Raw genomic sequence first — 66369 nt, forward strand, 5'->3', positions numbered from 1 at the left:
TCAAATTTTGATTTGGTTTGATTAAAACCCAACTTATTGTCTTTATTAAAAACATCTCTTAATTTGTAATACATAAACCAATCTTTAATCAAAATTTCTTCTCTTGCTTTCAATATCCATGTACCCTCTTTATATTCCGTTATTTCTCTATAGTTGTTACAGTCCAAGTTTAAATGTGCACCTCTTCTCATAAATGCTTCTATAGGATTAATCCAGCCAGGTGTTTTACTTTCAAAAACTTCTTTGTATTTATTCCATATTTGTAATAAGTTTTTTCTAATAATATGAGAATTAAATTCTTTGTTTACTTTCTCCTTTTCATACCACAGATAAGCATGCCACCCAAATCTCAACTTAAAACCTTCTAGTTCTAATAATTTCGGATTCTCTAAGAGAATCCAATTTTTAATCCAGGTAAAGCATGCTGCTTGATAATACATTTTCAAATCTGGTAATCCAAATCCTCCCGTATCTTTTTGTTCAATTAAGTTATTATATGCAATTCTATGTCTTTCTTTACCCCAGAGAAATCTCATAATATCTTTTTTCCAGACATCAAATATCTGTACACCCTTAAGTATTGGGAGGTTTTGAAACAAAAAGAGCATTTTTGGTAATATCATCATTTTAACTACTGAAATTCTTCCCCACAGTGATAATGGCAATTTTTCCCAACTTGCCAAATCATTTTTTATCTGTTGCCATTGTTTCACATAATTGTCTTGGAATAAATTAAGATTATTATTTGATAACCATATTCCTAAATATTTGACTTTATTTTCAATAGTAAACCCCGTCTTTTTTGATAATATTTGTTGTTGTGAAAGAGTCATATTCTTAGTTAAAATCTTGGTTTTAAATTTATTAACTTTAAATCCTGAAAGCTTACCATAAACCTCCAAAAAAATTTTCCATCTGTCAACTTGTTCAATCGGATCAGTCAAAAAACATACTAAATCATCCGCATATGCTTTGAGCTTATAATGATTTTTACCTATTCGTACACCAACTACATCACTTTTTCTAAAATTGTACAATAATAATTCTAACACTAAAATAAACAATAAAGGGGAAAGAGGACACCCCTGTCTCGTTCCCCTTTGAATCTCAATTTTGGGTGATAAAGATCCATTTATAATCAAATTAGCGAATTGTTGTGTATATATTCCTTTTACAGCTGTTTTAAAATTCTCACCGAAATCCATAAAATCCAATACCTTAAACATAAACTGCCAATTAACATTATCAAAGGCTTTTTCAGCGTCCAAGAATATCAAAGCTATTGGTGTTGTATCTTGCTCTGCATATTCTAAAAGGTCAATTACCACCCTCACATTCTGATTCATCAACCTTCCTGGTAAAAAACCAGCTTGATCTTCATGTATTACTTGATTTAATACTCTTTTTAATCTACAAGCTAAGACTGTGACAAATAATTTATAATCAGTATTTAACAAAGAAATTGGTCTAAAATTTTTAACTTCCAATATATCAGAATTTACCTTTGGTATTAATGCTATATTTGCCTGTTTCCAAGTTTGAGGGATGATTCCTTTTATTAATCCTAAATTCATTACTTCCAATAAATAAGGGGTTAACTGATCTTTAAATATTTTATAATACAATGCATTAAATCCATCTGGACCGGGAGATTTATTTAATCTAACTGATTCTTGATATGTTACAGGTCTTATCTTGGAATATTAACGGATTGAACTCTCCTAACAAAAGAAGAAAAATATTTCACCAGCTACACAAAAGTAATGCTAACATTATTTGTTTGCAAGAAACTCACATACTTCCAAAGGATATATTTAGATTGGAACATTTAAGGTTGGGTACACTTTTCACGGCGTGTAACAATGTTAGAAAAACTAATGGAATAGCTATGTACATACCTGTTTCATTGGAACCAAGAGTTGTTTATCAAGATACTGAGGGAAGAGTTTTGTTAGTTGAAATAACATCTGGATTTCAAAAGATAATGCTTGTGGGAATATATGCACCTAATATAAATCAAAAAGTATTTTATGATAAATTAGCAATAATATTAGCCGAATATGCTATAGAAAAAATGATATGGATGGGGGATTTTAATGGTGTTAAAGTACCTAAGATAGATAGATCTGGGAAAAAGAAAAAAGCGTCTAACGAAGGAAAATTACCAGGGGTTTTTGATGTTCTTACTGACCAATGGAATATGTTTGATGTATGGAGATTGGCACATGGAAACAAGAAAGGTTATACTTTCTTTTCACAAAGACATCTTACATATTCCAGAATAGATATGTTGTGGTTATCGAAAGGCCTAATAGAGAAAGCTGAGGACTCAGAGATTTTACCTAGAGTTTTGTCAGATCATAATGCGATCTCAGTTAAAATTCAAATGGGAGATAGAGGATATAAACCCTGCAGAATTAATGATTTCCTTTTAAAAATACTAAAATAGTTGATAAATTGAAGATGGAAATATTGAATTATTTTAAAGAAAATACAGATAAGGGTACTCGTGAAGATATAGTTTGGGATGCCGGCAAGGCAGTAATTAGAGGATTATTAATTCAACAAAATACAAGATGGTATAGGGAAAGGGAGAATAAGAGAAAACATATATTAGATGAAATAAAACAAGGAGAAAGATATTTAAGTACTCTACAAGATAAAGTAATTAAACAGGAACAGCAGATTAAGATTAGAAATTGGCAACAGCAATATGAATTTTTAATCGCAGAAGAAATAGAAAGAAAACTTATGTATAACAAACAAAGATTTTTTTGAACATGCAAATAAGCCGGGAAAAATGTTAGCATGGCAATTAAAGCAGAAGGAAAAAAAAATACCAATAACTCAAATTAAAAGGAAAGGGAAGATTACAAGAACAAAAGAAGAGATACTTGAAACATTTGTAGAATTTTATACAGATTTATATAGTAAAAAAGTATCTTCAGAGGAAGAAATGAATATGTATCTTAATAAAGGAGATTGGGGGAAAATAACACAAGAAAATAAAGATTTTTTGGATCTTCCAATAACTAAAGAGGAGTTGGAGGACGCAAGGCAAGAGACATTCAGAGGTGGTTTGCCATTAGGGTTGCCAGGTCCCTCTTCGCCACCGGCAGGAGGTTTTTGGGGCAGAGCCTGATGAGGATAGGGTTTGGGGAAGGACTTAAATGCCATAGAGTCCAATTGCCAAAACGGCCGTTTTCTCCAGGTGAACTGATCTCTATCGGCTGGAGATCAGTTGTAATATCAGGAGATCTCCAGCTAGTACCTGGAGGTTAGCAATCCTCCACATCATGACCCTGGTGTTCCTTGGAGGTCTCCCATCCAAATACTAGCCGGGGTCGACCCTGCTTAGCTTCTGAGATCTGACAAGATCAGACTAGCCTGGGCTATCCAGGTCAGGACAGGTACATTTAGGCCTGCACTATAACTCCTGGTCGGCTATGTTTTGCCCCTTTTTATGGTATTAATGGGTGTACAGGTTTTACATGCTTTTTTTGGTGATGTTTTTTGCTTTTTTTGGTTACAGGACAAGAAAATGTCTGCAAATGGGTTGATAAAGAATAAGCAAAGTATGCTGTTCTGAACTGGCAATTTGCACTTGGCAGAGCAAAATACTTGCTGCTTCCATCCCAGCCCAATTGGGCTATTAATCGTTGTGCCCCAAATAGGACAAGTTAAAGATCAGGTACTTAATTCTGGTCACAAAGTAGTCTGAAACTGATGTGAGAGCATTGGCTTGAATGGAGCAATCCTCATGTTAAAATGCAGATAGCAGAAAAGGTGGATGGATTCACTCCAGCTTTTAACAGAGGTAACAAAATGCACCTATGTTAAGTCAACAACAACAAAAACCCTTCTTTTTGCTTTTAAGATGTCTACATGTTTAGGATGTAGTGCTGACCTTGATTCTAGGCTACAATGAAGCCTATTCCAGGTCACAGATGACTTCTACTCTTTTAACAGCCAAGTTGAAAGGAAAAGATTGGCCAGTCCTTATCTTTAGTTGGCAGGAGAAATAAAAGGGCCGCACCAGTCACGGGCCTTGGCCTTATTTTTTATTTCCAGTCCTTATCTCTACCATATTACAGAAGTCAAGGTGTCCATTGTCCTTCCTCTTCTGCTTTAAGGTCTAGGATTCCAGGCATTCATCTTAGCAATGGGTGAAGGACAATGTTAGGAGAGAAGCAATATCTACCGAACATTTTCTTTCTCCAAAAAAAAGCAGGAGCCTGCTTCCAAAAAGGAGTTGACTGCCCTGGGCTCGTGGGGGCAGAAGCCTTAGAGAGGCATATCCAACATTTGTATTCATTTCCCAGCTCTGCTGGATATCTGAGTATTTGTGTTAGCATGTCCTAGGGCTACATATGACCAGCTCTCCATAAACATGTAGTAGTATGATGTTCCCTGCCGTGCAGTTCAGCCTTGGTTGAATTTCTAAGTGTGTGGCATCAGTATTTGTCTGATGGTAACACTTGACTAGCTGTCTTTGCAGAGTCACCATGTATGGTTCTTTCTTTTTCAATGTGCACATAAACATGCTGTAACTAAAAAGGCAAATGCAGTCTTGGGCTGCATCAACAGAATATAGTGTCCAGATCATGCAAAGTGATGGTATCGCTTTACTCTGCTCTGGTTAGACCTCAACTAGAGTACTGTGTTCAGTTTTGGGCACCGCACAATTTAAGAAAGATATAGACAAGCTGGAACGTGTCCAGAGAAGGGCAACAAAGATGGTGAGGGGTCTGGAGACCAAGTCCTATGAGGAAAGGTTGAAGGAGCTGTGTATGTTTAGCCTGAATAGGAGAAGACTGAGAGGGAATATGATAAGCATATTCAAGTACTTGAAGGGCTGTCATATTGAGGATGGTGCTGAGTTGTTTTCTGTTGCCCAAGAAGGTCGGACCAGAACCAACGGGTTGAAATTAAATCAAAAGAGTTTCCGTCTAGACATTAGGAAGAATTTTCTAACGGTTAGAGCGGTTCCTCAGTGGAACAGGCTTCCTCGGGAAGTGGTAAGCTCTCCTTCCCTGGAGGTTTTTAAGAAGAGGTTAGATGGCCATCTGTCAGCAATGCTGATTCTCTGACCTTAGGCAGATGATGAGAGGGGGGACATCTTGGCCATCTTCTGGTGTGGGGGGGAGGTAGTTGTGAATTTCCTGCATTGTGCAGGGGGTTGGACTTGAGGACCCTGGTGGTCCCGTCCAACTCTATGATTCTATGTTAATTGGTCACTACCCAGGGTTGCATATAGTCACCATTCCCCAGTTGTCTGTAATGTAAAAATTCTGCTGTACCATCAATACAGTGTGGACAAAGTAGACCTTAGTGTGGACCTTAGCAAGAGATGTTGACCTTGATTCTTAGCTATACATCGTTAACCTACAAGCCAGTTTTGGAAAGGCTGGCTTGCTTTTTGTTTGACATCGAAGTTTTTATCCCACAGAAGTCAATGGCAGTTTTGTCACTGACTTTAGTGGATTAATAATTTACCCTTCAGAAAATGTCCTGCCTGTGCCATCTGTCAGGAGATGTGAAACGGTGGGAGGAATGGAAGAGAGAAATGATTGTTAAACTGTATGATAATGGGGACATGCTTAAGGGAAAGACCTTTTTTCATAACTTTCATGAATAATCCCCACCCCCAATATCAGGGATCAGACACATGCCTGAGAACTGGGCTGCCCAACAGACATTCAAATAAAGCATTTTCTATTAGAAGAAATTAGTATTTTAATCAAAATGAATGGTTGTGTGTATCCATTATTGCCATCTTGCAATTTAAAACGTTTCTTTTTCCCCCCTTTTTTTATTGCATTGGAGGTCTTTTTACATCTCTATACCTTTATAATTACAATTTACACTTTCCTTCTTCCAATACAAATTTTTCCCCTTTCCCCCCCTTTCCCTCCCCCCATGGATCTTAGATTTGAATTATGATTTGTTTTTAAAATTTCAATATCTTGCTATGAATAAATTGTATAACAACATAAGGATATTTAAACTAGTCTTTGTTCTACTTCATTCTTAAGATTGCTGGAGTCCAGCTTAGTTGCTGCTATAAGTCAGGGAACTTTACTGCACTCTTAGTCATTGGGAATATACCTTGAGTTCCATATGAATAATTTCTCATAGGTTTCTGGCATTTTTGTGTAATCTCTTCTTAACTGTGTCAATTCAAGGCTTTTCAATCTCAGCTTTTTAGTTCAGGATGACTTTTCCTTTGCATCATTTTATCCTCCTCTTGCTTTCTAACTGGAATTCATGCTGGAGTTCCATGTCCCATAGGACGTTGTCAGTTTTAGGAACCCTCCTATGCGTCAAACCCTTTTGATAGCACAAAGATTAGCTAGGAGGTGCCACATTTGTATTGCCAAGGAAAGAAATGATTTTGTGGGTCATGGAGAACTCTACCCATAACTTAATTTTTACAAGTATTACTGAGATAGTCTTTGAGCTGTCCCAGCTGGTTTGTGATATACAACCCAATTTCCAGTATCAATCTAGACACTGCAGAGAGAAAATCTGATTGAAGAAAGGTAGCACAAGAAATGTTTATAAAAATAACTTATCTTTGCAAACTAGCACTATTCATGTGTTTTCTAACAGCCAGTGATGCTCATTTTGGATGCAAATGGCTGAATCAGAAAGGGGATAATATAACATCAAAGTGGTCCCTTCTGGAAAAGGCCAGCCTGTTCAATTCCTTATTAAATCTCTGAACTGGAGTTTTATGAATCTTGCCTCTCATGTTAGCTTTATTTAGCAGTGGTTCGCAAACTGTGGGAGGGGAACCAAAAGTATGTCCTGATTCGGTTGCAGAAGGGTCACGTCAGGAGAAGGAGGAGGAACAAGATGAACCAGAAGAGGAGCCTGCAGGAGGCTTGGTGGCAAATTTGGGTTTGCTTCTGCACAATGTGCAAAATGGCCGTGAAATGCATCCTATTGCTCGGTAATGCAACATGTTTATAAATATAAACTTGTTCAGTGTTAATTGATGCAAAATTGCTGAAGTGTGTGTTCAGGAGGAAGAAAGTAGCAGCTATGCAAGTGGATCCTGAAAAATATGCTTGTTTTTATCACCCTGGTTTCAGACATTAAACTTTAGGGTATATTTACTCAGGCTGAAAAAGCACCAAGTCTTTTGGTAAATAGTTTATTAATATGTTAACAACTTTCTCACAGGCAAGCAGGCAGGCATTCAACTGGTGGCGCACTCGCCCACCAGGTGGCACAGGATGGTCTGTTGCACCAGCCGGGCATACCCGTCCAGCCACATGCTGGAGTTGCTCCTGCTCCACATGGTCGGGGCCGGATTCTACAGCCGGCTCCTGCTACCTCCACCTGCAGGGATGAAATGAGGACACACTGGCTAAGAACTCGCCCCCCCTCCGCCGCATTGTGGCCCTGCCCCTTTAACCCCTTTATTGTTGCCACTTCCACCCCCCAGCCCTCTTGTAGTACAGAGAGAATACGTTTCTTCATGGCCTGGGTGGGAAAGGGTTAACACAGTTTCTTGGGCGGTCCTAGCAGCTCCATAGCTAACAACTCTTCTGCAAGGGGGGAAAAGGTTCCTTTTCTCGGCAAAACAAACTCACAGCTGCCTTGAATAGAGGCTATTCCTGTCCGCGGGAGGGGGCAGATCACCAGTCTTAGATCCTTCTGAGTTAGAGATCTGCCAGGACCCACAAAGGGCCAGACCAAATGATTTCGTGGGCCTTAAATGCCCCCCAGGTCTAATGTTCCCCACCCCTGCATTAAATCAAGATTCTGTATTGAAGGGTGTGTTAGAGAAACATATTATGGATTAGAGGAGGTCCTTCCTGTTCCTGTTTATCTGAGAGCAGCAACTAGAGCTTGGGCAGCCTTCAGAAACATGTTCCTTTCACTTGAGTGAAAGAATGATGATCTGATTAAATAGGCAAGATGCAGATTCCCACAGGCATATTCAGGGGTAAGTAAAATAGTTGAGTCTGTGGTGACTGGACAGAGATGTCTCATCGTAGAGGGCACAGGACTGGGGAAATTGCTGCCACAGGAGATGCTTCATCTTCTAGTTTCACTTGTGAGCTGTGATTCTTCCTATTGTTCTGAGGAAAGAGCAGCAGCAGCCACCAGTCAGGAAGACGTTTTGAAGGGAGAGTGTCGTCCTCAGCAACTTTTTCTATTTCTCAAGGGGGTACTGTTGGCATTCTGCCTAAGACTAGCTCTATTTCATCAGCAAAACTGAGGAGGAAAATGTAGGGCATTTATACTACAGTCTTATGCAGAGTTACACCCTTCTAAGTCCATCCATTTTAATTAACTTAGTAGGGTGTAATTCTCTTTAGGGTTGTACTGTTTATTGGTAGCTTTGCACGGTTCTGGCCTGCTGCCTGAGGTGGGAATGAGTGCTACTTCAGCACAGGCCTTTGCTTGAAAAACAGCAGCTGAAATATAACAAGAGAATCAAACTGTGTTGGAAGCACACATGGGATGCAGTGTCAAATCGAAGTTTTTAAAACTTTTGTTTAGTCAGCAAATTGGCCTCAGTTGTCAGGCCTGACATACAATCATGGCTAGTTTCAAGATCTCAACCTGAGACATGTTAATATTGAGAAAATACAGGGTAGTCATCTGGTGGCAAGCAAAGCGTTTTGAAGGATCAGTATATTCTTGTGCATCCAAACGCTGAAAAATATTTTGAAGATGTTTTCACTATACTGCAGCAGCATCAATATGGGATGCTGTTAAAGAATCGGTGCTTGGTCTTAAATTACAGATGTAGTGCTGTGCCAAAGGATGCCATTTCCGATTTAATGGACTTCAGATAGGTTATATGGGATCCAGGCCCTTAGTGTAGAAAGTTGTGTTTGTTTTTCTTTAAACAGGAGCCCCTTGATGCCACTATAAACTAAAAATAAGCCAATCCGAGTGAAGTAATGATATGGTCTGTTACATGTTCAGATTACTGGACAGTTAACAACTTCAGCATTGGTGTTTCATGAGTAACAGTAGCTTTCTGTACGCAGAACTTCAGCTTCAGCACTCAAAACTTGGTGGTAAGCAACAATTGACATTTCAGTGAAACAGTTGAGCATGAGTTCTGTGCTGGCGGACAGATTGGTGAAGGCTTTTCTCTTGGGCTAAGCCTACCTTTTGTTCCATTGAAAACAATCCTTCATTTTAACCCAGGCTTTATTTTTATTAGGTCAGATATGGGTTTCATATGTTTTATGGCTAATCTTTGAATTGGGCTATATTTTTACGGTTTTAGTTTTAACCCTTTTTAGCTTTGTCAACATATTTGTTGTAATTTTTTCTATGCATCATTTTGGAGATATTTAATAATGTACCTAAGCCTGATGCACTGTGATATACTTCTTTTCAGCTAGGATATGTCTTCTTAGGCCTACATAGTGTGTGTGTGTGTGTGTGTGTGTGTGTAAAGTGCCTTCAAGTCGCAGCCGACTTATGGCGACCCCTTTTGGGGTTTTCATGGCAAGAGACTAACAGAGGTGGTTTGCCAGTGCCTTCCTCTGCACAGCAACCCTGGTATTCCTTGGTGGTCTCCCATCCAAATACTAACCAGGGCTGACCCTGCTTAGCTTCTGAGATCTGACGAGATCAGGCTAGCCTGGGCCATCCAGGTCAGGGCAAGCCTACATAAGGGGCTGCTTATTCCGAATAGCCTCTGCTTCAAGCAGTGCCACTTTTCTATCACATCACACAGCAGACAGAGAACACTTTAACAGATGTGGGTTGTATATCCTATACAGCTCTCTTCACAAGTTTGCTATAAAGAAAAGATGCCTTCTCAAACCCCCCCCCCCACTACCACCACCACCACCTGGGGTGTAGGAAGCCAACATTAGAAGTTCTTGGGATATGCATGCCTTTCAGGGTTTGATGTCACCTGTTGAGGATTCTCTACAACAGTGAACTAAATAAGCTAGAATTTGTAGAGCTTACGTTGTGCAATCAGCTGAGACTATCCCTTACGGTAGCGGAACCAAGAAAGTTCCACTCGTTATCCTGATCATCTGCATTTTCTGGTTCATCCTTCTATGCTGTAAATGTGTTGGGACAGTTTGGCAAAATACAGCTTTGGAAGGACAGGGAAATCAGCCAAACCGTTTAGATATTAAGTGCAGGAAACTTAGACAGTCAAACATCACCTATCCCATGGTTCTCAAACCCTAGCATTTACAGTACAAGCCTAAACAAAGTCACACTCTTGTAATTCCAGATATTTCAGTAACTGTTTAGGATTACACAGATAGTGTAGCTGCTGCACTGACTATGGTTTTAGACAGCAGTTTTAAAGTTTAATCAGGCTGTTTTCTGCTCAGTCTAGTCAAGACCTCGAGCCTTTTCTGCTAAGATGAAAATCCATTTTAGTCCCAGTGTGGAATTTACTGCATCTTGTATCATTTGACTTCATCCCTGCACAACTATTTTCTCTTCCTCTGTTTCACCTGACAGATGGAAAACTCATTATATGCATTTCTAGGCCTCCAAACAGAAATGAAAGTAAGTACAACAAATATCCCCTAAGAGTCTACATTTAAATTTGATATGTTTCTGTTGCCAGCAGTTCTGCTTGGCTGCTGTTTGATCAGTTGGACCACCAACCTAGAAAAGTTCTTTAGACACTCTTTAAATAAGAAATGCTAGATCACAACTGCATAGCTGACACAAGAAGATGATGTAGAGGGTAACTTATCACACAAAGATGGTTTACCATCGTGGACACCATAGGATGCTCACCTAGTTGCTTTCCACATGGAAGGGTGTTTTCAATTCACCCAAGAGTTTATTAACCCTGCTTCTGAAATTAATTTCTGAATCCTAAGTGGGAGAGGCATGGTTATATCCAGCCTGGTTGAGTATATGTCTTTCTGGTTTGAATATGATTACCAAATCTGGTTTCATATGTCACAGGTTTTGGCAGCTGGCTGTTGTGCTTTGAAGAGAGCACATCTACAGTAATAAACAAATGGGGACCCACAACAAAGAGATGTGAACTGTTTTGAGTAAGCTCCACACCTCCCTCCATAGGCTGCAATTCCCAGTTTCTGGGCTTAAAAAGGCTGCTGTTTCTCCAGTGACTTGTCCCTTTATGCCTTAAGGCTGGTAAATTCAACCCTGAAGAGAGTTTGTCTCAGGAAGGATGACCTTTTGTTTCTAAGGGCCAAACTTACTCTTTAAATGCTGAAGTTTAGAAATTCAGCCCCATAAGGAGTTTGTCTCACAAAGGGTTAAGAGCTTAATCCTTCCCTCCCTTAAAGGTGTGCGTGTGTCTTCAAGTTGCCTCTGGCTCATGGCAACCCTATGAATCAATGTCCTCCAAAACTTCATATCATTAACAGCCTTACTCATGTCTTGCAAACTGAGGGCTGTGGTTGCCTTTATAGTCAGTCCATCTCATGTTGGGTCTTCCTCTTTTCCTGCTGCCTTTGACTTTTCCTAGCATTACTGCCTTTTCCAGTGACTCTTGTCTTCTCATAATGTGACCAAAGTATGATAGCCTCAGTTTAGTAATTTTAGCTTCTAGGGAGAATTCAGGCTTGATTTGATCTAGAAACCACTGATTTGTCTTTTTTGGTGGTATTTGTAAAACTCTCCTCCAACACCACATTTCAAAGGAATCTGCTTTCTTCCTGTCAGTTTTCTTCATTGTCCAACTTTCACACCCATACATAGTAATAGGGAATACTATAGCATGAATTAACTTGATCTTGGTTGCCATCCTTACACTTAAGAATCTTTTTTAGCTTCTTTATGGCTGCCTTTCCCAGTCTCAGTCTCCTTCTGATTTTTTGGTTACAGTCTCCCTTTTGGTTGATGATGGAGCCAAGGAATTGTCTTGAACAATTTCAGTTTCCTCATTGTCAAGCTTAAAGTTGTGTAATCCCCCCATTGTCATTCCTTTTGTCTTCTTGATGTTCAACTGTAGTCCTGCTACAGTAGTGCATTTTCATCATACAGATTATAGCATATTAACTGTGGACAAAATTAGTCACATTAAATAATAAACGTATCCTTGAAAATACATTTTATGGTATACAATACATCTATGGTATACAAAGGAATCAATGCTATCTAATGTGGTGGAGTGTCTTTCATAAAAAGTTATGTTCTACACATTTTGTGTGAGGACAGCCTTGTTTTATAAAGCATTTCACTCATTCAAAAAGAGAAACTATTTAATAGAAGGTTTTTGTTTCATGGTGCTTCCTAGTGTTCTCCCAATGAATTTTTTCTCTTTATTTCTCCAGGCATTCTCATGTCTAGGCTGAAGAGAGAGAACTTGGTTTCGCAGGCTGGGAAACTGTGACCTGTCCCTTTGAATGCCAATAATAGGAAATTTGGCCTTGCCTCTGGTCCCAGAGTACTGGGTGTGAGGGGCAGATAAGGAGCTTGTTCCTTACCTCAGTTCTATGAGGCATAGTGGAAAATCTCCCTATGCCTTGGTAAGTGAAGGATTATGTTTGCTTTTGGGGCGGTTTGGCTTTTGCTTTGTATGGCTATGAGGAAATTTTCCCCGTGGTCCCGATAGTAGGGCGAAGGTGAGCACGTTGCTCCTCACCTCCTCCCATAAGTTTCAAAAGCTGAGGAACGGGTCCAGTCCTTGAGCTTCTCCCTTTGAAAGCGTGTGGTGAAATTTGCCTCTAGGCTGTGTGAAAGTGAATGGCACACAATCTTCTTCTATTCATCACATCAGCAGGTAGAGAGATACACTGCCAGGTGTGGCAGTGGTGTGTAATAACTCTTATCATTATTTCTTTGTTTAATTTAAACATTTTTACCCCAATGGGGATCTCAGAGCGGCTTACAACATTGTTCTCCCCTTTTCCTCACATCAGCAGCTCTTTGAAATGTGCTGGGCTGAGAGAGAATGACTGGTCGAATGTTTGTTTATTAGTTAGAATTCTATGCCGCTCATTCCTGACCAGGCCAGGCTCACAAGCATGGCGGAGTGGGGATTTGACCTAAGGGCTCCCAGATCCTAGTGTGACACTCTAACCACTATACCACACTGGTTGTCACCCTTTGTTTCTCAGTGCCTTGTCCCTGTTCCAGAGCTGCCCACTCCAGCTGATTTTGCTGACTTGGTTTCCCTAGACTTGAAACTGGACAAAACACGCTGGGACTTTTTTTGACCCTGAGATACTTACTGGGCTATAAACCTTCTTGAAAGCAGTGTGGAATCAATTTTGGTTAAATATCTTTAGGATTGGAATGTTACTGAGAAATACTAAGATGTTTCTGTTTGATAATGTGTAATAATTTGAGGCAGCGTTTTCCTCTTCATAAACTGCAAAAAGACATAACTGAGTTTTTTCCTCAGTATGGTCTTTAGAAATGTCCTGTTCTTTGCATGTCCAAACGTGAATCATACTTTCATTCTTCTGTGCTATCTTAGTGAAAACTTGTATTTGCTTTAAAAGCAAGGTCACTGGTCAGCTGACCAGCTTCTTTAGCAGCAGGAAAATACACATTTTGCCAGTGCAATTCTTGACTTTTTCAGGAGTACTGCAAGAGCTTCCTAGAAAGAAAAACTTCGCCTTGTTTCCTTTTCTTCCTTTTGATTTGGCATCTGGGAGGACGTGAAGGTAGCCTGAAAAAAGTGCTTGTCTTTTAACTCCAATAATGAAACGCTACATGACATTGCTGCAATGCAGTTGGAAATGATGGGTGGTATCAGAAATAGCCCTGTTGCAATAGCCCTTAATGAGATTGCATTAACATGTCGTCCCACTGGAGAGAAATGATCTTTGTTTCATAACCTCCATTTCAAATGTTTCTAATCAATCAAAAGCTACTACAGTGAATTTTTCAGGCATTAGTCTTAGCAATTTAGTTAACATGTGTTAGCACAGTTTAGTATGACACTAATAGGTGTTTCTCTGAAATCAGTTTGTTTAAAGAGCCTTGCAGTCAGTGTAAAAATATGGTTGTCTACTCAAGTCTGTACTCCTTAGTGTTTAAAGCAAACAATGTCATTGTATCATCACTGCAAGTGGTTGCTGCAGGAAATTTTAAATAACAATTACTAATTCTTTTTAACATTCTTATTAAAATGCAACAATACATAATCAGAACCAGGGAACAGAGAAAACAATACTTCCGTTTCACAAAAACAAATGAAGAAAGAGAATGTACAAAACTACAGTTATCCCTTTCTTATCCATTCATTTATAATGTGTAAAGATTTTTTTAAAATGCAGCCAATAATTATAATTACTAAATCTGTATCTAATAGCTGTCTTTATCAGTTCTGAATATGCCCTTCTTTTATGCACAATATTCTCTAAAAACCATAGTTTTGTGTTGTTTGTTGTCTACCTGGTGATTAAACTAGAGCTTCCACAATAGCATTGCAACTCTGCATGGAAGGTTCTTTCTGTTGATGCATGTTTCTGGATTATAATAGCACTGTTGATGAGAAAACCCCTCGCCAGCCTTCCTAAAGCTCTTCAGTAATCACTGGCTAATACAGCACTTGTTCACATACTATGAACGTCACAGTATGGTGTACCTCTCAATGTGCTAATGCCTTTAGGAACGTGTGCTTTATGACCAGAGCTGTAACATTTGTTGGAACCTCACACTGGCCAGCTCTTTAAAATAATGATGGACTCGGAGCCTATGGAGCAGGAGCAGAGTCTCACGACAGGAAGGCAGCTTCTCTGCTCCCTTTCTCACTGCAGCCTCCTTTTCCCAACACTTGCCAGCACTGAATTTAATTTTCCATGTGGTTGCCTACTCATTCAATGTAGATAGATCCTTCCATGAATAATTTGGTATCATCTGTGTATCACTCTCATCTAATAATGGGAATCAGAAATATTAAATAACTTACCATTTGCTGTCCTTTAAAGGTTCCTGGGCTGTGTTACTTGAGGTGACAGCTTTTGCTATACCTAATGGTAGAGCTAGCCCTGATGGCAACCTGTCATATCCATAATTATTTTTTACCATTGCTTTTTATGCAGGAATGCTACAGTACACAATATATTAATTATAAGCCATATTTCAGATCAGAGTTATTAATGTTTTTCAATATATAATATGAGGCACTATTTATTACCTCAGCTTTCATTCAATGAACATTTCTCTCTCTCTCTCTCTCTCTCTCTCTCTCTCTCTCTCTCTCTCTCTCTCTCTCTCTCTCTCTCTCTCTCTCTCTCTCTCTTTCCACATCCTGAATATCATTCTGAATTTCTTGCAGTACTAGGAGTATTCTGTAGCTATGGAAAATGATCTCTTGGACAGACGTGTACATAGAGCAAGAACTGCTAGTAGATTTGATTTAAAACCGGGCCCCAATGTGTTTACTGGGTGCATTCTCTAAGGATGAGGTTGCCAACTCTGGCTTGGGAAATTCCTGGAGATTTGGGGGGTGGAACCTAGGGAGGGCAGGGTTTGGGAAGGGGAGGGACCTCAGCAAGGTATAAGGCCATAGTCCACCCTCCAAAGCAGCCTTTTTCTCCAGGTGAACTGATCTCTGCAATCTAGAGATCAGTTGTAATTATGGGAGATAGCCAGGGTCCACCTGGAGGTTGGCAACTGTATCTAAGGACAATAATTTCCATACAGACAGACATACTGTAATAGCACCAAGTTTAAAGCTAAATAAATTCCTCTAGAGAATAAGAAATGTGTATAAAAATAAAAATAGCAATAAATATGACATTTCTTGAAGTAACCCCAACAATATAAATTAACTATTATATATTTTTGTTGTTGTTGTTGTGTTTTAGGGGAGGCTCAATTTCCTCAGGTGATGACGTGACATCAACTGATCAGGCAGAATAATCCACAATGGAGAGCACGGATGGTATGGATGCAGTACTTAACTGAGAATTTTTTAAAAGAAAACTTTTGTTGTTAACCAGAATAAACACATTTTGTCATCTTTTTCTAGTTAGTCAGATATTTTCTAAACAGATGGTTTCAAAATTTCAATTTCTGCAATGACAGAAATAGTTAATTCAGGAATTGGTATGTTTCTAAACACTTGGCTTTACTGAGAATCAAGAAGTGGTTAGTTGTAGATCACAATGGATAGCCGTGTTTGACTGTCTGTAGCAGTAGAAAAGAGCAAGAGCCCATTAGCACCTTAAAGATTAACAGAATTTCTGGCAGGGTATGAGCTTTCATGAGCCACAGCTCACTTCTTCACTGGACTCTTGTATTATTAGCTGTAATTCAACTAATAATGAAGCTCAAGACAATGCATTCTCCTGGATTGAATAGAGAACTAGGAATCCTGTCTCATTACCAATGCTGATTTCTCCACGCCTACTATCTCTCTGCATATCATACCTAATCCAGTTACGTCTGCTATTGTCATTTATCTGCTATTGACATTGCAAGCTATTGCCATTGGGTGTCTGAATTCACTCTTCTCTACTTAAGAACAAATGTACTCACATTCTAGCTGTATCTGAAGAAGGGAGCTGTGACTAACGAAAGCTCATACCCTGCCAAAATTTTTGTTAGTCTTTGAGGTGCTATTGGACTCTTGTTCTTTTCTACATACACAGAGCTGTTCAGTTGGGTCAGTTGTGTGGGCATATCTTTAATTACAGCCCTGGTTCTAAAGCCAGTGCTAAAAAATGTTAGCCACGCTGAGTATAATTGTAAGGATTTATATATCAGAATTATGCAGTTCTTTTCAAAGAAGATTTGTAGTGCAGCCTACAATCACTGTCATTTACATAACTGCTCGTTCAAATGATGATTTAGCAAATTTCCTGATGACTTTTGATGGTACAATTACATGATTCAGTCCCAGAAAAATAAGATTATACATTCGCACATGCTTCTTTGGGACTGTATCGCTAAGCTGACTCTACAGAGATGTCTCAGATGACAAATTGCCATCCACGCTTTCTTCCTTTTGCCTTGTGGATGGAGGCTAACTGTAGAGTGATTTAATGAAATTGCCTTGCAGTTGCGCCTAAAGCTTCATCCAGCATTTCAGTTCATAATTATGCCTAGTGATATAAGCTGGTTTTTCACCTTTGCTGCAGTGGACCTCTGCTGTTGCAGCCTTAGAGACCGCTTGTGGTAGGGGGCTCAGAGCAACATATTAGCTTCCACCGCAACAGAGCTACAATGGTGTGAAGCATAATGAATTCAAATGTATAATACCTGCACAGTGAATTAGTGAGAAGATGCTGTCATGCAGGCCTGGGGGAGGGCAGGTTTCTACATGGGGCTAAATGGAACCTTGTTCCTGTCCTCTCCAGCCTGTCCTTAGCATGTGTGTACAGCTGCACGGGCACTGCAGCACACTGGCTATTACACAGGACAAAAGGGTTGGAGCGAGTAACTTGTGGGCTGGGACAGTATATGACTGCATGGTCATCTCATTGATTCAATATAGTATTTTTCAGCTATCGTTATCCGGCTTTTACGGGAGAAAGAAGAGCTAAAAATAATGAAAAATTCTGTGTCACCAGCTAGATAGCAGCTCTGTTTCTACTGCTTTTTAAAAATAGTTCTCTATTTTAGCAGGTGACTGGCCATCAAAAACAGAGGATAAAGATCCACCCCAAAGTCCTTATTCTGTTGAAACACCATATGGCTTCCACTTAGATCTTGATTTCCTGAAGTATGTTGATGACATTGAAAAAGGAAATACTATCAAGCGGATTCCAATTCACAGGAAGGCAAAGCACTCAAAATTCAGCACTCTACCTCGGAATTTCAGCCTTCCAGAAAATGGATCCAAGGCCTATTCCTCCTCCCAAAGTAGAAGCTTTCTCACACAGAGGAAAGCCTCCTTAGGGACAGAGGAAAGTACCCTTCTTGTCGCATCCACAGAGTCATCACCATCTTCAGCCTATCTAAATGAGCCAAGTTACAGAAGAAAAGCCCTCTTAACAGAGACCATCAAACAAGATTCTGTTAATCTTGAAGAGGAGGCTAGTAAAGGTAGAGGGAGGCCTCAGCTGCTGAGGGCATCCAGTATGCCTGCCGCACTTCCACCAGTCCAATATTCAGAAGAAGAAGATCATCTAGCAGCAGGTTCTCCACCATTAGAACTTTTGCAATCTGTGGATGGAAAGGGCTTAGAATTAGATTTTACTCCTGCAAAGGAATCATTGGAATTAGATAACTCCAGTGGTTCTTCATTAATGGTCTCTGAAAACCTAAGAAATGTGAAACCACAAAACGTTATGGCAGCCTATGCTAACCAGAAACCTACAGATCAAGAGACAGCTAGTCTTGTGCTAGAGAAGCAAGAAGCAGAGCTTCTTAAAGAGAGAATACAACTCAGTGCTCTGTGGCAAAGCCAGCATTTAATATCTGAAGAACTGCTTGCAGTTACTGAAAGTACAGAAGAAGACTGTAGTGTAAGAGAGGCAAATAACTGTCTGCAGTTAGTCCAGAGTGGGTTAGATTCTTCTGGAACTTTGGAACATGTATGTGAAAGCCAGGCTCAGGAAGAAATAGAACTGAATATATGTGAGAGTGTACCAGAGGTTCTCAAGGAGGATGAAGTTGGCAGTCTTGTCACTAGTGAGATGGGGGCAGCCTTGAATCTTGAGCCTTTGACTGATGAAGAACCTAGCAAGATAATAGCCTTGAAGCAACATATTGCCATTTTGGAAGAGCAGCTAAATAACAAAACAGAGGAACTTAAGCAGATCCGTGTCATCCTGAAACAGCAAGATAAGGAGATCAAGGCAAAGGAAAGAAGTATTGAGATGCTAGCAAGCTCCAAAGCTCAGCTGGAAGAGAAACTCTGTTGGGAGAGCTCCAAAGAACTTAAACCATCCATGCAGGCTAACACTGCCCTCCAGTTCCATGATGCTGCTGTGAATACCGAAATTGTGCATGAAAAGATAGTGAAAAGGGCATCTGACAAAGGAATCAATGTGAGCATCCCCATACCTATGGAATCTGTAGGATGTGATACTCATGGGGCTAATATGAATATGCAACTCGAGGAAAAAAGTGAAGAGATTGTCCATGCAGACCATGAGAGGGCAAGCATCTCAGTTAGTGCTGGAGAGAAAGACAGCACATCTTTTGGGATGGAACAGGGGAGTGATTGTTCCATTCTCGAAATGAAGAGTAATGTACTGAAGATTGATGAGCACATTGGTATACTTCATTCTGATACTTGTTATTATCAATGTGGCATGCAGTTGTCACCAGGTGTTCCTGGTGGTGGAAGATGCTCAGAACTTGCTGATGCAGAGGAAGGGGGAAATGAAACTGTTTTTAAAAAAGATTTTAAGCAAGAGTTGAATGAGGAAGAGAGCCACCCCGAACCAATAGATTCACCTGCAGATCCCTCCCTAAGCCAATATGTTAAAAAAATCCAGGACCTTTTACAAGAACAGTGGATGTGTCTAGAACATGGCTATCCAGAACTGGCCAGTGCAATTAAGCAACCTGCCTCAAAGCTCAGTTCCATTCAGAACCAGCTTGTTAATTCCTTGAACTTGTTGCTCTCTGCATACTCAACACAAACACCAACAGACAAGGAGAATTCCAACACACAGTATCAGCAGTTGGGTAAATAGTATTGGCAGAGCCTGTCATCTTTTCTTTTACATGGTGTCAGCAGGGTTCAAGGATGGGATGGGATGTGTGTGTGTGTGGGGGGGGGGTACATTTCACTAGGGCCTTTGGGTGTCAGTCTTGGCTGCAAGCCCATTCCTGTGATATAATGTATTGATGTCATTTTAGAAACGAAGAACAAAAGTTTATTTGATGACTGATGAGGTTGTCTATATAGGATGGAGCCCATAGTACAAGCTTTTTCCAGGTTCAGACAAATGATGCTTGGGCCCTGAGTATTAGGGTAACACTAAACAATATTAAATGAAATAAATATGTTTGCTGTTTCACCTTTTTTTTAAATTGTTTTTTAAAAAAGGAACCTAAAATGTTTTTTTGTGAAATTTCCTTGCCATTGAAAAGGTTCCCCCCCCCAAGAAATGAATGGAAACAAAATTTCATAAAATAAATCTTTAAAAGTATATAAGAAAAAAACTCTTATAAAATCAAAATTACACCACATCACTATTCATTTATTTTTTTTTAAAATTATATGCTGCCTCTTCAGTAGTAGGGCCATAATTGGGTGGGGTGAGGAGGGCAGCCACCACTGTGGCATGCAGACAGGGTTGGCAGAACTGTCTCTTCTACCCAGCACAGAGGCGCCTACAGGAGAAGCAGTTCTGCCGCCCTCTCTGCATGCCACAGGGGCAGCGACTGCCCTCCACCCCCCTTGGGTTACCGCCCTGGAGAGCAGAGTTAGAGAAGATAATCTAAACTGATGGGCTACTCAGCATGCAAGGAGGAAGTCCTTCAGGCACACCAGCCTCAAACTCTTTGGAGCCTTAAATATAAGAACCAGCAGTTTGAATTGTGCCCAGAAACAGATGTTCAGCCAGAGCAAATCTTTCAGCGCAGGGGGGATACAATCCTGTACCCGGTCCCTGACAATAGCCTAGACCAAGTGAAGTTTCTGGACAGTTTTCAAAGGCAGCCATACATAAAGTGCATCTCTGTAACCCAAACTGGATATGATCAGAGCATGGCTCACCATGACCACAATATGCTTTTCAAGGAAGGGGCATAGCTTGTGTATTAGCTGATAAAAGGTGCTGAGTGCCTTGGAGGAGACATGATCTTACAGCACCTCTAAGCTAATAAACTGCTCTTTCAGGGAGAATGCAACTCTCTGTAGGACAGGCTGACTCAGTCTTCAAACAGCTGTGCCATTGACTTCAGGGCTGAGCACTCTCTCTCTGCCTCATGCCTCAGAGGAATAAGAAATGGCTACCGAAGCCCTCAGTGTAATGAAACTACCATTGTGGCTGTGCTTTCTCAACACCTCCAACATTTATATTATGTGATTAATTTGGAGAACATCAAATCCACCATCTGCTTGCTTGATGATAACTTGTCATCTGGAAGAGAACTGTACTTGTCATGGAGGCCTTGAAGCCCATGTTAAAATCACCCAAGGCAATAAGTCTAGACTTCAATCTGTACCAATTTATTGCTCAAATCGGAAGTCCATTTGAAGGGTAGTAAGTACACCAGCCAAATGTCTGATCTGTTTAAGATCTCCTACATCAGGAACTTCCATTTTGTGTTGGACAAAATAGACACTGGATAGCTCTTATGCACTTCTATTTGATATGCCATAATATCTCTACTTTATCACCACTCTATCTATCCCAGTCCAAAGCTGCTGAACAGAATATCGGGTCAGAGTCATGTTGGTAACCGGTGCCTATGACAGCTTATGTTAAATCAAATAATAGTTAATGATTTACTTACTGCTTATCCTTGAGTTAAGCATTAATGGTGACAGATTGGGAACGTCATTGGTCTCCAGTTTTACGCTTCCTAAGACAACAGAACAGGTACTAGCTGTCTTCCTCCTGAATGTATTCACCTTCCATTTGCTATGCTTTCCCCTACTTTTTCTCTGCTCATAGCTATTTAGCTTGTTCTCCTTATGAACAGTATTGACAAGTCACTCAGGCCCTGGTGGCATCAGAAAGCATGATGGGAATGTGTTTTGAGAGGAGCATTTTTAAAAACAAAAACTCAGTCAAATAAATATTAATTCTACAAATTCAATATTAATTCTCCTTTGCTTAGCAGCATGAAAACTTTGACTTATTTATTTATATAAATGTAGTTGAGACTTGTTTTCAAATTCATTACAAAGTGGGCTAGTAGATCAAGAGAAGGGTTAAGTGGTTGCCCTGGATTATAAAATCTCAGCAGTTTTTGATAGCTAATTTGAACCAATGCAGTCCTAAATATGCAGCCTGCAGAAAAGACTTAGTCACTTTCCCCAGGAAAAAAAAATTAGCCCCAGGTAAAAAAATTACTGTGATTTCTTCCTCTCTTCCCTGTTGCCTCCAGCCAAGTTAGACCCTCTCTTTGGAGTAGAAGCACATTCTTTTCCATTCCTTATCCTGTGCTTTTATTACCTCACCCATTTTCCAAGGAGCTCAGAGTGTTGCTTTAGCTGTACAATTCTATGAAGTAAGTTAACCTAAGAGGCAGAAACTTGTTCAAGGCCACACATTATGTTTCATAGCTGAGGGAAGGTTTGAATATGAGTTTCACATATCCAGAGTGAGCCCTCAAACCAGTATACCATACTGGCGGTGTGTGTCTTTGTTTTTTGCCTTGACTGAGCCGGGTAGATAAACTCTTGAAGCTCTCGTGGACCATTACAATAAAAATTATCCAGGAAAGATAAATAATGCAACTAGACACCTGAATGTTTTATCAGAAGTTCCTATTACTATTATTTCTTCAACAGCAAATGTATTCTGGTGATCCTTGCAATGCCAACATGGTAGTTTAGGAATGCCACAGAGGTTTTGATCTGATATAAAGCCTGATAATTTTCTATTTAAATTACTTGCTCATAGATTCAAGGAAACATAGGCCTGGTTTTTACATTATCACAATGGTATGTTCTTTACTAAAAATGCTTGTGATGGGAATGCCACACATGAATGTGCCTTATCACCTGGACTAGCAGGTGAAAAGTCTTCATGTCTGCACCACATCTTCTGTTTCCACACAACCATCTCATCAGTGTGTGTGTGTGGGGGGGTGTCAGTTACAACAGCTGTGTGAAGCTTCTGCCACACATAGTTGTTTTGACTAGCGTCCACACTACTACTGTAATGCAAGCATGGGGGCTTAGAATCAGGATGTAAACACAAGGGGACTCTTTTAAAAATACATGATGAAATTAAGGGTAAATCATTATAACCATCTTGATATTTTGTGTTTTTAATATATTTCCATTAGAGATCTCTCCAAGCACAAGTCTTAAATCTATTATGAAAAAGAAAGACACTGGTTTTCATACGGGAGGTAACAGCACCAAAAAGAATCTTCAGTTTGTTGGGGTAAATGGTGGGTAAGCATCAATTAAAGAGTCAAAAATGTCTTTTCACGTATAGTGCCATCATTACATGTATGCCAAACAAGATAAGAGAAGATTGTCATAACAAAGATAGCCTCGCTTTACCCTGATTCATTCTAACATTGGTGACTCTGCTGTAAGCCTGGTAGGAAGCAATGGGGCACATGTAATTACCAGAAATGTTGGATGCTACTGCACTGATGTCAATGAATACTGAATTTCATGGCATGGAGAACATAAAATCAGCAGAAACTGCAACCTTTTCACCATATCAATGGTCTCTGAATCAGGCATAGATAGCCTCACTAGAAATCATCTTTAGTAATCTGTGAGTTGATTCATTCCTTATGGTTTTCTGTGGAAAGAACAGAGTGTCATTTGTATCTAATTTGTGTAGAACTCTCTTCCCCAAAGTATTTTATTTTTGTGGTAGTGGTTTCCAAAATTTTTTACCCAAGGGACCCATGAATGGAAATTTGAGCAGCACACAGTTTCAAACAAATACTGCCACAATTGGCTTTAGATGAGGCCCTGTTAGGGTTCGCCACACAGCATGTCACCTTGAGGAAAAAAACAACTTTACTTTTAAGTAGGATTTCCAACTTTCTATCTTATAAAGCCAGCTTTCATAGCATCTCTCCCATAAGGCTCCAGATTGTAATAGTTTACTATTAGTCATACTATGGTTGCATATACACTGGCTGGAAGGTGATTGGCACTAGGGAGGGGGTCAGGCATCTGTGTTATTGACCATCCTTCAATGACTGGGAAGGTAGACTGAGAAGGCAAAGCTCAAATCCATTTCATCGGACAAAGGCAACAGATGACCAGTTTCCTATATGGTTGCAATTGCTTTGTGGGGAATTTGCATATGGTATCTATGTGGTAAATGGTCATGTGTAAGCGTGACCGAAAGGTGCAATGTTGTTTTGTCATCTCTCCTTTGTAAAGCATGTTCTTAGTAAATTTCATTGCCAATTCTATTCCTATTCAGAATGAGGATTAAACCTTGCTCTCCCTTCCCTACTTAAGCATCTGTAAAAGGCACTAGTGGCGATGGTTAAGGGATGTGTCTCACTAGCAGAGGACATGATTTGCATGCAGAAGGTCCCAGTCTTAATTTAAGGTTCCTCTAGTTAAACATCTTGGGTGGCAAGCGTGAAGAAGGATTATTCTTTGCCCAAGATCTTTGAGAGCTGCTCCTGATCAGAATCGACAGTACTGAATTAGATGGACCAACGAAGGTATAAGGCAACTTTATATGTTCATATGATGCTGGGGACATATTGGGTGGCTTTAGGGGGGAAAAGAGGTGAGGGTAAAATCAGAGGAGAAGGAAAGTCTGTGGAAGTTCTTTGTTTTGACCATGCAATGTAGGCCATGGTTTCTAGGTTGTGTTGGGGAAGGATTAGGAATGAGTAGATCACAAGGTGGCCCTAACCTGGATGGCCCAGACTAGACTGATCTCATCAGATCTCAGAAGCTACGCAGAGTTGGCCCTGATTAGTACTTGGATAGGAGACCACCAAGGAAGTCCAGGGTCTTTACACAGAGTCAGGCAGTGGCAAACTGCCTCTAAATGTCTCTTGCCTTGAAAACCCTACAGGGTCTCCATGAGTCGGCTGCAACATGACGGCTCTTTCCATCACCAAAACCCATGCTGACCCAAAACCAATATAGGACAATTTAAGAGTAGCCTTACCTACTGCCAATATTTTATCAAATCTCTCTTAATGCTTCCATAACTTTTCTGTGAGGCTTGTTGATGCCCAAGGGACATGTGTGGCCTTCCCATGTGTGCCTCCCAACCTAAGGAAGGGATCTTAGCATGTGTATACAACAGCGACAGTCTTGGGGGCAATATGTCAGGTGATGTTATGAGAGGAACAGAACAAGAGGGCAGTTTTAAATTGAATTAAATTTGATACTTATTAAATATAAGCAGAAAGAACAAGTGAGAAAGGAAGGCTGATTAAAAGGCAATGCAATAAAATACACCCATTAAGGGTGCATGTACAGTATCACCAAGAGGGTGAAATAAGATGGAGAGTGGGGAAGGTAGAAGGAGTGAGGAATAGAGAGATGGGGTGAGGGAAAAACAGAGTTTCACTTACCTGTAACTGTTGTTCATCTGGTGGATCTTCTATGTAGGCACACATTGGGGGACTGCGCAGGCGCAGGCCAGCCACGGATAAGATTTGTCAGCTTCTAGCAAAATCTAAAAGAGAGTTCTCTCCCTCCCCTTGGGGCATTCAATCTCCCTGCCCACGGTCACATGACCCAAGGAGGAGGGAGCACTCTTCCCTCCAGTTCTCCAACCTGCCGCCACGGAACCAACCACTGGTCTAGCGGAGAGGTCCCACAGCGGGGAAGGAGGGAGGGATGTGTTCCTGCATAGAAGATCCACCAGATGAACAACAGTTACAGGTAAGTGAAACTCTGTTTTTCATCTGCGTAGCTTCTATGCAGTCCCACATTGGGAGAGTAGTGAGCTCGCTTACCAGGACGGTGGGTGTGGGACAGTCACCGAAATAAAGACTGCAATACGGCCCGTCCCACGGCTGCATCTCTTGCCGAGTCCACATCCATAGCGTAGTGTTTCATAAACGTAGAGGGCGTGGACCAGGTAGCAGCCTTACAGATGTCCCGGAGATCTATCTTGGAGGAGAAGGTGATGGAAGCCGCATACGCTCTGGTAGAATGCGCTTTGATCATAGGAGGGCACTCCTGGTGAGCAAACTCATATGCCATCTTGATGGTTGACGTGATCCACCTCAAGAGGGTCTGAGGAGAAGCACGACGACCTTTGCGATGCCCGCCAAAGCAAACGAAAAGGTTATCTTTACGGAAGTTTTGAGATCTTTTAATGTAAAAAAGAAGGGCTCTATGGACATCTAGGGCAGGGGTGGGGAACCTTTTTCCTGCCAAGGGCCATTTGCACATTTATGACATCATTCAGGGGCCATACCAGGTGTAGATCTCCTGGTGGGGGGAGAGGCTAGGGTTGCCAGGTCTCCAGCCACCACCTGGAGGCTGGAAACCCCAGGGGATGCCACACAGAGAAGGCCTGCAGGGTGCCCCCGCTCCCCCCTCCCAGGCGGGAGGGCAGCCAGTGGTGGGCCCGAGCAAACGAGGCGCCAGGGGGGCGCAGCCCACAGTTGATCGGCAAGGGAGGAAGGAAAACAGAGAAAGAGGAAAAGGAAGGGAGAGAGAAAGGGAGAAAGAAATGGAGAGAGGGGGAGAAAGAAAGAAAATGACGGAGGGAAAGAAAGAAAAGGACGGAGGGAGACAAAGAGAAAAGGAGGGAGAGAAAGGAGAAAGAGTGACAGAAAAAGAGGAAGAAAAGAGAGAAAAGCCTTCACACACACACACACACCTGCACACGCTGGCCCCGTGCGACCAGGCCCCAGCCTCCCCGCCCCAACACACACACGGCGGCGCACAGAGCCCCGTGCGACCGGGCACCAGTCTCCATACCCTCTTCCCTGAGAGTCCACAAAAGCCCCCCCCCCGAAGCTCGATCGGCTCCCACATGCATGCTCTGCTGCCGGGAGCCACCGGCCTCTTCTCCTCCCCTCGCTGCTCAACAGCCGACAGGCAGCGAGAGGGGCTTACAATGTGCTGTGGTGTTCCTGCACACCGTGGCTGTAGGGGGCAGCCTTGGGGGAAGCATCCCTCCCCCTCTCCTCTTGCCGACCAACAGCCGACAGTCGGCAAGAGGAGGGCCAAAGGGCACTGCAGCGCCCCTGTAAGCCGCAGCTCCAGGAACGCCCTCGGGGAGGGCTGCCCTGCACCCCTCCTCCGCGGCAGGGCCCCGGAGCTCCCGAGGGCCACAAAAAATGTCCTCGGGGGCCGCATACGGCCCCCGGGCCTGAGGTTCCCCATCCCTGATCTAGGGAATGTAATGCCCTATCAGCATCGGAGGATGGGTGAGAGAAAAAAACAGGAAGGACAATGTCCTGTGTAAGGTGAAAGGCTGAAATGACCTTAGGTAAAAAGGAAATCTTAGGCTTCAATACAACTCTATCTGAGTGGAACTTAGTATAAGGAGGGGAATGTGACAGTGCTGAGATGTCGCTCACCCTCCTTGCCGAAGTGATGGCGACTAAAAAGGCTGCCTTGAAGGATTGTAGGGCCAATTCACAAGTAGCTAACGGCTCAAACGGAGGTCTCATGAGCTGTGAAAGGACTAAGGAGAGACTCCACTGGGGAACTGGTGGAGTGACAGGAGGGTACAAGTTATTGAGACCCTTCAAAAACTTGTTGGAAAGGGGGTGAGAAAAAACTGAGAAGGAGTCAATATCTGGGTGAAAAGCCGATATTGCGGCTAAATAAACTTTAATGGAAGAATTAGATAAACCATAATCTTTGAGAGATAGAAGGTAATCAAACACAACAGACAGTGGGCAATTAATTGGTGAAATATTTATAACAGCCCAAGCAGAAAAATGTCTCCATTTAGCGTCATAGGACCGCCATGTGGAAGACTTTAACGAATGCAACAGAACCTTAGCTACCCTGTCAGACCACTGCCCTAGGGTAGCACCCTCCAGGCTGCAAGTTGCAGATCCGGGGGGGGGAGTGGGAGGGATTCTTTGGAAGAAGAATGTAATTCCCTTGTGCAAGTGACATGAGCACTGCGAACCACGACCTCCTGGGCCAAAATGGAGTGACAATGATGGCATCTGTCTTGTCATGGTTCACCTTGGCTAGGGCCTTGTGAAGTAGAGGGAATGGGGGAAAGAGGTAAAACAGAGCCCCTTTCCAAACTGCCTGAAAGGCATCTCCCATTGAGCCCGGGCTGGCTCCCACCCTCGAATAGAACCTGGGACATACTGAGTTGAGGTGTGTGGCAAAAAGGTCTATTTGTGGATAACCCCAATGGCGGAATATCTGGTGGAGACAATCGCTGCTCAGGGTGAGCTCGTGCGCTTGATTGGGAAGGCGCCTCAGAGCGTCTGCTAGTGTATTGCTCTTCCCCGCAATGTGAATCGCTACGAGAGTAGCGCAGTGATCTATGGCCCATTCCCAGATGTCGCTGGCTTCCTTGGATAGCGAAGCGGACCCTGAGCTGCCCTGCTTGTTTATATAGAACTGGGCGGTGGAGCTGTCTGTGGCGATCTGAATGTGCTGTCCATCCAGGTGCCCTGTGAATGAAGACAGAGCAAGACGGATGGCACGCAGCTCAAACAAATTGATGTGCAACCGGGATTCTAGGGACGACCAAGTACCCTGGGCCGTAAGCTCACCACAATGAGCCCCTCATCCTGACAGGGAAGCGTCTGTGAACAGGTACTTCTGAGGAGAAGGGCGCTGAAAGGGGACACCTGAGAGGATATTGGCATCGTGTGCCCACCATTGTAAGGAGGAAATAACGTATCTGGGGATGGAAAGGCGTTTGTATTGGGGATCAACATTGAGCCTGAACACCCGGAGGAACCAGTTTTGGAGTGGGCGCATACGGAGCCTCGCAAACTCTACCACAGCCTTGGTAGAGGCCATGAGGCCTAACAATTTCTGAATACGATGGGCCGTTTGAAACCGTTTTTTGTGAAGCTAGCCACCATTTTTTGAATGGCGCGAGCTCTCTGTACAGGGAGGAAGGCTCTGGCGTGGACAGCATCCTGGAGATCCAGGATAGGGCGCTTCCCCCATTTTTATCCACGAGAAAAAAGTGGGAGTAAAACTTGCGATTTCGGTCCGAAGGTGCAACCTCTGAAATGGCTCCCTTAGACAGAAGAGTGGCGACCTCTTGTACGAGTAGGTCTGGGGCTGGCGAAAGAGAGCAGCCCGTGGGCCTGTATGGAGGTAACATATCAAATTCTATGAAGTAACCAACATTTATTATTTTGAGAACCCAAACATCAGTGGTAATAGCAGACCGAATGGTAGAAAGCCGACAGGCGATCAGAAAAACAAGCAGACACGTCTAGTCATGCCTGCTTCGGTTTGTTGAAACGGCCGGGAGACCCTCTGGGGCCTTTACGGGCCCTTGGTTTGGGTGGGAACTTCCTGTCCTGCTGCGGGTGGGGAAAGGACGGACGGAAGGAGGGCTGTTGGAAGGAACCCTGGAAATGATATGGGCGGGAAGGTTGGTTGGCTTGAGGGCCAAAATAACGCTGCTTAAAGTCGGGAGATTGGGGAGCAATCCCTAAGGATTTGGCATTTGTTTTGTTCTTTTTCAAGCGATCCAGGAAAGTATCAGTTTGGTCGCTGAACAAGGACGTCCCTTCAAAAGGAGGGTCCTCAATACGGGCTCGAATGTCATAGGGGAGAGCAGATTGGCGCAGCCAGGCATGCCTACGCATGACAATGGTGGAAACAATGGCTTTACTAGAGGAATCCGCCATATGGCGTGCCGCTGTAAGCTGTTGCCTTGCGAGGGACATGCCTTCGGACTGAATGGCTACTGCCGAGGGACGTTGATCGTCAGGAAGGATGGAGATTTGAGGGGATATACGATCCCAGAGGGAGTATTGATACCTGGCCATGATGGCAAGGAAATTGGAAATGCGGAGGCCCACCGCAGAGGAAGTGTAAATTTTTCTGGCAAGGGTATCTAGTTTACGGCCCTCCTTATCCTGTAGGGAGGAGTGTGCTCCAGACCTATATTTACCAGGTAAAGCCTCCACTATTACGGAATTAGGAGGGGGATGCTGGTAAAGAAATTCTCCACCTTCCCTGCAAATCTTGTAAAGATTTTCTACTTGTTTGGTGGAAGAGGGGACCGAAGCAGGCTTAGCCCAGTTGTTACGGATCACCTCCAGAATGCTCTTTATCATAGGAAGGGCCACGGGGCCTACATCAGGGTTATGGAGGATATCCATAATATCATCTATAGGGCCGGAGTCTTCCGGTTTAAACTCAATTTTGAGAGCTTTCGCCATGCCAATAAGCTGCTTTGCGTATAAACGGACATCTCCCGTAGGAGAGAGCGGCTTAGAGTCCCCAACAGTGTCCTCAGGTGAGGGAGCTGAAGTGCGGGAGTCCTCATCCTCATCAGGAGAGAAGGAGGCGTCATATTTGGATGGATCAGTGTCTCTTGACATAGAAGGAGACCTGGAAAGGGGAGGCTTGCGAAGCGACTCTTGCCTTGGACAAACGGAGTCCTTGGAATGGTCATGAGGACAGCGAGACGGCATGTGTCGGCGCCAACGAGAGCCTCCAGAAGGCGAATGTGACCGAGAGCGTCGGTGAGGACGACGACAGTCGACCGAAGAGCCCAAGTAGATGGAAGGAGTAGGATATCGGTGTCGAGAAACCTCTCAACGCCGACGAGAGGGAGACCGGCTTCTAGAGGAGAAGCGGCGCCTCTGGCTGATCGGACTGCGTGAACGACGTGAACGGCTATGTCATGTGTTTGGCTGTTTGGATGAAGAACGGCGAGGTTGAACGACTGGACCAAGTGGGTGAAGTGAATGGCAATGTCCGGAAGTTGACTGTTTAGATGATGGCTGGTGTTGCTGAACGGCCGGAGTACGTGAGCGGGATGTGATCTGAAGAAGACTGTCTGGATGAAGACCAGTGAGATCGGGAGCGGCGAGAAATGGATCAGCGCTGACGACTGTATCGGCTCCGACGGCCCCGATGATAGGATCGGCTCCGACGGGAGGAACGACTCTGACGGGAGGAACGGCTGTGACGACGGGATTGACTCCGACTACGGGATCGGCTCTGATGAGAAGATGGCCGGCGTTTGGAGGAAGCGGATCTACTCCGACGATCGGCTCGACGTCGAGAAGAAGATCGGCTCTGTCGGGTAGATCGATGACGGCGAGAGTTCGACTGACGCCGACTGGATCCGGACAAAGCCGGGGATCGGGAATGGCGTCGAGAAGTCAATCGACGCCGAGGCCGTTGGCCGGGCTCGAGATGGGACGAACCCTTCGGAGACTCCGCTTGGTTCCTTTCAACCGAACGCTGGGAGTCCTGTTGAACACTCACAGGATGGGGTGGTTGATCGGCACCGACCTGGAGCTCTGTAGGTTCTGCCCGAGGCCCTTTATTATCAGGCCGTGGGGACTTTGCAAGCACCGGAGGCACATCTTTATATAGGTGAAGGAGGTACTGCTTAAACTCAGCCGAGTCTTCCTGGGCCCTGTTCGGACACGGAACCAAGGGGGTAGCCAGGGAACGAGGAGGCGAATCCTCAATGGTAATGGGCTGCTGTGCAGCTTCGTAGGGAGCTCGCGACTCAGACAGACGAGGCGAGCGAGGCGACTTGGCTTGGGATCGGGCGTCGAGGGGTCCTCGGCGACCTCGAAGGTGATTGGCGCCGAGGCGAATTTGAGCGGGACGCATGGTGCGATGAGCCGCGAAACCGGAGCAATAAACTTTGCTGGCCGAATAATGACGGAGGAAGGCTTCTTAGAAGGGCCGACTTTTTTGGACTTTTTTGTAGTAGGTCCCACTTCAGATTGGGACTTACCGGTCGAAGTACTCGGCTCAGCAGCATGACCTCGTGGGCGAAGCGACTCTTTGTAGAGATGAGAAAGTAACCAAGTCGACCGAACCTTCAAGGCCTTGCTGGTGAGTTTGGAGCAACTTTTACAAGCTGCCAGAATGTGGCCTTCCCCAGACAAAGGAGGCATTCAGTGTGGGTATCATTCTTTGCCATCTTAGTACCACACACAGTGCATTTCTTGAAAAGTGGAGCTTTTTTGGGCTCTATGGCTAGAGAGAGGTGCTGACACGTTCTCTCTCCATGGCGGCAGGTTGGAGAACTGGAAGGAAGAGTGCTCCCTCCTCCTTGGGTCATGTGACCGTGGGCGGGGAGATTGCATGCCCCAAGAGGAGGGGGAGCACTCTCTTTTAGATTTTGCTAGAAGCTGACAAATCTTATCCGTGGCTGGCCTCCGTCTGCGCAGTCCCCCAATGGGGGACTGCATAGAAGCCACACAGATGAACTGAAGTTCCAGGATGCGGGACCGGAGAAGGGGTTGCTGGAACGGGGAACACAAAAAGCTGAGCTTGGGGGGAAGGGAAAGGTAGCAGAGACAAATGGAAAGAGGTTAAAAGGAGAGAGAGAGAAAGATTCCTATATTGATTCTTGTATCATGACCATGGTCTTGTAGTTCCAAAATAACCGAGGAACAATCTGGCAATTGTGTCTTGTCCTATCATAGTGGTGGAGAAACAGTCCTGGGGCGGTGTGTGTGTGTGTGTGTGTGGGTGACCTGAGCCTACAGATGCCAGCACAAAAAGATGTTACTTTGAACAGGGTGGTAATATGGCAGGAGGTGAGGTTATACTATTACTGAATGGGTTGATAAGATTACTGTATTGTCAGTGATGGCGGTGATAGGGAAGAAATATAAAAGTTATTGTCCTGCAAACACCATTTGTTCATTTGGCTGTGGCATGGAGAGACCCCAGAGAGGTTCACAATGAGCCCTTGACTGGAGTGCTGCAGATTTCTCATGGGAAACTTGCTGTCTTATCAGGAAATGTATTTAATCGCACGTTGTTCTGATCATGATTTAGTGATTTGATACAAGGCAGACTCTCTCTGTACCTCTTGCTGCACGGAGCTTTGGAGCTGAAGGACTCTGGAGGTCATGGCTCTCAGTAGCGGAGACATCTTAGAGTAACAATCTCAGCCTGTGATCTAGGAAAAACTGCTAAGCCTGACATCTCAATTCTTCCATTTTTATCATACTGGAGACTTAAGAACCTGGAATTTATGGAAATATTTCAAATTAGTTCAGTGACATTTTGTTTTTAAACTACACACCAGCACAAAGTACATTTCAAGTAGGAATGAAGGAGGACAATCTTTAAAGTGATTCAGCCACACAAACATAATTAACCTAAAAGTGTTTTGATAATTGAGTGGTTATTCTGACAGTTTGCTTTGAAAATGCAGTTGGCTTGCAGTACTTTCATGGTTTAGAAAGCAAGCATCATATCCATAGTAGATGTTATTGAGACCACCAGACCTATAAGAGGCCAGTACCTAGCATCATATTTTTTGTGAGTGATTCTTGGTCTCCTGGGAAACAGAAGAGGAAAACCTCTTAGCTTTTGCAGCTAGCATTTCATGTTTTAGGGCCATTAGTTTTGCTTACATTTCTCTAGTTGTTAAGCAGATGGAAAGCTGAATAACACTTACTTCTTCCCTCAGTTACGAAACTACATCCAGCGAAGATTCAAGTTGTGATGAAAGTTCATCAGCAGACAATTCTGATAGTGATCCTGAGAGGAAGTATGGCAGTGAAGGACACAGATGGGGGGAAGAAGGCAATGGAGGTGTACAGACAGCATCTGGACCTTCCCGGTACATGAAGAGAGAATCTTCTGATTCTGAAGAACTAGAGAGCACTACAAAAGAAAGCACACAGCACAAGGCAGAGAGGTAGAAAAGAACTGGGATGGCAAACCAATACTTTGTATGAACTATCATACAGCTATCATAGTCAGCCAGCAGCAATTACATTTGCAGGTTATACTGAAAAGGGTGCTATTGCCAGATGTATTAATATACATTGAAGTAAACAATGACAATATAGATTTGTGGTGGGTTTTCTTATATGTACCTGTTTGTGGTATTTTAGCTAGGCTCTTGGATTGTAACATGGCAAAAAATGAACACTATGTTCCAAGTATCTCTTTTGGACAGTTGCGTCATACCAGGCGAAAGTGGCAGTGAACATGATTGGGGAGGGTAATATATGGCCTTTGGATAATAAGGGCTTGTTTGCTGCAGAGGCACTGCCACCATGTTGTAATTCACTGGTGGGTTAATCTTTTTTGTGAGAGTGGGAGGCTTTCCCCCCCGATGGACTTCTTTGATGAGCTGTATGGGACCTATTAACCATACCCTTAACAAAATTAATACATAGCAGAAAGAGCAGCAATAAGCCAAGGCAGAGTTAAGCATACTAGCTTCATTGTGTTTTTTAAATTTGTGTTGGATTGTGGCCAGTCCTTTTAGAATATGCCCTTTATAAGGAAGAATGTCATCAGTCTCTAGCCACAAACAGTTATGCAATGTGAATTTTTCAGAATGTGCATCTTCTTACTGTTGTCAGTCAAATGCATTACAAGGATTAATGGTGCAGTAGAGGTGCATTGGGTTCTTCACTGTAAAGTGGTCTTTGCAATCCAAATGTACTAGTTGTTATTTATTTCTTACAGTGAATCCACAAAGATTTGTTCAATTTCAGATTTAAACCATCTGCCAATTTTCTGAAAGGATGTCAAATCTTGAGCACAAACATGACAGAAATAAGGACCACCAAGGACAAATTATTGGTACTATTTTTCACAGTTGCATGTTAACTAGTTCTCTCTTTAAGCTTAAGAAATTAATCCTATCTTGATTGTTATTGCTCATAGACATGCTTTAGAACCCTTCTTCAAAGTCTGTTTACATTTTTATCCATCTTTCTTTTCCAGAGCTCTGTGTGGCATATATTGTTCTTCTTTCCTCCATTTTATCCTCACAACGCCATGAGTTAGGTTAGACCTACAGAGTATGTGTCACACAAACTCATTCCTTGCACTTAGGAAGATTGTAGTTTGTTCAGAGCCCTGGCTGGATGGCCCAGGCTAGCCTGATCTCGTCAGATCTCAGAAGCTAAGCAGGATCGGCCGAAGCAAGTATTTAGATGGGAGACCACCAAGGAATACCAGGCTTATTATGCAAAGGAAGGCAATGGCAAACCGCTTCCGTTCGTCTCTTGCCTTAAAAACCATACTGGGTTGACATAAGTCAGCTGTGACTTGACAGCACTTTACACACACAGTTTAGAGGCAGCTCATGAGGTAGTTTTCAGGGGAAAGTACAGCTACCACCACTGAACACCACAGCAGGAAGAAGGAGATTTGCTGTCTTTACTAAAGGGCATAAAAAGCGGAGCTACTGTGTGGATGGATAGCTGAAACTGATGCTAGCAAGTGATGTGATCATCTGCACCCCTTCTAGGTACTATTGTTCTATTCGGCAGCCATGGACTTGCACAGTCCTATGGGAGTGGCCCCTCACTCCTAATGCCCTCCAGAAAAAATACCAAATCTGTGTCCTCATTCAGCATCACTCAGTGGTAGTAGTACAGGCTCCCCAGTGAATCAACCACATAAGCTGCCTGTGAGTTTGTTCCTCATAACTCTCTACCCTTTCAGTAACTATTAAAAGGATGCTGTGCTGGACTACTACTGTAGAGCATTCTCAGTATGATCCAGAACAAGTTCACATGTGTGTTTATTATTAAATCAAATCATTCCAACATCAGGTGTTGAGAAATAGCTTGCTCAGTACTTATGTGGTGGTTGGAAAGGCCAGTGGTCTGGGTGGGAGTCAAAAGGACAAAAACATTATTAAACATCTTTAGAAGATTCTCATTGTTGGTCTTTTCAGAGGCATGTTTTAAGCACCGTCTGCCAGGAGTGGTTCCGAATCTCAAGCAGGAAATCCTCCAGCCCTGCCATTGTCACCGCTTATCTCCAAGAAGTTGAGGCCGTTCATCCACAGTTACAGAATATAATTGTAAACTTAGCAGATGGGAATGGAAATACGGCACTTCATTACAGTGTTTCTCATTCCAACTTTCAAATTGTGAAGCTTCTTTTAGAGACAGGTAAGAATTGTTTGGGGAGGGTTTTTTTTTTTTTTTTGGAGAGCTGAACATTAATTCCATTTGCTGTGTTTTCAGTGCTCTCTTTGACATTGCTTTTAATTCCTGCTGCCCAACCCAGTTCTTACTTTCTTTTGCCTTGATTTCTGCAGTCTTCTCTCTGGCCTTTCTCCATTATACCTTGATGTTATCCACTCTGTTCAGCATTGCATTTTTCTCCTAAGATTTTCTTCCTTGCCTGCATCACATAGACCACAACAAGGGCTCATTTCACTGCTCTCTGCTACCGTCTGCACTACTCCCCACTGAATAGAACCATACTGTCCTTACTTTTACTGTCCAACACTGCCATTTGGTCCTTTCCTCATTATATCTGTGTCTAAGAGCTAGTTCATACAACCAAACAGCTTTACATTGGAACCTTTACATCCAGTTGCATGAGTAGTATAAGTAACAAAGACTGGTGCATATTCCTGAATTTTTGGAGGTGTACATGTCTTAGTCATAGTTTATGGTATTCAGTAGGGCACATGTCAGCACTCATGCAGACAATTGCGCTGGCAATGTAGAAGATGAACCGGCCCACCAGTATAGACCAGACTGCCAATGCACTCATGCAATATTCACATTAGGAAGGCCTGCACTGATTACTCAAATTTTGTGACATAGACCTTTAAGACTGTAATAGTAAACTAGAACTCTGCCCTGAAATTGCATTGTAAATGACTGTTAGGTCAGATATGAAAGAGTAAAACATTCTGCTGAGATTTTATCCAGTAAACATGCATGTGCTTTCCATCAAGAAGAAAGACGTTCTTTGATTTCCTTGTTGGCATGACAACCTGTAAAATGTTAGGAAAATGGCATATTATCATATGTGTCTATAAACCAATTGTTGCACTACGACTTCCAAGCTGCCCTAGAATATTGAAACAAGGTTGTTTTGTTCTCTTGGTAAATGCCTGCAGGCAACTGTGCTCAAAGCTGCACATTGAATTTAAATACTAACTCATTTTAAGTCTAAGACGGATGGAAAATAATCGCAGTCTCTGGACTGCTAGCAATGATGCAAACCATAAGAATCCTATACTCTCTGCTCTCACTGGCAGCAGCTTGCCAGGGTCCCAAGCAGAGGTCTTTCCCAATGCTGCTACTTGAGGCATTTTATTTAGAGAAGCTTGAGATTGAGTCTGGAACTTTGTACATGCAAAGTATGCCCTCTATGAGTGAACTACTTTCTTTTAGCGTTCCCTCTCTTTTCTAAACTGAAAAGTTCCAGACTGTTCAGCATTTCTTCATAGGAAAAGTACTCCAATCCCTAAAGCTTCTTGGTTGCCCTCTTCTGTATTTTTTCCAGCTTTGCAATGTCCTTTTTGTGAGATGGTGACTAGAACTGCACACGGTATTCCAAATGAGGCATGTTTCAAACTAAGCCAGACACAATGTTTCTTCCCTTCTTTCTGTGAAGCAAGGGAACATATGTTCTCACTTTTATATCTAGTAGTGTATCCATATAGAGATTTAGGATGCATATTGAATTTCCTCAGACTATTTCAAATGTGCGTCATGGCATACTCTATTGTGTAATATATGAGCCACTATTTCTGTAGCAAATTTGCACCATACTGACAGTAATGTTGTTGCTATTTTCATATGTATACTTTAAAAGATGCTAGTAATTTGCTTATGAAAGACACAAATGTAGGGGCCACTGATATGATTTTTTTTTACCAATTGTGCGGCATCCTTCTTTTCCATGACACTTTCAGTGAATATTCATTCATTCATTCGAAACATTTTTATGCCACCTTTCCACCCAATCAAGGTCCCTAAGACAGTGCACATAACAACATTAAAATGTTTGAACAATTAAAAGCAACATTTAAAATTATAAAATAATTCAATAAAAGCACAAACATTATGTTGGTCCCAGGCCATACAGGGCTTTAAAGGTCAATACCAGCTCCTGGAATTGAGGCTGGAAGCAAATTGGAAGCTGGCGTAGATGGAACGAGACTGGAGAGAGAGGGTCCTTGTAGCCCACTCAAGTCAACACTCTAGCCACAGCATTCCTTACCAACTGCAGCTTCTGGACAGTGTTCAATGCACTTAGAATGCATTGCTTATTGCCTTTTATGCTAAGATGAAAGTGAAATGAGTCTAGAGCCCATATTTTTGCCATTCACCTCTTTTGAGTTTTTGGTTCTCTTCCCCCTTCCCCTTTTCAGTGGTGACACCTCACCTGTGAAAGGCCACCCCACTGAGGGTGGTCTGGCCCCTATCATACTGTCTTTTAGATAGTGCTCCCAGCTTCCAGGTGGGGGTTGAAGTTCTGCTAGCATTACAGTTGACCTTCAGATTATTGAGATTAGTTCCCCTGGAGGAAATAGTAGCTTTAGAGGGCAGACCCTACAGCATCACATTCCTCCCTCCACTCCCCAAACTCCACCTTCCACAGACTCTACCCCCAAGTCTCTAGAAATTTCCTATGCCAGAGTTGGCAACCACACTTTTAGATGGCAGGCCATAACATTTCTTTTTATTAAGGTTGCCAACCTCCAGGTACTAGCTGGAGATCCCCTGATATTATAACTGCTCTCCAGCCGATAGAGATCAGTTCACCTGGAGAAAAATGGCCACTTTGGCAATTGGACTCTATGGCATTGAAGTCCCTCCCCTCCCCAAACCCTGCCCTCCTTAGGCTTCACCCCAAAAACCTCCCGCCAGTAGTGAAGAGGGACCTGGCAACCCTACTTTTTATCTAAGTTTTTAACTAAAGCCTAGCTATTTTATGATCTGCTACTGTTCTAAGGTATGTTTTATGAATTTTTTTAAATGTCCCTGGTTTGTTTTCAGTGGCTTGTTTTGTTTTTTATATTGATAATTTATGATGATTTTATTGTATTGTTTTTACTTGTAAGCTGCCTCGGGCAGAATTCTGGAGATGTGGCATACAAATTCCATAAATAAATAAATAAAATGCAAATATTGCTTCTCTTGTTTTGTACTTCTCTAACTGCTGTAAGATTTATACATATGGAAGATATGTATTTTTAGGTGTTTGTGATATAGACCATCAGAATAAAGCTGGGTATACGGCAGTAATGATCACACCATTAGCATCAGCAGAGACTGATGAAGAGATGGAGATAGTCACAAAGCTGTTGAAAGAAGGCAATGTTAACATAAGAGCAAGTCAGGTATGTTAAAGTTATTTATTTTGTGGTTATTTATTCTATATTTATTATTCCTTTAGTGACAAATGAATCACTATAAGTTGAATCCAATGATTCCCCTGTGCTAAATGAGGAACCTTCCTCTGAGGGGACAGGTCTGTCTCCTCTGAAGTAAGGTTTCATCCACCAGAGAATGATTCCTCACATAGCAGAAAGGAATTGCTAGATCCAACCCTATATTTTTGTTTTTCAGAGCTGATACCGGTTGGTAAGCATGAGGTCCCCGGGGGGTGTTGCACTCCCCATGTTTGACAGGGTACTTCTGTTTCTCAGCTAGGCATCTAAGAGTTATGCTGGATCCTGCATTGTTGTTAGAAACAGGTCAATTTAGTGGCCTTTTCCCATTTCCACTTAGTAGGAAGGTGGCCCGCTACTTGGACTCACCCAATCTAGCCAGGCAAATTCATGCCAGAGTAATCTTGAAGCTGAACTATTATCACACATTCTACTTGGGGCTGCCCTTGAAGACAATTTGTAAACTCCATCTGGTGCATAATGAGGCTCCTTGTGACCTTGGGTACTCACATCTACAAGGTCACCTCTGCCAGTATGCCCCTTTGTGGCAATTCTGTTCTACAGATGAAGGCCTTTTGAAGGTACTGTCTTGCAGGCAGATGAAGACAGCAGCTGCCTGCTCCAGAGCATTTTCTGTAGCAGTCCCTACCTTGTGGAATGATTGTCCAGAATGTGTCAAATCGCTCCCCACTTTGTTAATCTTTTAGAGACTTTGCATTTGTTCAGACAGATTCCTTCATAAATTTGGTTTTGTTTGAGGGGCTTGGATTCAGGATTGGTCTTTGTCTATTATTGTAAGGCAAGGTGTTGTTTATTATTAATGCATAAAGGCAGGTTAAAATGCTGTAATTTTTTTTCATATGCCAATAAATGACATCCCTCAAAAGGGCTTTTTATTTAATCTGAAAAGTACAGCGATAATAAGAAATGAGACACAACAGATTCTTATATATTTGTTATCACTGTCGTTTCTAGGGTGGCCAGACTGCCTTAATTCTTGGTGTGAGCCATGACAGAGAAGATATGGTAAAAGCTCTGTTGTCATGTGGTGCTGATGTAAATCTTCAGGATGACACTGGATTGTCACCTCTAATGGTTGCTTGTCAATATGGTAACATTGAGGTTGTGAAGCTTCTCTTGTTTCATCCAAACTGTAATATTACATTAACTGACAAGGTAAGAGAAATACTTGCATGTACCATGTGTAGTACAAAAACAGAACTTCCAGTCAACATTAACCTTCCTGTCTACTCAAAATGTAGTTCACGATGGAATTTGGGGGCTGCAGTGTTGAAGTTTGTTGTGTATTTAAAGGCAATATTATTTGTTTGTTTGTTAGACTTTTATCCTGCCCCTCCCCGACCAGGCTCAGGTTCAGGGTGGCTCACATCCTGCATAACAACAACAATAATTCAAGTTCAGTTTAAAATAATTGCATCATAATACATAATAAATTACCATTACAATCTAATAAAATCTAAAAATTACACATTACCAAAATTCATAAAGCGCCATTCAAAAGTATTGCAAGGTACAGAAATCACCTTCAGTTCAGAAAAATATATTCTTGACTTGACAGATCTGTTTGAAAGGATTCAGTGTAGTTTGTTTTGCACATAGTCACATCATATCATGGGTTTTGTAGTCCTTTAAATGTATTTGCATCCATAAAATAAAGTTCCCATGAAGTAGTGCATCTCTAGCAAATGGCACTAAAGATTTAAGCAATCATTTTAGACTACAAAACTCATGTTATGACAAGACTGTGACTGAAGTACATATATGAAGTTTTTTTCTGGGGAGTTTCACACATTCTTATTTAAAGCTATTCAGAAAACTCCTTAGCTTATTTTCCATTGAAATGGGGCAGAAGCTAGACAACTCCACAATTCTTTAATCATTATTTTATTTAGTAAAATATTTATATTTTGTTTATTTTATAATGTCTTTACACCATCTTTCTCCTGCAAAGGAGAACCCAAGGTGGCTTATGACAAAAGTCACTCTAAACAAACATAACAATACAGCCACACTAACTATCTCACATGTCAAGGCTCAAGTCACAGACACAAGTTCTTTCAGTGCCTTAGGTACCAGCAGAGGTGGAGCCGAGCCCCCATGTCTCAAGGCAGCATATGATACACTTACTATTAGCATTATATCAGAACAAGTGGAGACCTGCAAGAAACTTGCAGAGATATGTGGGCAGAGGCTCCCCCTCTGTCTCGGTCAGCATGCAAAGGCTTTCTTCCCACCCTCCTTCCCTCCCTCTTCTTCTCTCAACAGCTCCACCCAGGCACTTTCTCTGAATGCTGAGCTTTGCATGATTTCTCTCTCTTGTGCACTCTCTCTCTCTCTCTCTGAATGACACACCAAACCTCATGCACTCGTTCTCTCTCTCTCTCTCTCTCTCTGAATGGTACCCCAAGCCTCGCTCACTGGCTCTCTCAGCAGCTCACCCAGAGCAGTCTGGGGGAAGTCACGCCATGCCTTCCCCCACACCCTCCCTCTCGGCGGCAGGCAGAATCACCGAGGCCCCTCCTGGGAGACATCACGAACAGCCTGGGGGGATTTAACCCCCCCCCCATTTTTTTAAATGACAATTTTTTCTGCAGACCCGGGGGGTCCCCCAGGTCTGCAAAAACATTGGTTTGGGGTGAATGTGCCTCCTATCTGCGGATTTAAGTATCTGCAGGCAGGGGGCACATGTGATAATTAGAAATATAGATTTATCAATCACATTTTAAATTAGCAAAGTATTTTACAGATTAACTTTCTTGTCCTTGTGGTCTCATTACTTGTAGAGGCTTTGGCTAGGATCCAGCTAAATATTTTTGTGGGCATTTTGAGCTGCAGTGGGAGGGGAAGGCAAGGAAAATAATAAGGAAACATTTAGTTGGATCCAAGCATTTAAGTCTTTGGGGCAAACCATTACTTCAGAAAGTCTGTGGCCAGGCAGGTCCCATCCACTAGACCATTCACACTCTGACTTTTTATATTATATGGGCGATAAACAAAATTTTTTTTGGGTTCGCTCTAAAGGAACAAAGCAAGAGGAAATTGGTCATGATAAGGAACCATATAAGAGCTGTGCCAAAGTTTAAGAGCCGCAGGAACAATAAATCTGCCTTTAGTATGAAAGAACTTCAAAACACCCAGTGCAGATCTATTACCTAAATTGGCCACGTAATTGCTGTGTGCATTTCTGGTGCCATTTGATTGGCATACCAATTATATGGGTGAGATCTTTTTCTTTATTCACAATAATAACGTAGGGATTTGGGAATGTTCTCTGTGTAAATGATCCTTATTTGGTCTAATATATAGCCATTTTTTAGGATTGCCAGCCTCCTAGCAGGGTTGGATAGTTCCCACCCCCCATTTCAATGGCCGGCAGGCCAACAAGATGATGTCACTATTTCAGTCTTCTCTAGGAATCCTAGAAAGGTTTGCCACGAAATCCCGGAAATGACGTCATGCCATCCCCATGTCCCTCCCCCCTGGTCTCCTAGCAACGCCACCAGTTTTAATCATGTGAAAAGTATCCAGGTACACTAAATACACAGCAGTTTATCTCTGTTCATATTTTAGTTTTCTAATATGAAATAAGGTTTACCTGTGGTGACTAGAAGTTAGAAAAAAATGCCATCACTCATGAAATCCAACAGAGTCATATCAGACTCTGTCTCAAAGTCAGATTTTTAATTAGAATTGAAAATTAATTAGAATTGAAAATTCAAGTCAGGCAAGTCTGAGACAGGACTACGACTTGGACTGTGTCTTTAATTACTTGAGGCTGCTGGAGACCATCTGCATCTCCTCTCACAAAGGGTTTGTGTTAATTCTACATGAAATAAAGGGCCTGTTTCATTAATGAGCAATCTACTACGCTGCACCAGCAGAAGGTTATTAGCTTGTTATTATGTGTTCTGTGGAGTGGTCAGCAAAAATGGGATATAATGTATAATGAAAATAAATTGTTTGTAATACTGTTTGGAATGGTGCTATTGAAACTGACCTCACGGCTAAAAGATTTTACCCAAATAGGTGACTAGTTCTCATACTCATGTCCGTTTTCTCTTTGAAGGGACAATGTGTCTGTTCTAGGCAGATACCTTGTTGTTCTAAATATGCTGAATTTTTTTTCATTTAGCTAAAGTAGAGTATACAGCTTTATTTACACTTCTGGTGACAGTCTCAGAAAAGTAGAGAAACAAGGATGGCTGGCATAATACTAATCTTTTCTTGTTTTTATTTTCACGTAGGCTGGTAATTCTGCATTGTCCATCGCTTTGAAATCTGCCCACATAGAAATTGCAGAGTTCCTCCAAGCCCACATACAGCACAGCCCATCTCTGAATACATAAAGGGAAATGGAAATCGTATGTGTCAGAATGAGGAATTGATAACAAAAGACTTATTCATTTAGCCAACACTGCAAACAATTTATATACCAATGTTCGTAGTTGAAAACTGCTGATTTCTCTACTTATTGAAAGGAGAAACTATGTCAGCCATTTGCATACATTCTTAATAGTTGAGTCACTCTCTTAAGCCTGCTTTTAGGGTTGTAACCTTGGCACAGTGGCACAAATAACCCAAGATTGCTAGATTATTGCACTGCCTTTCATTAACAGTAATTGTACTTTCAAAACTGAAGTTGGCTAGTCTCTTATTAAGCTGGTAGCTGCTTCAAGCTTATTTTATGACTTGCTAGACCATTTCCCCTTTGATAAGGACTGTGAAACAACTTATTTGTTCTCGGGCAGTAGTTCTGTGTTTTCCAAGAGTGATGGCAAAGCATCCATCAAGTATGCAACGTTATATATTAAAGGGTAAGTGCTTTCGGTTATGACAACACAAACCATAGTTTGTCCAGGTTCATGAAAGATAACAGCAGCTATTATAGCATTTAAAGTATCCTCACAACCCTGATGCTATCAGTTTGCACCAGCTACCCAGAGACTGCCTGGTAAAGAAGGCTAAGCTGGATAGAGCTGCCTTCAAGCCAGGTAAATCCTATCTTGATTCCCTTATTTTCTGCCTGGACCTTCCGTTCCCTTATTTTCTGCCTGGATCCTGAACACCCATTGGTTGCTGTGAAGGGTCTCTGTGTAAGGGTTGCTGTGTAAGGGTCTCGGAAATTACCAGTCCTACCAGCATAGAGCACATGCTCTTACAGTATCAGGGTCAAGGGACAACTACCAGTCCAGTACCTGTGGTGGCTAATGCTGTGTTAAGGCAATGGTTAGGGCCTAATCACAACACTGCCCCAAAAAGTATTAACTAGTACCAGTTGCACTCATACCCTTATGCCTGAGGACCTAGCTACAAGAGAGTTCTGTCTCCACGTCTCAACTCTTCCTGCTAACATCTAATTTTATGCAATAAGTACCTCATTTACATTATGTAAAATTATACATTACCAGGAAGAGAGAACACATTCCTTGTAACATCTAGTTAGTCCCTGTTGCCAGCTGCATTGGCAGTGAGCACCACATCAGTGGAATAAGCTATGAATACTGATCTTTCTTTTACACAAAGTCCAGGATATATTCCTTATACCATATCGTGTTTCCAGTTTGGCTATAAGCACAATAATAAAGCAATACTAAAACCTTTTTTTGTAACTTTAGATAAGAGTGTCGTTTGTATCACAAAGCATGTCTCAACCAAGTTGTATCGTGATATTGATTAGTATTGATTTTTTTTAAAGTACCAGCAGTCAGTGATTATTTGGCATAAAGCAACAAATACCAATTGGACTCATTATACACAAATATTGTATTTGGTTTATATGGCTCTGATATAAGAATGCAGAAGTAGTTGTTTAGGTATATTCAAACAAACATGAGTTAGTTTCTGTATATTGAGACAGCAAGACCTTGTTTCCCATCTATTTAGAGATACCATATATATGGCTTTCTTGCGTTTCTAATTGAATTTAAATTGGCCAACCAAGGAGAAACTTTGAAATATCTCTCACTGGAAGGTCAGGCACAATTAAGATATATTGAACTTAAGAAAAAACCCTGAACATAAAGAACAAAAGGACTCGATCATAAATTTTCCCAGGAGGATTACTATTGTTTGAGATATTCCCATCATTATGTTCTGAAGATCTATTTCTGATTAGGGTTTCATATGGAAGGTGCCTTTTGGGCAAACATCTGTTCTCTGGTTGGAAATCCTTAACTTGTTAGATTGAAATCTGTTGTAATAATTTAGTTTTCCATGTTGTTCTGTTTACTGAGTAACCTTCCGCCCACAGGGTAGTCAGAGTTCTTCCGTGGGTTTTGGCAGGCTTCCAGGATTCACTACAGTGCATACAAAAGGCAGATCTTTTCTGAATGTTCGTTGTTCAGTCACTATGAATTACAGATGTACATGCCATAATCCCAAGAACTGGGCAGTCAGTTATTGCCTTCCACAGAAGCTTTTATTTATCCTTTTAAAAAACAGCAGCAGCAGTGTGGCAGATGTCTTCATTGAGCAACCCACCTGATGGAAGGATGGAGACCCGAGGCCAGTAGTGGCCTGACACCCACAACATTGGGTGTAGCTGGCTAGCCACCTCGATGGTGGTGAGGGGTGAAAGTGTGCCCTTGGGGGGTCCGACAACGAATGGTGTGGGGGGGTGAGTGCTAATTACCAAAGGCAGGAGCAGCCGCTTGGGAGGGATTTAAAGGCAGTCGTGCACAGGAGCTGGGAGGTGTGGGAGAGTGTAGGGTGGTAGCCATGCCATGGCGCCAACGGAGACAGAGAGTGAGGGAACTGCCCTGGGCATGAGATTGGCGGATGCATGGAAGACCAACGAGCCTGAATATAAGGTACTGAACAACACTCTTTGCATCTCCTTCCTCTTCTTGGGACAATAAAGTCATCCCTTCCCTAGCCTGCTGAGGACACCCATGCTGCCCACCCCTTGCAGCAAACCAGACACGATGACAAGCAGCCTCTTCATATCCCTGCTTTGTAAAGCTTTCATTTGCTTTATAATGCACTTGACATATTAGGTGTATTCTTAACAGTTCTTTCTCAGATTGAATGAAATGCTTGAACCTTGTGTGTTTTTGCTACATTTATGTTAGGTCATTCTTGCTTCATTTGGGGTTATATTTTTGGTGAACAATCTTTTGCAATTACCTATGGTTCTAAATGAATACACTGAAGGGAAACAGGATCCTTCTGTGACTCATGGCAAGCCATTGTTGACGGGTGAGTTTCAGAAAGTGTTTGTGACGAGGTCTGGGGTGCTACTCCTCAGGGGGAAAAAATCATGTCCCTCTGTACATGCTTCTTTAGAGCATACTTATAGAGGGTTTTATGAATGTGGCTGTAGCAAGCACAGGAAGCATCAGGGATCCCCTACTATCAGGGCAATTCCTCTGACATAAAGAGCTATCATAAATCTCACTGAAACCAGTCTCTTTTTCAGACTGTTGTTACATATGTTTCAACGTTAAGTAACAACAGTCCTGGGTCAGTTATGCATGGGTACTTTCACATTCACCCCCCCCCCCCCGTCTGACTCAGTTGTTCCTTGGACTTATGTTCATGAGAGAGAACCTCGCAACCAGCCCTTGCAAATCCTGGGTCTTCCTATTGCTATTTTAACCTGATTCTTCGATCTCTCCTGGGATGAGCCTGGGTGAAGTCTCCATGCATAAACAAAAGTGTGGGACATAGAAGCTTTGGGGTGTGTGTGGCTTTTTTCTCCCAGTAAGCACCACAGCCAATTACAAAGCAGCATGTCAAGGGGCGGGGACTCAAATGCTTCCTGGGATTTCTTTCTGAGCAGAAGAAAGGATTTTTAAAATGAGGCTTGGGTCCCCCCCCCCATTCCTTTTAGAGAGCTCCGTTTTGTTTTTAAAATGCTTTTTAACCCGGCACTTGGGTTTCTGCAGGGGTGGGGGACTGGACACTTCTCTCACAGTAAGCACTACAGCAAATTACAAAGTAGCATTGCAAGGGGCGGGGAGATGCTTCCAGATTTGAGCTTAGTGACTTTTGCTGGTGCATATCTATTTTGGAATTTGCAAGAGAAAAATGTGAGTCAAGCAAGCATGGAACCCCAGGTAAAACTCAGGTCCCCAATCCTCAGGCAAATAGCCGTTAATAGTATACTGTATTGAATGACTTCTGTCCACACCAATATCTGGATTGACCTGAGCTTTTACTGATTGATTTTCCTTGTTTTCTCCTCTTTCCAGTGTGTAGTTGTTGAAGTCACAGAGCCTGACTTAAATGAATACAACATTCTCATATCTCAAGCAGATGGTAGTGAAGTTTTTGTCAGAAAAAAGCAACCATTTTATCTCAACAGTTATTGTACAGAGATGAGGTGCTGCTAAATTTGAATAGTCACATCTGAGTAGGGCAAGTAAAGTTCAGATATAGACTAATGGATTGAAATATTAAAATTGCATTCCTTCAGCATTGTTATGGTATAATGAACTGAAATTATCATCCACAGTAGCTTTATAGAAAAAGGAGCTTTATTGTAAGTTATAATTAAAATTAGTCTTATAAACTTATAAACATTCCAATAAGTCTTTCATGATTCCACTGATGGGAAACTTTATAAAATGTTTAAACAATGCCAGGATTGATCAATTTAGTCAAAAACTTTGAGAGGTAATCAATGAATAGTACAGCTCTGTAAGACTGAAACAAGCACAAAATCAATTTGAAAAAACAGCTGAGCTGTCACAATAAGATTATAAATTATGCACTCTGAGGGAAAATAATTGTGACCAAAGAAAAGAGAAGGGAAGTTTAAAAAAATTAAACTTCGTATTGAGTGTTCTCGTTAAAAATAAAACAGTGGGCTTAATCATTAAATTGCTACACTGAATTTGGACCAAAATAAAATGCTCCTGATAGAATGGTCTTTTAGTTTCTCGTCATTTTGGCCATTCTCTTTCTCTTCTACTTCATTCAATTTTTTTTCAACTTTGTGTACATTGGAACTAAATCTACACTACATATTTGTTTCAGCACTGAGTGTGGAGCTGAGGTAGTAGTTGATTCTATTGTCCGGGGGGGAATGTGGGATAAATTGCTTTGCACCAAATATGAATTGCATAACTCCCATTTGTATGCAAAAACAAGAATGTTGTGCCTTTCCCCGTTCTGAGGGCTTGAATGAAGCATTCCTTTCATTACTATTCTCCAGGAAGGAAAACACCCTATGTTATCCTCAGGATTCAAGAGCTTCCTAAAGCAGATATGTTAAGGAAAAAGTGTAAGTTTTAAATAACAGTCATTCTCCCTCACATATTACTGTTATTATCAACACCCGGACTCTCAGTTGAATGCCATGTAGGGTGGTCCACACACTCAAACAAAGGAGAAAGGGGCAAAAAACAAATCCACCTCCAGGTGAGGGAAGATTATACTGAATTCACAATATCTTATCATCATTGTATTCTAATAGTTAAGTCAGCCAAATCTGAAGATATTTAAATCCAGTGACTGGAGCTGTGAACGGGAAAGACAGATCTTTCCGCAAACCTTAAAACGGCCCCAGGTTTACAGAAAAATGTGAGATCTAAAAAATAAGATAGTGAAGGAGTAGACAGATAAAGAAGAAAGAATAGGAAAAGGGGTATCAGGAGGGAGAACGAGTGAGAGATACACAGTGCAATCCTAAGCGGGGGCTGAAAAGGCTTTGGAGGCAGCGTGACCCCAGTGCTGGCGTAGATGCCACTTGTGCCAGCTAAATGGGCATTTACACCGGCGCTGGGGAATGGTGCAGCAGCACCACACATGGGCACCAGTGTTGCTGCAGCAGTGTATCTACAGCGCAGGAGTTTGCACCGGTGCCAAAGGGGGCGTTCCCATGGGCAGGGCTGACTTTAATCAGCTCCCTGAGCCTTTTCACCCCGGGAATGCCCCCTTTTGCTGCCACAAACTTGCGCCTGCAAAAATGGTGGTACCGCTTTGTGGAACTGCATAGACCAGTTTCACAGGGATTGGGAAAAAATTATTTTTGCCTAGCAACCATGCCTCAACTACCTCTCCTTTGGATTGCACTGTAAGAGAAGTAGGGGGAGAGGGGAGGAAGCAAAGGTGCGGGAATAGGATAGCTGTTTCCACATGTTTCTTGTGGATGTGGGTCCCCACATTCTAATATAAAAGTTGGCCAATCTGAGGATACTTAAATCTGGTGACTAGAGCTGGGAAAAGGCAAGATAAACCTTTCCACAAATCTGAAAAGCCCCAAGTTTACAGAAAAATGTGAAATCTTTTAAAAAAAAATAGATTGGAGAGTTTAAAAAAACCCACCAAAATTGGTAAAAGGATAGCCTGTAGCTTTAACAAATGGATTCCCTCAGTGGCCCTTGCAAGGCAATCACAGCATTCCAAGACTTGGTTTTTGTGAGTAAAAGGTGGGGAGGGGGCAGCGTTTTTTCCATGGCTGTTTTGTTCTTTGAGGGAAGACTTATCAGGACCAGACCTGATAGCAATCACTGGCTGACTTGATACCTCCTGACTTGCGTGACTCACCTAGGCCTGGCAGCCTACTACTCTTCAATAGAGGCCAACCTATGAAAGTCAGCGTGGTGTAGCGGTTAGAGCTTTAGAGTAGGGTCTGGGAGACCCGGGTTCGAATCCCTATCTTGCTGTGGATGCTTACTGGGTGATTTACTAAGCAATTCCATCTGCTCTCACCCTGGAAAAAAATTATGCTTCTCATGTAGGTTTTTGAATAGCATTTGGACCTTGCTGGACTCTTGTTTTTGTTTTGTTTTTTTCAAATGAGATGACTCTCCAGTGTTTGCTCCTTCCCAGAATGCAAATGCTATAATGTCTACTGTCAAGTTGTGACTGACTAATTAAGGCCCCACGGGGATTTCAAGGGAAGAGATGAGCAGAGGTGGTTTGCTTTTCCTTTTTTCTGCATAGCAATCCTAGACTTCCTTTGTGGCCTCCCATCCAAGTATTAATTGTGGCCAACCCTGCTTATCTTCCAAGCTCTGATGAGAGATGTCTCGCCAGGGCTATAACACCAGAAGCAATTAAACTGGAGTCTGTGAGCATCTAACATGTAGGCTGGCATGACAGGGTCTTAAGATCTGGAACTGGAATATCTGCTTTTTCCCTCCATTTAATTTTTAATGACATTTGCCTGATGAAGAGTTTTTATGAACTTGAACGCTTGCACAATGTTTTGTGTCATTGGGGCTGGCCCTGGTATTACATGGATTTTGTTTCCAAGGGCCAGTATGGCTGTTTACAACTTTTAGCTGAGTCAGGCAGATTTTTTTTTTACACTGTTGTCATTATTGAAAAAATAATATATTTTTGCCTTTTAACACTAGCTCTTTAAAATGAATGTTTAAAGGTTTCTAAATTGCACTTTAAGTAAACTGTGGGCTGCGTTTCCCCATTCAGAATACAGAGGAGAAGATCAGACACTTGCTACTATTTTAAATAGAAAAGCACTGATTTATTGATGCAGACCTTCATACCTGGCATAATACTTGTACATTTTTGCAGCAGAATTTCTGCAACTAGGTACAAAAGGTTTCATCAGAAGCATCCTTAAGATTTTAAAAAACATGTCTCAGCTGTGCTGTTGAAAAGATCTGCTTTTATGTATTGCTGACATACCTGAAAAGATAAGATTGAAGCACCAGATTAAAGCACCAGACACCGTTGTTAAAAGCAGACAAGATTGTTGGGGGAAGCAGACTGAAATAGAAGAACCCTCCTCCAGCAAGTTGTCATGATATAAGCTCAAAGATATGTGAAGAATGCAAACGTCCAGTCCATGGCTTAATGTGCGGTCTCCCTGAGTCAAAGAGTCCAAGGAAAATGTAAGAATGGTGAGGCCTCTGACTTAAAAATAAACAAGAGAAATGGGTCCCACTCTTTCTTGTGTATTTTAAAACACAGAACAGCATTCTTTCCACTCAGGGAAAAAAAACACTGGCAAAAGTACAGGAAAGGAGAAACAACTTTCTAGTATCATATATGCAATGACAACGGGCCAAGTCCCATTGATATGCTGGAACTAAGTTCAGTTTTAGGGTTATTATTTATATTAATATTTAACTACTTGTTTTTGTAAGTGATAAGTTTGAGTGATTGAAGATAGAAGAAAAGGTAAAAGGGGCAGGGAAAATTTAGTTCATCAGCTGACTAAAGGGTTACATATGCACATGGAAGTATGTATGAATGAGGCATCACGGGTAAAATATCAAGACTAGAACTTTCCTAGCACATCACTTCAACTACAATACAAGAGCCAGTGTAGTTTTGAGTGTTGGATGAGAATTGGAAAGACCCAGGTTCAAATCCCTGTTCAGCCAAGAAGTTCACTGGGTGACCTTGGGCAGTCATTTTCAGCCTGACCTACCTCATTTGGCTGTGAAAATAAAGGGTGTGGGAGAGGGAAGAATCAGGTATACCACCCTGAGCTCCTCAGAGGAATGGCAGAATATAATTAACAAATTATAACTATTTTTCCCACTGAAATTAAGACATTCACTTGCAAGCCGTCAAGAGTTGCATAATCACACGAAATAAAATAAAGACAAGCAGGAACTCACAAGGAATTGTGGGAGGTATCTCATTTTCCCCTCCCCTACCGTTTCCTCTTTCCCTTTCCTGAAAGCCCCTGTAGCCTCTCCCCTTTTCCTGCTTCCTTCTCTCCTTCCCATAACAATTTAGAAACGATTGTCAGCTTCATAGATGGGGATTTTTTTAAAAAAAAATCCTGCTTACTAAATATATTCCTGCCCTGTCAGCCAATAAGTATTGATTTCTGCAGATGGAGGAAGCCAAGAAAAATTAAATTATCAAATCTTCGTGGGTCTAAGATATGCCCTAGTGAGAACTATAACAATTACTTCTTCATCTCACAGTGCCTTTATCTTATTTGAAACTCAGAAGGCTCCAGCTGAATATAATGCCATAGAATCGGCTAGAATTGCCTATTTGGCTTTGGGCAGATTCCCAGGTTTTGTATTCAGCCAAATATAAACCCAAATATTGCCGAAACAGCTAATTTTGGGTTTATTTTTGGTTCAGGTTTATCGCTATGCAAAGCCCTACTATGGACCAGTTGTGTGGTGATGGCCACTGGGTCAGGTCCGCTTACATAGTAGGGAACTCTCAAGGACTTCTGGGGGGCACCTTACTTTCCCTGTAATCCTCATCCCACACTATTTCCTCTTTCCCTCCTAGCATCCCCCATATCGGCTCCCCTCTCCCTGCCTCATTCTTCTTAGCTTTTCACCCAACTTTTATCTTCCTCCCATCTTGTTATATTTATTATTCATTTACTTCATTTATACCTCACTTTTCTCCACAGTAGAGACCAAAGCAGTTTACATTATTCTCCTCTCGCCCTTTTTATCTGCACAACAACCCTCTGAGGTAGGTTAGGCTGAATGTATGTGACTAGTCCAAAATCACCCAATGAGTTTCCACAGCCATATGGGGATTCAAACCTGGATCTCCCAGACCCTACTTTGAAGCTCTGTTACACCACTGGCTTTCATAGGTTGGCTGCTGTTGAACAGTAGCAAGCAACCAGGCCTAGCTGAGTCTTGAAAGTTGGGTGATATCAAGTCACTCAGAGGCTGCTTCCAGGCCCAGGTTTGCCAGCCTCCAGGAGGGACTTGAAGATCTCCCAGAATTACAACTGAACTCCAGATGACAGAGATCTGTCTCCCTGGAGAAAATGGCTGCTTTGGAGGATGGACTCTATGGCATTATATTCAGCTGAAGCCTCCTGAGTTTTAAATAAGATAAAGGCCCTGTGAGACTAAGAAGTAATTGTTATAGTTCTTGCCAGGGCATATCTTAGACCCACGAACAAGATGCGATAATTTAATTTTTCTTGGCTTCCTCCATTTCCAGAAATCAATGCTTATTGGCTGACAGGGCAGAAATATATTTAGTAAGCAGGATTAAAAAAAAAATCTCCCTCTGCAGCTGACAATGGTGTCTAAATTACTAACAGAAGAAATTAACCTGTCATGTATGTGGGAGAGAATGGGGAGACTTGTAAAAGAATATCAAGCATGCACTTCAACTATATCATATTCCTAAAGGTTGCCCACATAAATTAGAAACCTTTCAGAGGCTCTGAGCTTGATAATGGTGGTGGCAGCAAGACAATATAGTGTAATTATGGGTTGCTTCATGTTTCCACGGAACTTGCATCATAGCGATCAGACAAGCAATCTTTAAAAAGTTACACACAATTCCATAGGTTTCAGTATGATCTTAACAGGATTGTCAACTCCGAGTTGGGAAATACCTGGAGATTTTGGGGTGGAGTCTAAGGAGGGTGGGGTTTGGAGAGGGAGGGACTTCAATGCCATAGAGTCTAACTGCCAAAGTGGCCATTTTCTCCAGGGCATCTGATTTCTATCGCCTGGAGATCAGTTGTAATAGCCGGAGATCTCCAGCCACCACCTGGAGGTTGGCAACCCTAGATCTTAATGGTATGTGAATTCTCATTTGGAATACAGTTATCTGCATGGGCATGATCAATTATACATGTTTATTGGCACAGAAGGATGCGCTCCCCCCCATTCTTTTTTTTTAGTACCATTTGAAGGAAACTGGTTGTACATAGAGTCTGTTTAGTTATCTTAGTACAGGGAGGGTCCCCAACCATTTTGAGCTTATGGGCACCCTTGGAATGTTGACAATGGGTGGAGGACACAACCACAAAATATCAGCCACAGGAGGCAGATCCAACCACAAAATGGCTACCACAGGAGGAAGAGACACCCCCCCACACACACACACACACAGGAAGCCCAAGTACAGGGGACAAATGGAGTATTTTTTTAAAAATACACTGAGAAAGAGGAGTGTGAGAGAGAATAAAACCCACACTGGTGGGGCAGCTGTTGCTGAAACAACATGATTATAATTTGCACAGCAAAATCAGATTTCCAATGGCCAATCAGAAGCCCTGCTATGCAGGACACTCCCTTGGCCCCACCTACTACAAATACTTGGCAAATGCCAGGAAAGGGGTCAGTGGGGGTACCATGGCACCCACAGTCACCATGTTTGGGATCACGGCCTTAGTTAATAGCAAGCCCTGTCTTCTTTTAGTAACATGAACATTCTATACAAATGAAATATGCCCTTTTAGGCGAACTGGGTTTCATAAGAATTAAGAATACAGACTTCTGGAAAAGTAGCATATAAGCATGCTAAATAATGGTGTTTCACTAGTTGATGGGCACCATGATAATGTTTAGCAGACACTATCCACTGCAGTATCTACAGTGAAAAGAAGATGTATTGTAAGGCTAGTGGTTACACTGCTTAAACATTAAATAAATATTTCTGACATCAGGGACACATGGGAGGCCTAATTCCAACAAGCTGTGTATCATCTTGTCCACTGATCTTACCCACACTTCTTGCCTCCATTTCGCTCTGGCTTGCATCATAGGCTGTCGCTTCAAGCACTTGCTGATGTCTCAAGAGATCTCCTTGATAATTTCACACCACCAGTACTGCTCCCTGCCAGAATGTGCTCCCTCTCTCACATTTTGACTCTCTGGGTAGGCTGAGGATGTGGCAACAGATGACAGCAATGGGAAGGAGGAGCCACCACCATCTTTTTGCATCTCTTGGAAAGTGTGTAGATGGTGGCAAAGAGCATCAGTGAACAGGGGAAGTCCTCTCCATTAGTCAGTCCACAGACTTACCAAACTTGTATCCAGCCCTGTGTTTTCCAGTATAAAAGCTATGCGTTGCCCACATAAGAAATATGTGTTTCCCATTTATGAAGTTGCTTCGTACCATTGGTCTATTGACCAGTATTATCTACTACTACTGATATTGACTGTCAGGAAGAGAAAGCATTTTTCCAATACTTGCTACATGAAATCCTTCAACAGCAGGCGCCTTGGGTTGAACACGGAACCATTCCCATGTAAAGTGGGTGCTCCAACACTCCTCCATTTTGCTTCTCCTTTTTAGTTTAAGTGCAGACATCAATTAGCGTTAAGACTTGATGGTGTCATCCGGAAATACTGCACATTCAGAAATTAGTTGCTCCGTTTCTTCTTATGCCATGGAATCGTTTATCCACACGACATAGGATGTACCATTCTGATTTAGTATGTTAGAACTAAACACACAGACAAAAGATTATGGCGAAGTCTCTGCAAGAGAGAGCTGAATCTAAGCAAAATGCCCTTATAGACATTTTCATTACTACAGAAGAGTTAACATAGTTGAAATACAAGTTTAGATCTTCAGGTTCTGTCAACAAAATTAAAGATTAAAGTGGTCATTCAACTTACTTATTTTTGTGAGTATAATCTGGTTTCTACCATTTTACCATTCCACAAAAATATGGGTGAGGGGAGGCTATCACTGAATTGTGTAGTTTTAATTCTCTGGGCAGAGCATCTTTTCTTTTAATCATGTCTTGTCTATTTCAATCTAGAAGTGCAATGCAAAATGTTGTCAACTGCTCCACCTACTGAAATTTTAATAAAATAAGCGTTCAGGCAAGAAGGTTATTTAGACAATTCACATTTGTCATGGTTTCGGTCTGTTCTTCTTCTTCTTTTTTTTTACACAAAGGCATTTTCCCCCCAGATTGATCAGATATTTATGTCAGGATATTGAAGTAATGATGGAGAACAAAATATCAGCCTGTTTCTGTCTTACTGGAAACCTATTTCAAAGGAGATTAAAGTTGGGCTTGATGTTGGCAATTGTCTTGTATGCTGGATTCTATAGAATTCAGTTTAAATTCAATAGAATTCAGTTTATACCTTTGGTTAAATGATAACAGAATCAATATCTCACTAATCAAACTCAGAGAAACCTGCAATCTGAGTTATTTTGAGACTATGTTCATTAATGAAGAAACTTTACAACCCGCAAAGCATACCATAGAGAGTGTTAGATAATATTGACCTGATTTAGTCTTATTTAAATTCCATTCCCATAACTTTCAATCCAGCATTCATTCTTTTTTTTTCCGATTTAAATATCCCACTGAGTAATCCAAAGAATTTTCACAGCAGTTTACAAAACAGCAAAACAAAACAATTACAGAAGAAAATCAGTGAGCAATGAAAAGACTAATCTAACACAGTTACTAAAACATTAAAATCTACTCACATAAATCAAGTCATCAGCCTGTAATAAAACTTGTGTTCAGCATCCAGAAATCTTCCCAAGCAAAAAGTATTTTTGTAGGACAGAAACCAGCCAGCCTGAAGGGTGGTTTAAAAAAAAAAAATCACTAAAGGTGCTGTCACCAGGAAGGCTTACTGTTCTTACTGATGATAGTAGCCAAAGCATGATCTTTTTCAGATTTCTCTATTGTGGCTCCTGCCTTGTGGAATGGCCTGCCTGAGAAGATCAGGAAAGTTCTCACTTTCCTGGCCTTCCACAAACTATATAAAACTGTTCAAGAAGGATGCACAGTACAAAATAGTTCACCAATTTACTTGGATAAATGATTGGGACGTGGTCTACGGTATACTGCTTTATATATATAGCGCATTGAAAGCAAGATCCTATTATGTAACTTCTGTACCGCTTAATGTGTCATTTTAATACCTATGCTATGCTTCTGTTTCTTTCTGGTGGTTCCAGACTTCTAATCTCCTAATACATTAGTGATAGAATGCACCATTTTGTTGATTGAACTCACTCACTATGTGTAATCTGCCTTGAGTCCCTGTGAGAAAGGCATCCTATAAAAAAGCCATACACAAACACACAAGCAAGCAAACCTACATTTTCATGATCTTCGTCCATAGTTCCCACTCACAGGCCGCCCTGTCTATGAATAGTAGGGCTGCCGATTCGGTTCATCCCGAACCGAAAAACAGCCGAATTTCCCCTGATTCGGCGGTTTTTAGTTCGGATGGAACCGAACTCAAAAAAGGTGGGAAAACGGGGAGCCGAATTCAGTGAATTCGTGTTGTTCGGTGAATAAATTAGGCAAATTCAGGGTTCGGTGCAGCAGCATAACCGTCAGTTAGTAAGCAGCATTCTCCTGCAGCCAATCGGTGGCCAAGCTGGGTCTTCTTCTGGCCAATAAGTTTGAGTGATTGAGCGCATGAGCCCAACTGCTGCGCGGCCTGGGAAAAGAAAGTGAGAGTATCTGTTTGTGTGTGAGAGAGAAATCCCCGTGGGGGGGTGCTTGTGCACATTCACTCCTTTCAGTGGCTTCAGGGGGTGCATTTTTTGGGGTAGAGACCCCAAACTTTCAGCGAAGCTTCAAAGGACCCTTCTTGCAAGACCCCCCAAGTTTTGTAAACATTGGGTCAGGGGGTCCCGAGATATGGGGCCCGAAAGGGGTCCTCCCCTTAATGTGCATTTTTATTCCATTTAAAGCACACATTTGCTCCTTTCCGTGGCTGCAGGGGGCGCATTTTTGGGGGTAGAGACCCCAAACTTTCAGCGGAGCTTCAAAGGACCCTTCTTGCGAGACCCCCCAAGCTTTGTAAACATTGGGTCAGGGGGTCTCAAGATATGGGGTCCCCCCTTTTCCCTATTGGGATGAATGGGATCAGCCAATCCTGTATGCATCTCGAGAGCGGCAAATCCAAGGCAAAACCTTCCCTGCTTAAATGGAATTGGATTGGATTATCCAGTCCTCCCAGTCCCTCCTGATGGAACAGAAGACATCCACAGTAAGACCCCTTTTGGGGCTTTAATCTATAATTTTTCTCCTGTGTGTGTGTGTGTGGGGGGGAAGCAGAGTCTATGTGTGTGTGGGGAGGGAGCAGTTTCTGTGGGTGGGGGGGAAGCCAAAGGGGGCTTTCTCCTGTTCTGTCTGGGGGTGTGTGCCCCCTCGAGTCTCTCTTTCCCTGGTTTGAGGGGGGAGCTTCAGTTGTGTGTCCTCAGGTTTTCCCTCATTCATAAGATCAGTTAGGTCTATTTTGATGCTTGCTCAAAAATTGTTTTCAAATTGTGACTTAAAGAATGCATTTGCCTGGTCCCGAGTCCGATGCAAAAGGGGAAATTCCACCCCCTCCTGCTCCTGATGCTTAGCTAGCATGCCTCTGTCCTTTTCCATGGTTTGCAAACTCCCAGGCGTCAGGTGTTGCTTTGCATGGTTGCAAACGTGTTGCTTTGCAAGGTTGTGTTGCTTTGCATGGTTTGCAAACTTCTTCTGTCCCTTTCCATGGTTTGCAAACTCCCAGGCGTCAGGTGTTGCTTTGCATGGTTGCAAACGTGATGGTTTGCATGGTTGTGTTGCTTTTAATGGTTTGCAAACTTCTTCGCACCTGCCCCGCCCTTGCTCCCCACAGCTCAGCTGTTTGTTGGGGCTGGGAGCTTTGAGTGGGCGGCAAGCTCTGCTAATTGCAAATGCACATTAAGGAGGGGGGACCCCTTTCGGGGCCCATATCTCAGCCCCCGCTGATCCAATCTTTACAAAACTTGGGGGTTATTGCAAGAAGGGTCCTTTGAAGCTACGCTGAAAGTTTGGGACCTCTACCCCCAAAAATCCCCCCCGGAGCCACGGAAAGGTGCGGTCGTGATTTTAATGGCTTTATTCGGCCGAATTTTTCCCCGAACTCCGGACCTCATGCCGAATTGCACAGACCTAAAGCTGGGGAGTTCGGACTTCGGCATTTCCCGAATAAAAACGGGCCAAATTTTGCCGAATCCGAATTTTACAAAAAAAAAAAAATTCAACAGCCCTAATGAATAGTCTTTGCTCTGCCTTCTATGATTCTCCTTCATAATAATTATCATCAGTATATTTGACATCAGTATTAATTGAATACGAGATCTTTCAGTATGAAAGCCTGATTATCTCCTTCTATTTACCATACTTAAGTTTTAGGGACAAACACCCTAATGGGGCAATCCTATGCACAGTTACCCCAGTCTAAGTCAGTTGAACTCAAGGGGCATAGACTGGAGGAACGCTGCATGCTCCTGTCTGATTTATAATTCACTGAACTGAGTGCTCAAGGTATGGGGTAAAAGGCTTCTCAGCTGAGTTCCACCAATTAGTTCCTCCTTTGCTTTCTAAGAGCAGAGCAAAGGAGGCCATCACCACCACCATCATCATCACCTTTATTAGGCATTTACATCAGTATACCATAAACAGAATTACAAAATTGGTTAAAACAAATTACATTAAAAGGACATTACATAGAAGTACGTACAAACTGCTCGCGAATCCTTTGTGCAGACAGGAGAAAATTAGCTACTTGTTGGGAGGAGGCCATCACAAGAATACTGACTGTACCAAAAGTTCTCAACAGAGAGATGGACTTGTAGGTTATCCAGGCTGTGTGACCGTGGTCTTGGTATTTTCTTTCCTGACGTTTCACCATCAGCTGTAGCAGGCATCTTCAGAGGAGTAACACTGAAGGACAGTACTCCTCTGAAGATGCCTGCCACAGCTGCTGGCGAAACGTCATGAAAGAAAATACCAAGACCACAGTCACACAGCCTGGATAACCTACAAGAACCAATGAACTCTGACCGTGAAAGCCTTCAACAATATTTAGAGAGATGGACATTTGCATTGGGGAGTTGTGATTTCTTCTTCTGAGTCCTCCCCATTTTGAGACTTGGTATAATTGTATGGTCCTTGCTTAGGCTAGTAGGCAGTGTTTATCCACTATGCAGTTTGGGTAGTTCAGGCCTCCAGCCCTCTGTTCGTTTTGTTTTTTTGCTCCACCCAATTCAAAGTGTTTTGCGGCTCTTTGCCTTTATTTTGAACTGCATACTAAGATCATGAGGCAGAGTGAGAAATTCTAAGCAATACAGTTTTTATACAAGGCCTCATTGACTATTAGGGTTGCCAGGTCCCTTTTTGCCACTGGCGGGAGATTTTTGGGGTGAAGCCTGAGGAGGGTGGGGTTTGGGGAGGGGAGAGACTTCGATGCCATAGAGTCCAATGGCCAAAGCGGCCATTTTCTCCAGATGATCTGATCTCTATTGGCTGTAGATCAGTTGTAATAGCAGGAGATCTCCAGCTATTACCTGGAGATTGGCAACCCTATTGACTATACTGAAACTGGCTATACTGAAGTCAGACAGCTTCTGTGCTAGGGTAGCCACCCTTGCCTGGCAACTGGTGGGAATATTGAAGGGGTGGAAGCACACATTGCCACAACATCATTTCCAGGCTGAAAAACACCAATGAAGTCACTGTGGTGCTCTAGAAATCTCCCCAATCACTATGATTTTGTCCCCTCATTTCCCCCTGCTGCCTCATTGACTACTGGCGAGGGCATGGAGTGTGCCAGCGAGGGTTTCCCCACTGGAAGAGGGCAAATGTCAACCCTATTCTGTGCTGTACCAGGTTCAACACCCTCACAGGTGGTCGGGCTCTGAAAAAAAAGTCAGCAACACCTAGCAGTAGAAACTTCACGGACACAGAGTACCACATGGTCTGAGGGAATTGGCTTGGTGAGGTATAAGTGCTTTTCAAAAGATATCCTCAGGAGGCAGTTTGGCAGTGAGATACAATAATAATATGGAAAAAAATCATTGTCAAGATTTTTGAAAGCCGTTTTTTCAAGACCTGATTGAAAATCTGAACAAAAACCTTAACCACATGAATACTGATTGCCAAGGGAAGGTAAAATTGCTTCACTGTATAGATCCAGCCTGTGGGACATCAGTTAGCCACCCCTGTTCTACAAACACACAGACACACACAAAGAGTGCTTGCATGATGTGTGAGATGAAATGAAATAGCAGGTTACTTTGCTGCATACTGGTAATCGCTGTGAGGCTCCAGCTACTGCCAGATGCATTATTATTAATGTTATTGCAGCCTATGAAAACATATTTTTATTTAAAATTGTGTGTACCCATACTTTCTCCTGCAATTTCATTAAAAAAACAACAACAACAAGAGATGCAGACAGACACAAATCCAAGGACACACATCCACAGAATCGTTTTGGGCCTGGAAGCAAAGTGGAAATCAGGGCAGATGCACCAAGCTCAGAGTACTTGCAGTTGCTATTAAGGAGTCACCACACTTGACTATTTCTTATCAGCTCAATTTTGGGCCCAGGGTTATTTAGAATAATGAGGAACACAGACACTGAGATTCGTTGCAAGAAGTCTGAGAGCTGCTGCCTTATAACAAGTCAATATGATATTTTCATGATGTACACTTGACACTAGGGGGCACCAAACATACAAGGCCCATTCCATAGGATCCAGCGCACAGAACACTGAAATGATCCTTCTTTTCCCTCAGTTAACATCAGAAAGATTATTCAGACGATTGCTTGGCACACTCAGGGGAAACTCAAAGACTCTCCAGGCAAGACATACTGCTCTTGAATGTAACGTAAAATACTCTTACTGTGTGATTATTTACACAGAACCTGTAGACCACAAGTTGCTTAATTGTAAAGTACACGGTTTATAGGCAGGATCCTTTATTTCTGCAAGCAAAGGGTTACTTTTTTATTTGCATATTAAGAAATATATCTTCCAAAGTCCATTTTGCCCTGCAATAATAATTTATGCAGTTTTTACCTGCTTCCCAAAATGAACAAAGACGATAGACCCCCAGAGACCATTAACGGCTCATAACAGGAGAGTTATGGATAAATTTCCTGCTTATCTGGCAGGAATGCCGAAGTACAGGCCTATAAAGACTGATAAAATTGCCTCAGCTGAGCCTGATATTGAAACATGATTTTATAGAATTAAATTGCTTTGCAATAAGAAGTTGAAGATAATAGAGAAGAAGTTCAACTTTGCAGTTTCAGGGTGAGGGAGGTCACTGTGGAAAATAAATTTAAAGGCATACTTTAAAAACGCGAACACAGCCCGAAGAACTTATTATATGCCTATCAAAGGGTAAGAAAACCCCGGCAGAGTTGGGGTTTCCTTTGTAAACTGCTGTGTCTGAAACTATACAGTGGGTTTTTTTCTGAAATAGTTGCCTTATTTTTTTTGTTCTTGGTACAAATTATTCTTTCTTTCCAGAGCTTCCTATACAACCTCAGTACTTGTTGGACCAGCCTAGGAAACAGCTGGCAAAAGCTACCACCCTCTGGGATCTCTGGGAACTTGACGCTCCAACCACCATACTATGCTGGCTCCCTTTTCACCAGTCCAAGAACTAAATAGCCGCCATTATTGGAGAAAAGGCTTGTAACTCCTGGGGGCACGGTCAGATCATTAAACTGATGAACTTGCATAAAACATGGGGTCGTTTGCCAGTTATCCCCTCTTTGCATCAGCGTTTCAGGTCACTCTTTATGTGAGTAGCATTGGCTTAATTGTATGCCTGCATTTTGCATAGGGTTGCCAACCTCCAGGTAGTAGCAGGAGATCTGCTATTACAACTGATCTCCAGCTGATAGAGTTCAGTTCAGCTGGAGAAAATGGCCGCTTTGGCAATTGGTATCTTTGGCATTGAAGTCCCTCCCCTCCCTAAACCCCGCCCTCCTCAGGCTCCACCCCAAAAACCTCCCGCCGGTGGCAAAGAGGGACCTGGCAACCTTAATTTTGCACCTGTCAATGCCATCTATTTGAGAAGGGATCACAAAATTAGAGGCGTTCATGGGCAGACAGTTAAGACACACAGACCCAGAGAGTAAAAACTGAAAAGTTTCAGACTTTTTCTTTTTACTACCTCCCTTTTATAATTGAAGACAGAGTGGCCACATATGAACCGGGGGGGGGGGGGGAGAGGGGGCGGCAGCTAAATAAAAAGATATTTAAAAAAATATTTAAAACAAATACTTCTACTATACGGTACTTCTTTATTAATGCATTAAATAACAAGACAATACATTTAAAATATAGGCAAATTACAGTTATTTTTTTAAAAAATACCTATCAGTGTGAAGGCTGTTGAAGTTTAGCTTAAATAAGAACTTTAAACTCAGGGTTGGTCTTTGTAATGTTGGACATCCAATTGATTTCAATTTTTTGTTTTGATGGTTACAAGTGTTAAAAATCCCAATCTGCAAAGATATATTGTTGCAAATGGAATTAAAGCTTCCACAACTCACTTTACAAGGCAAGGATAGGCTTCTCTCAAGGAGCACCAGAATTCTCCAAGGTTTTTTGAGTTAAACTCCAATTGTAGTAAGTTTTTGTCCTAAGACCTATGAGTTCCTCCTTGGCTAGGTCAACATCTTCAATACATTTTATATCAGAAAGAAAAGGACTGAGAATTCCTGGTTCATTTTTAATGCCATCAAGGTAGAAATAACTTTCGAAAGAGTTCTGAAATGTTTCCGGGTGTTCACAGATTTCTCTTTTCAAAGAAACTGATAGAGAATTTTGTATCTCAACTCCATTTTGGTAAAGAACTTCCTCCAGTGTTTGAAAACGTGAATAAAAGACCCAAAGAAGAGTTTCAAAATTATTGGAAACTTTATTCTTCAAATGTTCTATAAAATGCTGTATAAACAAAACTGAGTATGCTTGGATATAACTGTAAACTAGAGAAGTAAAAATAAGTTAGTATTAATGTTAAAATTATTAGACTATGCAGTGGAGGCAAGTATTATTGAGTTATTGTTAAAATATTAACAAAATACAGAATGAATGAACCAGTAAAAAATTTAAGAGGACCTATTATTAAGAGGCTAGAAACTTGACATAACACATTTTATAAGTGGTAAAATTATTGTAATCTATCAAATTTTTCTATGACCACCCAGAACTTGTTTCTTTTTTCCCCTATGTATTGTTTTGTACTGTTTTCTATTTTTCTGTATTTTTCTATTTCTGTTTCTATTTTTATTGAATTAAAATTAACTTTTTTTTAAAGAAGAGAACATTTGCAAGGATATTGGCCTATACTCTCTTCTTTCATATCGGCAGCTTAGCCAAGAAAATTTGTAATTTTTCAGCAGCATCCATAATGGTGATTTCAGGACCTTGCACTGAACGATTTAGCTCACTCATATGGTTAAAAACATCTGCCAGGTAAGTCAACCCAAGGATAAAATCCTTTCTTTCAGAGTCCAGGAGTGGGTTTTCTTTTTCTTTCAGAAAAAGTGAAACTTCTACCTTTAGTTTGAATAAGCACTTCAAAACTTGTCCTCTTAAAAGCCAGTGAACTTGTGTTGTAGAGAAGCACTTCATATTCTGCTCTCGATTCTTGACAAAAGCTTTTAAAAATCTTTTAAAAATGTGGTGATTCAGAGGCCTGCATCTGATGAAGTTGATGACATTTACGGCTTGTGACAAAACTTCTTCCAGGGTTCCAGTTTTTTCCTCTGTTCCAGTCCGCAAACCAGCTCGAGCATTTCAAGTGCGCATGGCTTTACTAAAGTCTCCCCAACAGTGTGGGGCCTTCTTTTGTTTGGCAAACCGGTATGCAACTTTATAGGCTGCTTCTAGAAAAGGGTTTTGTGAAATGGCAAATCTAAGTTTTGGAAGTGTTCTAGCTTGTTTGAATTGAGATTTAATTGCACGAAAAACCCCATATCTTTAGATGCATTTTTAGGATGGATAGACATGAGGTTCTCTTTCAGTTTCGCTGGTTTCACACTTCTGTTTTCCACACAGAAAACATTGCATTCTTAGGCTTCCTTTCTTCTAACTGTCAGGCAGCTTAGGAAGTAACTAACTCCTGTATGATGAGTGCACTGTTCCAATGGGAATTTTGCACATTGTATATACACACATGACTTTTTATCTAATGGAGCTCGTATGAGAAAGTAAAATGTATCTGAGCATTTTCAGTATTTTCAAATACAATCTTTTTCTTTTCTAGGGCAGCTCAGTATATAGAACATTTGTCTTCATCTTAAAGGGCTTCAGATATCACTGAGCAAGCAAGGGATGTGAACGGATGACTCACTTCCTAATAGCTAAGAAGCGGTGCAATAATAAGGGCTGTTTCAAAATGGAAAATACAACATACCGCAATTGCTGGCTGAGGTTTACAAAAGTGTAAAGAAAAATAACAGCATTACATATGAATGAACAACATCCCCAAGTGAATGTTTTGCACATGTATAATGTTAATTTAACTGATTTGGGCCCTCTTTCATGGAGATATGTGAACAGCATAATTGCTTTAACTCCAAAAAGCTCTATAAGCCACACTTCCCTGGTGGTAATCACTATTTGATTAAATACGAGGAATTTAGTGGCATTACAGTTAAAATGAAATTGATACAATGCGCTTATGATTCCTGCTTAATGGTTAGAAAGCATTATGCAAATTGCATAGAAGATAGCATTATTTCAATAAACCACTTCCTGATTATGTGAATACCATTTTGATCACTGGCAATAATTTTGGAAAACACACATAACTAATGTGAAAGCTATTGTATAATACATATCATGGTTCTGCCTACAGAGCAAGTAACTTTCTTTCTGTTTTTACAGATGAGCCCTGATGGGATAGAATCCAAAAGGGGTTTGACAGATACAGATTTTTTAAAGTGTGCCATTACCCAATCCATTTTGGATCCAACCCAGTTTTCTCGGTAGTCTAGGCCAATCCAAAATGGATCATTTTCAGCCTAATGTAGCCCGAAATCCTTCCAGAGAGATTCCTGGGAATCTTCCCTGCTGTTCCCTTTCTCAAATTTATCTAGCTGAAGGTGAGGAAGATTCCTGTGAGCAGCCATAGGATTCAATGCCTGGTTGCTGCTATGAGTGTGGGGTCTAGAGACCTTGCTGATAGGAATCAGTCTAATTTAAAATCAGATTAATGTTGGATATCCCATAGATGTAAATTAATCCAATTGTATTAATCCATTCCCAACTGAACACATTGGGCCTGAAACTAGAGAAGAATCTGAGTCATGATACAAAATACACATTTGTATTTCTATGTCATGCTTAATAACAAAATCTTATTTGCTTCAAGTACATCTTTTACCTTCAAAACATGCAGATATCTAAGACATCTGAATATTATTAAGATTGCTATGCCCTTTTGTAAATCAGACCAGAAAATTATGATTCCCAAAATGAATACTGAGCTGTTCCTTTGGAAATCTATGTTTCATCAGAGGGCTTTAGTAACCTACTAAAATTTGTGCTCCCCAAGTCCCTGACCCCCACCAGAGGAAGGGGGAATTTTGCCTGTCACCATGTCATTGTGGGTGAGCTCCATGACTGGGTGGGTGCTTGTCCCTGTTGCAATCAGCTTGGGCCCTGATTTAAATGAGACCGGCAGAACAGAAGAACTTACTGAACAGAAGAACTCTGCACATGCCCGGAGTCTTATTTAAACTGCACCTCTCCAGTGATACCATACTATACTTTAAATGTTACTGTACCAGGGCAATGTTGCAGACATTCTCTTTTCCTTCTAACATCTTTATTACAATACCATGCCTTAGCAGATGTTTCATACTTGGCCTACACTTCCATGTTTAGTCATGTTACCCATATAATATTGGGGTTCTCTGGTACTTTTTATATGAGTCTTTGAAATATCTTTGCCTGGGTCAAAGAAATGGACTGGAAGTGCAAAACAGCAAGGGAAAACTTTGCATTGACTACACTATGTACACATGGATTTTGAAAGTTGTGCATACGGCACTAGTAACGATGCGGTACTAGTAACAATATAACCACCATCCTTTAGAAAGTATATTTGCTATGCTTTAAAAACATACTGGAGTCTTCAGGTAATGGCTTGCTATCATGCCTCCCTCACTTTAAATCTACCTTT

The 66369-nt window shown here is 41.9% G+C and overlaps 1 protein-coding gene across 1 annotated transcript; it reads left to right on the forward strand.

Annotated features, from left to right (window-relative positions):
- Nucleotides 1–3768: 3768 nt before the first annotated feature.
- On the forward strand, nt 3769–43471 carry KANK4 (KN motif and ankyrin repeat domains 4). The gene is given in 11 exon segments (XM_056844763.1): nt 3769–3817; nt 6760–6955; nt 15753–15829; nt 17515–19527; nt 22810–22921; nt 33051–33281; nt 34093–34180; nt 35286–35505; nt 38560–38702; nt 39729–39929; nt 43019–43471. Coding segments are annotated over 11 exon segments (3432 nt in total). The 3' UTR covers nt 43121–43471.
- The last annotated feature ends 22898 nt before the right edge of the window (nt 43472–66369 follow it).

This window comes from Euleptes europaea, chromosome 2, assembly GCF_029931775.1.
Source record: "Euleptes europaea isolate rEulEur1 chromosome 2, rEulEur1.hap1, whole genome shotgun sequence".
NCBI classification, from domain to species: domain Eukaryota; kingdom Metazoa; phylum Chordata; class Lepidosauria; order Squamata; family Sphaerodactylidae; genus Euleptes; species Euleptes europaea.